General features: G+C 46.1%; 4 protein-coding genes across 5 annotated transcripts in view; 2 read left to right on the top strand and 2 right to left on the bottom strand.

Moving 5' to 3' along the window:
• Positions 1–27,489: 27,489 nt before the first annotated feature.
• On the top strand, positions 27,490–28,817 carry LOC125521835 (uncharacterized). The gene is made up of 3 exons (XM_048686896.2): positions 27,490–27,877; positions 28,160–28,389; positions 28,467–28,817. Exons 1-3 carry the CDS (start codon positions 27,535–27,537, stop codon positions 28,743–28,745), a joined length of 852 nt encoding a protein of 283 aa, XP_048542853.1. The 5' UTR covers positions 27,490–27,534; the 3' UTR covers positions 28,746–28,817.
• A 139-nt stretch (positions 28,818–28,956) lies between these two features.
• Positions 28,957–33,586, bottom strand: LOC125521836 (potassium transporter 26). The gene is made up of 8 exons (XM_048686897.2): positions 33,342–33,586; positions 33,010–33,232; positions 31,892–32,137; positions 31,729–31,779; positions 31,376–31,636; positions 31,212–31,264; positions 30,754–31,123; positions 28,957–30,403 (listed from the first exon to the last, which is right to left on the bottom strand). Exons 1-8 carry the CDS (start codon positions 33,519–33,521, stop codon positions 29,592–29,594), a joined length of 2,196 nt encoding a protein of 731 aa, XP_048542854.1. The 5' UTR covers positions 33,522–33,586; the 3' UTR covers positions 28,957–29,591.
• Positions 33,587–61,105: 27,519 nt separating this feature from the next.
• LOC147959183 (uncharacterized) lies at positions 61,106–62,922 on the bottom strand. The gene is made up of 2 exons (XM_087535558.1): positions 61,803–62,922; positions 61,106–61,524 (listed from the first exon to the last, which is right to left on the bottom strand). The coding sequence occupies exons 1-2, from the start codon at positions 62,881–62,883 to the stop codon at positions 61,478–61,480; spliced, it is 1,128 nt and encodes a 375-aa protein (XP_087391684.1). The 5' UTR covers positions 62,884–62,922; the 3' UTR covers positions 61,106–61,477.
• Positions 62,923–69,367: 6,445 nt separating this feature from the next.
• Positions 69,368–71,022, top strand: part of LOC125523267 (Thioredoxin superfamily protein) — a 3,026-nt gene continuing 1,371 nt past the window's right edge. The window contains exons 1-6 of one of the 2 annotated variants that reach the window (XM_048688312.2): positions 69,368–69,531; positions 70,111–70,179; positions 70,357–70,501; positions 70,591–70,713; positions 70,795–70,838; positions 70,924–71,022. The exon at positions 70,924–71,022 is cut by the window's right edge and continues 27 nt beyond it. In XM_048688312.2, the coding sequence (XP_048544269.1) occupies positions 69,473–69,531; positions 70,111–70,179; positions 70,357–70,501; positions 70,591–70,713; positions 70,795–70,838; positions 70,924–71,022 (539 nt within the window). In that variant the 5' untranslated portion in view covers positions 69,368–69,472. The remainder of the gene's footprint in view (positions 69,532–70,110; positions 70,180–70,356; positions 70,502–70,590; positions 70,714–70,794; positions 70,839–70,923) is intronic. The other variant, XM_048688314.2, reaches the window with a different exon arrangement.

Raw genomic sequence — 71,022 nt, 5'->3', positions numbered from 1 at the left:
GTTTCACCAACTGGTGAGGAGAAAGAGAAACAGAGCATGAAGAGGAAGAAGAAGAAGAAGAAACAGTGCCAAGGTGATCTTGCTGAAGCCACAGGCCTCAGTCGAGGCCATTCAAGGGCTCCGACAACAACTACCTTACATGTGAGACGATCCTCCAGGGAGCCCTTCCACTTTTGCTGTCTCACTTAATTAATTAGGAGTACTTAAGTACCACTAATTTATTACTGCCTAATTTTCCTGTTGGAGTTAAACAAATCTTTAGTAGGACCCTATGCTGAATCATGTATGTGTGTATGTTTGTCTATGGAGGTGAATCATGTGGTGGAGCAGGGAGGGAATATTATTAGTGTCATGAGATAATAGTGCTATTGTTTTGCATGTCAATTTATTGCCATTGGTTCAATGAGGCAATGTTTTGCGTATTGTCCATCATGAATTTGATGCTACTGTTTGAGTAATATGCTAATGTCTTCCTATCCTTTCTCACTAAGCTAATGAAGGTTTCACCTTGTTCCTACTTGTGCAAACAAGGATCCTGTTGTGCCAATCATACATTTTAGTGGAACTACACAAGACAATACAATGAACTATATCCCAGCTAGTGCTTTAACTCTGCTGGAAGTTCTTGATAATCTTTCGATATAATCTCAGCACTGGTAAACAAGAGTGATTTCAACCATACATTTGAAGTGCACAAAAATATATACTATTGTGTGATTCCAGTGAGTGCTTTATCATCTCTTATGGGACTACATGAATAAGCTTTTTTTTCTCAGGTTGGTACGGGCCTAAGGCCTTCATCCATATTAGTTTGCTGTCATCTCTATTTGTATCGTGCTACTGTCATAAGAAACTCCTTTATCTTTGCATGTTAAAGTTTTGCAACCTATGATAAATGGCAATGCTTTGAGTGTTGAGTTGAGCTAATTGGCACTGATTAAATAAACTAATACCTCTCTTTAAGCAAGACTACTATGTTGCTAACTTTACCCATTAAGATAATGAGGGTGCTTCTATTTGTTAGTGTATGTTTCATCAACTAGTCCCACTATTACAGTAATATCACTCTCTCAATATATGTGCCAACAGGGATGCTCGATTTTGGTGGAACTGCACAAAAACTTTGGGTGCTTCATTGCCTCGACAGCTTCCGTCCTTTCCTGTCAGTCGCTAATCTCCGCTTGCTTTCTTCCTTTGATGTCAGTCGCTTGGCTTATCTCGGCTTCCAGTCAAAGGAAATAGTAATTGATATGCTACCTCACACAGGTTGGTACTGGTCTTTATCCTGATTATTGTGCCTGTCATATGTATTGGTAATTTGGTATTGTGCTACTGTTTGCCGATTTCATAAAGGAGTAATTTGGAGCCTGAACTCGCAGGCAAATCATTACATCGGGTGATTTCAGTAGAACTGCACAAAAAGATCAGATGGACAGGTACTTATGCTGCTGCTATGTACTCCAAAGTTCACTCAGACAAGCATCGATGTTGACAAGAAGTGCCTATATTCATGCGAGTATCAACCGGCATCAACCAATTGTCAAACTCCAAGTATTAGGAGAGTGAACGCCAAAAATATTGCTTGATGCATAGCCCAGAAAAACGCAGTCCAGTCTTTGGTCCCAACTTGTGCCTTTTGGTTATCGGCACATATGGTAGCGAACTATATGGCATGGAGTCTAAAGATTCCAGACAAGTTGGTTGACACGTATATTCATCTGGCACTTAATCAGTCTGCATGCCAAGGATGCTCCATTTCAGTTGAACTGCACAAAAAATTTGGGTGGTTCATTTTCTCAACCGCCTCCTTTCTCGTCTGCAATGTAGAATTTTGGCGAGATACAGGACCAAGATGAGCTAGTAAACTAGTTGGATGAAAGTAGTGGCCAAGTTGCTCAAACCTCCCTCGGCACGAGGCCACTATTTGAGGATAAACCTACAAGCAAAGTTCAGATTGTCTGTGCTGCCTCTTATGTACTCGAAAGTTTACTCGTCCAAGAACTAATTTTAGCAAGAAGTACCTCCGATTGAACACCATTTACCAGTCTGTACCCTAGGTAATTAAAGTTTGTCCATGGATCATATTGGCTGTGATCTCAATCATTTGGATGCATAAACATACTGAACATGTGTATATCTGAATCTTTTTGTGAATTATGTATGAATATTGCCGTGTGATCTATCAATCATTTGGATGCATAGATATGTTGAGCTTGTGTATATATGAATCTTTTGAGTTGTTGATAGTGAATGTTGGCTATGAATATGAACGTGTCCTGTGAACCTGAGTTTGATATGAATGTTTACCTTTTCTGTTGTATTTGTGTGTGAACTTGTTAGTACGCATACTGTGGGGTATAAAACGCAGGTCTCTTATAAAAGGAATGTTGTGTCCAATTTATGTTTTCCCTTCTAACCACATTATATATACTAGCAAAAGGGCCCGTGCGTTGCAATGGGAAAAAAATATGGCACACACTTACGTTCTATTCTTCTTTACCGGGTCTGCCGTTACATGTGCTCCGGTGTAATAACATCATAAATTACCAAACTGCCTTAGGAGTTTTTGTCTCAGGCACCACAGTGAGAATGATTGACAATATGAGCATCATCAGCCTGAAGAAAGTTGTTGCTGTTATGACCGGCATGGCTAAGAGGATATATGATGCGCATTGACATCCAACAACAACATTTCTCATGGTTTTGGTTTTTTTCTGAACCAGTGCTATATTTGATTATTTGGCACAAAAAAGTTGTAATTATTTCACTCCAACTACGGCCAACATGGCTCGTCATTCTTCCAAAAGATGTCCCTTATGATATTTTTTCAGAAAAAAGGAGTGCATTGTCTCCTTGTTGTCGCCTAACTGAAGGAAACTGGATGTGAAAATTTAAGTGTATATAGACTGACCCACTCGGAGTGCATACAAAAATATTTTTATCCAAGTCGTCAGTGCCAACACTGTACCTCCAATGTCCATCAGCATCTACACGGCTAGGTCTAATCTTAAGCAAGAATGAAACTACCAAGCAAACTGAGATAACAGCATGTAGCCGACCCCGGGCAGCAGGTGGTCAGGGATCATCAGCATAGAAACACGAAGTCGGCTGACGACCGCCGAGCGTGGCCAGGCCCATCTTGCTCTCGTGGTGGCTCCCGGGCCTCTCCGTGGCTCCTCCACTCCGAGTCCACAGCCCGACCTCGGCATTCCGCCTCCATCCGCCGCGCTCGTGTCCATGTCGTGCGTGGTGTAGAGGTGGCCAGCGTGTGGAACAGGCTGCGTCGCAGGCGTCTGCGCTCTTTGCCTCCGCTTCCTCACCCCGGCGAGCGCCGGACTGAACAGCTTCGCGCCGGACTGCCATTTTGTTGTACAATTTCCCTTCGTTCTCATTCTGTGTTTGTTGATTCAAGAGGCTCATTGTTGATATGCAATTTTCCTAGGTATATAAACTGGTAGACTTTCATGTAAGCAATCGAGGTGGGATTACTCTGAGTACATGTGTGAAAATCAGGTAAGGTACAGATACACAAGCGTGCATGCAGGCCGAAACATGCGTGCAGGCCCAATAAGAGAATGTGGACGTGGACCAATTGGATGGACAAAGTTTTTAGTACCGCCTCGCAGCAATTGGACGGACTGTCGATCAAAACTAATGGGAAAAAAACTGAAAGCGTAATTTCACGGAAAGAAGCGTATTGTGACGGTGAACCAAAATAGTCAATCCGTGCTTTATTATTAGGGAATGATTTATATTTACTATTATCATATATTTTATAAAAAGACTTATATATACATTATAAAAACATCCCACATGTTATTAACTTATAAAAGTAAATGTTTAACAGAAGTTGGCAAGGAACATCCTGGTTGTTTTTGACTCACGGGCAAGGAAAATCCTAGTGATTGCGTACAAAAGCTTGCGAAGATTTTAAGGACCAATTTAATAATAACGCGCTCATTTTTATTTTGAGCAATAACTCGCTAATTTCTTAATTATATATATATAATGTGCCTCCCCGGTTTATTCTTTGATATTAATTGCTCCTTCTAACATAACATTATATATAACGAGCCCACCTAATACGTGTATTTCAAGGAAGTGCAAATGGGCTGGGATTTCTTAGAAAATATAAATGGGCATGATTGACGCGAAATTATTTGTTCACCCAGCCCAGCAAATGGACTGTACATTCTAGAAAACATGGGTTAAATATATGCCACATTTTAGGCTGACATGTGGGCCAATAGGTCGAAGCCTACGCAGGGCGTTGTCAACTTGGTCAACAAAAGATTGTGTCATCCACAGCCATTGGATTTATATCCAACGGCCGGCATGCACCTTCAATCTCTCGTCTTCTTCCTCCAGCCTCACCGGGACCGCCTGGTCCGGCCTCCGATGGCTAGCGGCTCTGCTTAGCACGCATCGTTGCGAAGCGCTACCCCACCGCCGGCCAGGCTATCCCTCCACCCCTCGACACCTCCTGTTATTCTCCACAGACTACAGCCCCACGCCACAACAGAACCAGTTATAACCCTTCTCCTCCTCTTGATCTGCGACTCCATTGTCGCGTTTTCCCATCTCCGAGTCGTTCCCGTCCGGGGCCTCGCTGTCGTCCACCGCCTCGCTACGTTCGGTGCGGCGTGGTCAACAAACGTGAGTCATCGGAAGAGGACTGTACGTGGAGAGCCTGACGGCTGGGACCCACAAGGTCCATGGTCGCACGCAAGGAAAGTTCCTCCTTATTAAGCTGAAAAAATGTTTCCTCCACCTGACAGCTGGGACCCACCGGCTGTATCTTCGCATGGAAGGAAGTGCCTCCTTGTTTTGCAAAAAAAATTATTCATCCCATTGACAGCTGGGACCCGTCAGATTTGGTGACTGACTTGTGGGCCTACTAAGCGGACGTGTATGCACGGCTTTGTCAACTTAATCAACAAATGATTCTAGCAGCTGTACCGTTGGATGTTAATCCAACAGCCGTGCTCCTTCTTCAACCTCTATTCTTGCTCCTGTCTCCCGTGGGCGGCACCACGGCTGTGCTGCCGTGCACCCGAACCAGTGAAGTTTCCCAGTCCTCTCCATCTGCGACTCCACTGCCCCGTCTTCCCCATCTCTGGGTCATTCCAGTCTGGGTGCGCTCGGCGGTGTGGTCAACATGGTCAACAACCGAGAGTCATCAGAAGATGATTGTACGTGAGAGGCTGATAGTGGGGACGCACCACGCCCATGGACGCATGCATGCAACGGAACACGGCGAGGTCAACATGGTCAAGGAACGACTTCCATCGGAAGTATACTGTACGTGGAGAATCTCAGCTGGGTCCACGGCCACAGCAAGTAAGTGCCTCCTTATTACGCGGAAAATAATGATTCCTCCAACTGACAGCAGGGACCCACTGGACGGGCCACCGTATTTTGCGAAAAAAACGTTTGCCCCCTGACTGCTGGGACCCACCTAACGGGCCACCGTATTTCGTGAAAAAAAACGTTCCCCCCGTTGTCAGCTCGGACCCACCGGAAGTGCCTCCTTATTATGCACAAAACAATGAATACTCCCCCGGCTAGCTGGGACCCACCTTGGTGGGAGGCTGACTTGTGGGCCTACTAAGTTAACGGGGATGAAGGGCTTTGTCAACTTAGTCAATATGAACGATTCTAGCTCCAGTGACCGTACGATGTCCATCCAACTGCTGTAGTGCTTGTTCAACCTCTGGTCTTCTTGCTCCAGCCGCCCAAAGCAGCGCCGGTCGTGCCGCATGCTCCTGCCTCCTGTGGCCGGCTGTGCTACCGCGGAGGCCTCACCGCCCCCTACTATTCCCACCGCTGGCCAGGCCCTGCGGCGACGGCAGCCTCACACCGCGGCCGAACCAGTGAACCCTCGTACTCCTCTCCGCGCGGGCTTCCACTGCCGCGTCTTCCCCGGCTCCGCGTCGTCCCCTTCCTAGGCCTCGCCGTCGTCCACCGCCGTGGTGCTCTCCGCGCGGCGTGGTCAATGTGGTCAAGGAACGACTTCCATCGGAAGAGTATTGTATGTGGAGAGGCTGACATCTGGGTCCACGGCCACAACCCAGTTTTTTTGTGATTTGCCAAGTAAGTCGCTTTGTCAGGCCTGTTGGGCTGCAAATCTTTCAAGACGAGAAGAGCTTTCATTCGGCTGGCCGACAAAATGGCCCATCAGTAATGAGAAAATGGGATGTATATTTTTAAAACACATCAAACCGGCAATTGGTTTCAAATATCTTTTTTTTCATTTCGAGATTTTAAATTACATTAATTTTTATGCGTGGAGAATTTGTTGGATTTTATATTGATATACATTTATTTTTAAAATCAGTTTGAATGTGAGTCGAAATTTCGGGATTAAAAACAGTTCAGACTGCACCGAAATATGCAAAATTTTGTATAATTTTTTAACCGTGGCCACAATATGGGATGTAATGCTAACAAAAATAATATGGGCTCCAAAAAAACCTTAAGAATTAGCAAATGGGCTGTAAATTATTAGAAATAATGGCAGATGGGATGCATGCTGTTTTCCACAGATTTGAGGCTTTCCTAAAAAAAGGTTGACGCACAAGCAGTGACTGTTGGATGTCCATCGAACGGCCGTCGTGCTTCTTCAATCTCTGATCTTCCTGCTCCAGCCGCTCAAACAAGCGCCAATGGGACTGCCTGCTCCCTCCTCCCCGCGGCCGGCTGTGCTGCGCGCAGGCCTCACCGCCCCACCGTACTCCCATCACTGGCCTAGCCATCCCTCTACTCACCCACACCTGCTGTTATTCTCCGGCGATGGCAAACGAACCAATAAACCCTCGTACAGTCGTACTCCCCTCCGCGTGGGAAACAACTGCCGAGTCTTCCCTGCCTCCGTGTCGTTCCCTTCCTAGGCCTCGCCGTCGTCCACCGCCCTGGTGCTCTCGGTGCGGCCTGGTCAACATGGTCAACGACCGACATGCATCTGAAGTGGACTGTACGTGGAGAGGCCGACAGCTGGTTCCACGGCCGCACGCAAGGAAATGCCTCCTTATTACGCACAAAATAATGATTCCTCCACCTGGCATCAGGGACCCACCGAAAGGGCCTCTGTATTTCGTGAAAAAAACGTTACCACCGCTGACAGCTCAGACCCACCAGCTATATCTTCGCACGCAAGGAAGTGCCTCCTTATTACGCACAAAAAAAATGAATACTCCCCCTGTTAGCTGGGACCCAGTATAGTGGCAGGCTAACTTGTGGGCCTACTAAGTTGACGGGGACGGAGGGCTTTGTCAACTTAGTCAATATGCACGATTCTAGCTCCAGTGACCGTACGATGTCCATCCAACGGCCGTAGTGCTTCTTCAACCTTTGGTCTTCTTACTCCAGCCGCCCAAACCAGCACCGGTCGTGCCTCGTGCTCCTGCCTCCCGTGGCCGGCTGCGATGCGGCGGAGGCCTCACCGCCCCCTACTACTCCCACTGCTGGCAGGCTAACTTGTGGGCCTACTAAGTTGACGGGGACGGAGGGCTTTGTCAACTTAGTCAATATGCACGATTCTAGCTCCAGTGACCGTACGATGTCCATCCAACGGCCGTAGTGCTTCTTCAACCTTTGGTCTTCTTACTCCAGCCGCCCAAACCAGCACCGGTCGTGCCTCGTGCTCCTGCCTCCCGTGGCCGGCTGCGATGCGGCGGAGGCCTCACCGCCCCCTACTACTCCCACTGCTGGCCAGACCATCCCTCTACTCACCCACACCCCCTGTTATTCTACGGCGACGGCAGCCTCACACCGCAGCGAACCAGTGAACCCTCATACTCCTCTATGTGTGGGCATCCACTGCCGCGTCTTCCCTAGCTCCGTGTCGTCCCCTTCCTAGGCCTCGCCGTCGTCCACCGCCCTGGTGCTCTCGGCACGGCGTGGTCAACGTGGTCAAGGAACGGCTTCCATCAGATGTGGACTGTACGTGGAGAGGCTGACAGCTGGGTCCACGGCCGCAGCAAGGAAGTGCCTCCTTATTACGTGCAAAATAATTATTCCTCCACCTGACAGCGGGGACCCACCAGACGGGCCACCGTATTTTGCGAAAAAACATTTGCCCCTGACTGTTGGGACCCACCAGCTACATCTTCGCACGCAAGGAAGTGCCTGACAGTCGGGACCCACCTGGTCGAAGCATACGTAGCGTTTTCATTCTGGTCGCGAACGTGTACGTACATATATACTGGTGGATGTAGAGGCGCGCACATGTCGTAGTAGAGGCGCGTACGTGTCGTAGTAGAGGCACGCACGTAGCATGTACACGTACGTACAGCGGCCAGGGTACAAGAAAGAAAATACGGCCACGTATGTGTACATACGGGCGGGGTCTCGACCGCCTACTCGCGCATACGTATGGCCAGGGCTCGTGTACATGGCTGGGTCGGAATGGAGAAACAGCGTCGTCGTCGTGTTCATGGGGAGGCAACGGAATGCGTCGTGTTCATGGGGAGGCAACGAAATGCGCCATGTTCATCGGGAGGCAACAGAACGCGTGGGAGCCAACCGGCTGGATCGGAACGGAATGTGTGGTCATGTTCATCGGGAGGGCTTGGACGGAACAGGCGATGGACACGAGGCCTGGCGTACCGCACAACGGAGGAAATGAACCTTCTACGTTCGGAACGGGCTCCTGTTGATCGGGAGGGGTCTGGCGTGCTGCAAAAAGGAGGAAACGGACCTCCTACGGTCGAAACGGGGGTCCTGTTGATCAGGAGGGGTGTGGCGTACCGCAAAACGGATGAAACGGACCTCCTATGGTCGAAACGGGGGTCCTGTTGATCGGGAGGGGTGTGGCGTACCACAAAACGGATGAAACGGACCTTCTACGGTCGAAACGGGGGTCCTGTTCATCGGGAGGGGTGTGGCGTACCGCAAAACGGGACTCCACTGGATACTATTCATCTCCACCGTCGACCTCCTCCAGCCTCCACGGGCTACCGTCGACCTCCCCCAGCCTCCACGGGCTCCTGATCATCCAGCCTCCACCGCGCGCTACTCCACCAGCTACTGTTCAACCACCCCTCCACGGGCACCCCTCCATCGTCTACTGTTCATCCAGCCCTCCACACCACGGGGTCCTGTTCAACCACCCCTCCACGGGCAACCCTCCACCGCCTACTGTTCATCCAGCCCTCCACCACACCACGGGGTCCTGTTCATCCAGAGGCAACGCCACCGCTCACTGTTCATCCAACCCCCCTCCCCCCGCAACGCTCACTGTTCATCCCAGAGGCAGCATCGATCGGCTTCAGTTAGCAGCAGTAGCGAAGGAATCGCTCAATCGGGTTCAGTTAACAGCCATCGATCGATCGATCGGGTTCAGTAACGCGTAGCCTGCAGTGCAATCGCTCGGGTTCAGTTAGAGCCCAACGCCTCGCTCGCGTTCAGTTAGAGCCAACGCCTCGCACACACGCGTACGTGTACGAGAGAAACGCGCATCACTCGGCCCCCGACCTCCCACCGTAACCGAGAACTCCCCGAAATTTTCCTCGCCCTCGCTTCTACCACGGTTTTTTCCGTCATGGACGGCCCAAAGAATGTCATGCAGCTGCGTCTCCGGCCCGCCCAGGACGAAAAGCCCATTTTCTGTCATGATTTTTTGTCATAGAAGTAGGAGCCCACCACATCTATGATGATACCGGGTTTTGTCACAATTATCGTCATAGAAGTGTCATATGTATGACAGAAAAAAAAATCGTTCGGCCCAAAATGTCACGGATGTGTCTTTTTTGTAGTGTTGCCCTCACTCGGTAGGGTTTTTTAAACTTAGGCAAGTACTGGACTGCAGCTAAGCCCCCGAGTGTGAGGTTTGCTCATCACTCGGTAGGATTTTTTAAACTTAGGCGAGTATTGGACCATAGCTAAGCCCCCGAGTGTGAGGGTTGCTCATCACTCGGTAGGATTTTTTAAACTTAGGCGAGTGCTGGACTGCAGCTAAGCCCCCGAGTGTGAGGTTTGCTCATCACTCGGTAGGATTTTTTAAACTTAGGCGAGTCCTGGACCGTAGCTAAGCCCCCGAGTGTGAGGGTTGCTCACCACTCGGTAGGATTTTTCAAACTTAGGCGAGTACTGGATTGCAACTAAGCCTCCGAGTGAGAGGCTTTCTCACCACTCAGTAGGATTTTTTTAAACTTAGGCGAGTACTAGACTGCAGCTAAGCCTCCGAGTGAGAGGCTTGCTCACCACTTGGTAGGATTTTTTCAAACTTAGGCGAGTATTGGACTACAGCTAAGCCTCCGAGTGAGAGGCTTGCTCACCACTCGGTAGGATTTTTCAAACTTAGGCGAGTACTGGACTGCAGCTAAGCCTCCGAGTGAGAGGCTTGCTCACCACTCGGTAGGATTTTTCAAACTTAGGCGAGTACTGGACTGTAGCTAAGCCTCCGAGTGAGAGGCTTGCTCACCACTTGGTAGGATTTTTTGAACTTAGGCAAAACGGATTCGCAGCTAAGCCCCCGAGTGAGAGGCTTGCTCATCACTCGGTAGGATTTGTTAAGCTTAGGCGAAATGGATTCGCATCTAAGGCACCCACTGGGGGATTTAGAACATACAAAAAAGGAACAACGATCATTTATGAGACTGTAAAACCGTGTCTTTGATAATCAAACTAAAGGGTATTTCTTATTACATCTCAACAGTCTGAATGCTTAAGTGTAAAAGGGGCGGAGCAACTCCGCATTCCAAGCACGTGGCTCGTCTTTCTTATGCTCAACGTTGTAGAGGTGGTATGCTCCGTTGTGGAGCACTCTGGTGATGATGAAAGGACCTTCCCAAGTAGGGGCGAGCTTGTGTGGCTTCTGTTGATCCACTCGAAGAACCAAATCTCCTTCCTGAAATGCTTGATCTCTCATGTTTCTAGCGTGGAATCGACGCAGGTCTTGCTGATAAATGGTCGATCGGATCAGAGCCATCTCTCTTTCCTCTTCCAGGAGATCAAATGTGTCTTGTCGAGCCTATTCTGCTTCATCTTCCGAGAAGAGCTCGACTCTGGGTGCATTGTGAAGCAAGTCACTCGGAAGCACAACTTCAGCTCCATAGACTAAGAAGAATGGAGTTCGACCAGTCGACCAATTGGGAGTCGTCCTCAAACCCCAAAGTACTGACGGAAGTTCATCGACCCAGGCGCCTGCCACATGCTTGAGATCGTGCATCAGTCGGGGTTTTAGTCCTTTGAGGATCAACCCGTTTGCTCTTTCAGCTTGTCCATTCGACTGGGGATGGGCGATTGAAGCATAGTCGACTCGAGTGCCTTGCGAAGCACAGAAGGATCTGAACTCATCCGAATCGAAGTTCGAGCCGTTGTCAGTGATGATGTTGTGCGGAACACCATATCTGAATGTTAACTCTCTGATGAAACTGACCATAGTACTGGCTTCAAGACTTTTGATAGGTTTGGCTTCAATCCATTTGGTGAATTTGTCGACTGCCACGAGTACATGAGTGAAGCCGCTCCTACCCGTTCTCAGAGGTCCAACCATGTCCAAACCCCAAATAGCGAAGGGCCAGATGAGTGGAATGGTCTTCAGTGCTGACGCAAGCTTGTGAGACATGTTGGAGTAAAACTGGCAACCTTCACATTTGTCGACTATTTCTTGTGCCATCTCATTTGCCCATGGCCAATAAAATCCTGCTCGGTATGCTTTGGCCACAATGGTCCGAGAGGACGCATGGTGACCATAGGTCCCCGAGTGGATGTCATTGAGGATCACTCGACCTTCCTCTGCTGTTATGCATTTTTGGCTGACTCCAGTTACACTTTCTCTGAATAGCTGCCCTCTTATCACAATAAAAGCTTTGGATCGGTGGACGATCTGTCGGGCCTCTTCTTCGTCCTCTGGGAGTTCCTTCCTGAGGATGTACGCAATGTACGGCACTGTCCAGTCAGGAGTGATGACCAAAACCTCCATGATCAAGTCGACCACGGCCGGGACTTCGACTTCAGTCAGATTAGTGGTGCTCTTTGGTTGCGGGGGCTCTTCAGTGAAAGGATCTTCCTGGACTAAAGGTGTATGAATATGCTCCAAAAACACATTACTGGGAATGGCTTCCCTCTTGGAACCTATCTTCGCCAAATCATCCGCTACTTGATTTTTCAGTCGAGGTATATGATGGAGTTCTAAACCCTCAAACTTCTTCTCTAACTTTCTCACCGCATTGCAGTATCCAGTCATAGCTAGGCTTCTGACGTCCCACTCCTTCATCACAAAATCTGAGTCACCGTAGACCATGAGGCGACGGACGCCGAGTGAAATGGCCATACGCAATCCGTACAAAAGTGCCTCATATTCAGCTTCGTTGTTGGAGGAATCGAAATGAATTTGGAGAACATAGCGGAGCTTGTCACCTCAGGGGGATACCAATACCACCCCAGCACCAGAACCATTCAGCATCTTGGATCCATCAGGGAACATGGTCTAGTGGTCTGAGTGAATCTGAGTCAGCAGTTGTTGTTCGATCCACTCGGTGAGGAAATCTACTATTGCCTGGGACTTGATAGCTTTCTTTGCCTCAAACTTGATATCTAAGGGAAGGAGTTCAATCGCCCATTTTGCCACTCGACCATTTGCATCTCTGTTGTTCAGAATTTCTGACAATGGTGCGTCGCTGACGACTGTAATGGAGTGATCAGAGAAATAATGTGCAACCTTCTTCGTGGTCATGTAAATCCCATAAACAAGCTTCTGATAATGTGGATATCTTTGCTTGGATGGAGTTAAAACTTCAGAAACATAGTATACTGGGCGCTGAACTTTATAGGCTTTTCCTTCTTCTTCCCGCTCGACCATGAGTACTGTACTGACAACTTGTCCAGTGGCTGCAATGTAAAGGAGTAAAGGCTCTTTGCTAATTGGGGCAGCGAGCACCGGCTAGGTGGAAAGCAGGGCTTTGAGATCTGCAAACGCTGCATCAGCTTCAGGAGTCCACTCGAACTTGTCAGATTTCTTCATCAGTTGGTAAAGAGGCAATGACTTTTCACCGAGGCGAGAAATGAATCGACTCAAGGCGGCCAAACAACCACTAAGCTTCTGGACATCGTGCACGCGCACAGGGTGCTTCATCCGGAGTATGGCACCAACTTTCTCTGGATTCGCGTCGATCCCTCGTTCGAAAACGAGGAAGCCAAGTAACTTTCCGCTAGGAACTCCGAAAGTACACTTTGATGGGTTAAGCTTGATATCATATCTTCTGAGGTTGGCAAAGGTTTCAGCGAGGTCAGTCAGCAGGTCAGAACCTTTACGCGACTTGACCACAATGTCACCCATGTATGCTTCCACATTCTGACTGATTTGAGTGAGCAGACACTTTTGAATCATTCTCATGAATGTGGACCTAGCATTCTTGAGACCGAATGGCATGGTGACATAACAAAAGCACCCGAATGGAGTGATGAAAGCTGTTTTTATCTCATCGGGTCCATACAGTCGGATCTGATGGTACCCGGAATAGGCATCTAGGAAAGACAAACGCTCACACCCCGCAGTCGAATCGACAATTTGGTCGATGCGGGGGAGAGGAAAATGATCTTTCGGGCAGGCCCAATTGATATGCTTGAAGTCAATGCACATGCGAAGTGAGTCGTCCTTCTTGGGGACCATAACAACATTGGCGAGCCACTCGGTGTGGTAAATCTCACGGATGAACTTAGCTGCCAGGAGCCGAGCCACTTCCTCACCAATTGCTTTTCTCTTCTGTACGGCGGACCATCGAAGATGTTCTTTGACTGGTTTTACTTTTGGGTCGACTCGCAAACGATGCTCAGCCAGTCCCCTGGGTACACCCGGCATGTCAGAAGGTTTCCATGCAAAGATGTCCCAGTTCTCACGGAGGAACTGGGTGAGCGCTTCTTCCTATTTGCTGTCGAGTGAAGTTGAAATATGAGTAGGAGCAGCATTAGGATCGGTCGGGTGAATATGAATCGGCTTGGTTTCACCGAACGATTGAAATGCAGAATCGGTGGCAGGCTTCTTGGAGTGCAGCAAATCACTTGAATCTGCATTTTTCTGGTATTCTTGCATTTCGACTGCCGCCATTTGTGCATCGGCAATTTTTGAGCCCTTCTGGAAGCACTCTTCTGCTTTCTGCCGATTGCCAGTGATAGTGATCACTCCTCTGGGACCAAGCATTTTCAATTTGAGGTACACGTAACACGGTCGAGCCATGAAACGTGCATAGGTAGGCCTACCCAGAATGGCATGATAAGCACTCTTGAAATCCACTACTTCAAATGTCAACTTTTCTTTGCGGTAATTCTTGGAATCACCGAAAACCACATCAAGGGCGATCTGGCCGAGGGATTCAGCCTTCTTGCCGGGTATAACGACATGGAAACTCATTTTACTTTCACTGAGCTTGGACATCGAAATCCCCATTCCCTTCAAGGTTTTAGCATAAAGGATATTCAGGCCGCTACCACCATCCATCAGCACTTTAGTCAGTCGAGTGCCTTCAACCACTGGGTCGACCACCAATGCTTGCCTCCCAGGGGTGGCTATACGTGTTGGATGGTCAGACTGGTCGAATGTGATGGCAGTCTGGGACCACTTCAAATAACTTGGTGTTACCAGAGCAACCATGTTCACTTCTTTGTTGATAACTTTCAATCGACTTTTGCTCTCAACATCAGCAAAAATCATCAGAGTGGAGTTGGCATTGGGAAAACCGTCATCATCCTCTTCCTTGTCCTCATCCTTGTCCGACTCCTTTTCCTTCTCCTTGGGTTGCTTCTCTTGGAATTGCTGGATCAGGAGTCGACACTGCCGAGTGGTGTGTTTGGGATAAATCAAATTACCCTCTTCATCTTTCTTGGTGTGAATGTGACATGGCAAATCCAACACATCATTTCCGTCTTGATCTTTCACTTTCTTGGGATTCCAGGGCCCCTTGGGCTTCCCCTTGAACTTTCCTTGAGACACAACTAAGGCCTCACCAGGAGCAACTAGCTCGGCCTTACGCTTCCGTTTCCGATTGGAAGTACCTCCACCGGTGTCCTAGGCGACTGTTTTGTGCTTGCCACTCTGGAGTCGGTCTTCCTCTTCACCGTTAGCGTATTTGGTGGCAATCTCCATCATCCGAGTCAGAGTCATATCTCCTGTCTGACCAAATTTCAGATTCAACTCCCGATACTTAACGCCTTCCTTGAAGGCACAGATTGCTTGGTGAACTGACATGTTCTCCACCGTATGGTGTAACATGATCCATCTATGGATATAGTCTCTCAAGGTTTCATTCGGTTTCTATACACAATGCTGCAATTCTGTCAACCCTGTTAGCCGCTTGCAAGTACCCTCAAAAGTTCTAACAAACACTCTGGCGAGTTACTCCCAACTGTATATGCTACCAGGCGCTAACTGGTTCAGCCACGCCCTGGCCGAGCCTTCCAACATGAGAGGGAGGTGCTTCATTGCCACTTCATCATTGCCACCACCAATTTGCATAGCCACTCGGTAATCTTCAAGCCAAGTGTTAGGCTTAGACTCACCGGTGAACTTGCTGACTCCAGTCACCAACCTAAAGTTGGGAGGAATCACTGCGGCCCTAATGGCTCTGCTGAAACACTCGGGACCGGAGACGTGCACTCTGATGCCAGTTGAATAATCTCTGTCATGACCTTCTCTATGCGCTCTGTTCCTGTCGACCAGACCTTGAACGAGAATAGATCTCGCATCAAAGCCTGGCTCCCTTGGGTCGACTGGTACTCTTCGCTCCCCGCTGTGGGGGCGCCTGTCATCCTGCCGCCGAGGCACGTATGACCCACTCCTCAGAGGAGGCGTGGGCACTCGACAACGGTCATCGTGGTCAAGTCGGTGATCATACTACTCGCGGTTTCTGTACTGATCCTGCCGGTGCCCACGTCCTTCACGCCACGGAGGTGATCTTGGGCTGTGAGCCGACTGGACTATGTCCGCCACCACAGACCTGCTATGAATCCTATTTCGCGACTGAGATACTGCTGTATTATGTTCTCCAGCTGCTCGAAGCAATGCCCGGATCTGCATCAAACCCCTGCCTGCCTCCGACTGTGAAGGCTGGATTGACTTTGCTATTCGGGCTACGGCTGTGAGATTTTGGATCGGAGTGTGGTATACCTGAGTTTGAGGCGGAAAAAGCTGCCATCGATTGGATTCAGGGATCCGCTGTCGAGCATGCTCGTCGAGTGCATGCTGCAGGTTCTCCAGTCAAGTGTGCTCAGCCAAGTTGGCCAGGCGCGCTTCCTCCAAGGCCCGGGCCTCGGGGGTTTCTCCAATGATAGGAGTGTGAAGTGCATCCATGTTGCGGGGGCGAAGCTCTTCCCTCCGCTGCGAAGAAAGGGGATCGGGGCGGTACTCCTCGTGGACGCACGACGGATCACCGTCGCCATCGCTACCGTCGTTGCGGGGGAAGCCAGGAGGACTGGGTGGTCCATCGACCATCAAGACTTCTGTCGCGGGATTGCTACTGTCGCATTCAGATGCGGTCTCGACGGAGCCAGTCGACATGTTGAACAGACCGTAGAGAGTTTTGTCGGGCTCGATTGCCGCGACATGTGAGGTGGCCGACTGGCGGGCCACCGCGTGCCTCACCCACCGCTGGAGCCGTGACCGACTGGAACGCTTGTGTCGACGAGTGGCGGGGGATGAGGACACCATAGGAACCGACCGATACTGGATCGACGGTTGCCGGAGAAGGACATCGTGGATGCACGCGCGAAAGTGCGTCGCCCCGCGGACGGGGAGCGCATCGACGTCAAGTGGAGCCTCTAGGAGCCAAGCGGAATCGTCGGCGATGAACACGAGCGCACCGAGATGGATCTCGCGGCCCTCAACCAGTCCGGCAGCGGAAACCATGATGATGAGAATCGGAAAAATTGCAACTCCACCAGAAAGTCGCTAAGATACCTGCCCCAAGGTGGGCGCCAACTGTTGTGGATCTAAGACTAACAGTAGAATGGGGGGTAGGTATGAAGAGGCAAGATCCTAGCTATGGCGAAGTTGTACATACGAGGTTTACGAGTTCAGGCCCTTCGCGGAGGAAGTAACAGCCCTACGCCTCGGTGCCCGGAGGCGGTCAACTGGATTATGTATGTGTGTGTTTACAGGGGGTGTGAACCCTTGTGCCAATGGAGGAGGGTGGCTTATATAGAGTGCGCCAGGATCCTAGCCAGCCCACGTTACAAGGGGTTTAAGGTACATTAAGAGGGGTCATTACTGGTAATGCTAGTAATTAAGTGACATAAATGCCTATTAAGTCTATGAAGTAAACGTCCGACCGTCGTCGTGCAGAGTGACATTAGGTCTTCTGTCTGTCGAGTGATAATTTTTGCGGTCAAGTGACCTTGAATCTTCCGAGTGGAATGACTTGTAGTTGAGTGGATGATGCTATCCCTTGAATGTTTCTGGTTTTAAGATGGCGTCCTAGGGGAGGGTGTCTAGGTCAGGCCTATGACCCTACCCTAGGTACATAGCTTCATCACCATATCTAATAAAGTGCGGTTACGACGTTCGGACACACCATTACGCTGTGGTGTTCCAGGTGGCGTGAGTTGCGAAACTATTCCGCATTGTTTCAAATGAAGACCAAACTCGTAACTCAAATATTCTCCTCCGCGATCAGATCGTAGAAACTTAATTTTCTTGTTACGATGATTTTCCACTTCACTCTGAAATTCTTTGAAGTTTTCAAATGTTTTAGACTTATGTTTCATCAAGTAGATATACCCATATTTGCTCAAATCATCTGTGAAGGTCAGAAAATAACGATACCCGCCACGAGCATCAACACTCATCGGACCGCATACATCAGTATGTATAATTTCTAATAAGTCTGTTGCTCGTTCCATTGTTCCGGAGAACGAAGGCTTAGTCATCTTGCCCATGAGGCATGGTTCGCAAGTATCAAGTGATTCCCAAAGCCCATCAGCATGGAGTTTTTTCATGCGCTTTACACCAATATGACCTAAACGGCAATGCCACAAATAAGTTGCACTATCATTATTAAACTTATATCTTTTGGCTTCAATACTATGAATATGTGTATCACTACTATCAAGATTTAGTAAAAATAGACCACTCTTCAAGGGTGCATGACCATAAAAGATATTACTCATACAAATAGAACAACCATTATTCTCTGATTTAAATGAATAACCGTCTCGCATCAAACAAGATCCAGATATAATGTTCATGCTTAACGCTGGCACCAAATAACAATTATTCAGGTCTAAAACTAATCCCGAAGGTAGATGTAGAGGTAGCGTGCCGACGGCGATCACATCGACTTTGGAACCATTTCCCATGCGCATCGTCACCTCGTCCTTAGCCTATCTTCGCTTAATCCGTAGCCCCTGTTTCAAGTTGCAAATATTAGCAACAGAACTAGTATCAAATACCTAGGCGCTACTGCAAGCATTAGTAAGGTACACATCAATAACATGTATATCAAATATACCTTCCACTTTGCCATCCTTCTTATCCACCAAATACTTGGGGCAGTTCCGCTTCCACTGACCATTCCCTTTGCAGTAGAAGCACTCAGTCTCAGGCTTAGGTCCAAACTTGGGCTTCTTCACTTGAGCAGCAACTTGCTTGTTGTTCTTCTTGAAGTTACCCTTCTTCCCTTTGCCCTTCTTCTTGAAACTGGCGGCCTTGTTGACCATCAACATTTGATGCTCCTTCTTGATTTCTACCTCCGCAGCCTTTAGCATTGCGAAGAGCTCGGGAATTGTCTTATCCATCCCTTGCATATTATAGTTCATCATGAAGCTCTTTTAGCTTGGTGGTAGTGATTGAAGAACTCTGTCAATGACACTATCATCAGGAAGATTAACTCCCAGCAGAGTCAAGTGGTTGTGGTACCCAGACATTCTGAGTATATGTTCACTGACAGAACTATTCTCCTCCATTTTGCAGCTGTAGAACTTATTGGAGACTTAATATCTCTCAATCCGGGCATTTGCTTGAAATATTAACTTCAACTCCTGGAACATCTCATATGCTCCATGACGTTCAAAACATCGTTGGAAGTCCCGGTTCTAAGCCGTAAAGCATGGCACACTGAACTATTGAGTAGTCATCAACTTTGCTCTGCCAGACATTCTTAACGTTGTCAGCAGCATCTGCAACAGGCTTGTCACCCAGCGGTGCTTCCAGGACGTAATTCTTCTATGCAGCAATGAGGATAATCCTCAAGTTACGGACCCAGTCCGTGTAATTGCTACCATCATCTTTCAACTTAGCTTTCTCTAGGAACGCATTAAAATTCAACGGAACAACATCACAGGCCATTTATCTACAACAACATAGACATGCAAAATACTATCAGGTACTAAGTTCATGATAAATTAAAGTTCATTTAATCATATTACTTAAGAACTCCCACTTAGATAGACATCCCTCTAATCATCTAAGTGATCACGTGATCCATATCAACTAAACCATGTCTGATCATCACGTGAGATGGATTAGTTTTCAATGGTGAACATCACTATGCTGATCATATCTACTATATGATTCACGCTCGACCTTTCGGTCTCAGTGTTCCGAGGCCATATCTGCATATGCTAGGCTCGTCAAGTTTAACCCGAGTATTCTGCTTGTGCAAAACTGGCTTGCACCCGCTGCATGTGAACGTAGAGTTTATCACACCCGATCATCACGTGGTATCTCGGCACGACGAACTATAGCAACGGTGCATACTCAGGGAGAACACTTATACCTTGAAATTTAGTGAGAGATCATCTTATAATGCTACCGCCATACTAAGAAAAATAAGATGCATAAAGGATAAACATCACATGCAATCAATATAAGTGATATGATATGGCCATCATCATCTTGTGCCTTTGATCTCCATCTCCAAAGCACCGTCATGATCACCGTCGTCACCGGCTTGACACCTTGATGTCCATCGAAGCATCGTTGTCGTCTCGCCAACTATTGCTTCTATGACTACCGCTACCGCTTAGACATAAACTAAAGCAATTACATGGCGATTGCATTTCATACAATAAAGCAACAACCATATGGCTCCTGCCAGTTGTCGATAACTCTGTTACAAAACATGATCATCTCATACAATAAAATTTAGCATCATGTCTTGACCATATCACATCACAACATGCCCTACAAAAACAACTTAGACGTCCTCTACTTTGTTGTTGCAAGTTTTACGTGGCTGCTACGGGCTTCTAGCAAGAACCGTTCTTACCTACGCATCAAAAACCACAATGCACTATAGTGATTGCTTTTTTATCTTCAGAAAGAACCCTGTTCATTGAATCTGATTCAAGTAAAGTTGAAGAAACTGACACCCACTAGCCACCTGTGTGCGAAGCACGTCGGTAGAACCAGTCTCGCGTAAGCGTACGCGTAATGTCGGTCTGAGCCGCTTCATCCAACAAGACCATTGAATCAAGAATCAACTAGTGATGGCAAGCAATATCTATATACCCACGCCCACAACTCCTTTGTGTTCTACTCGTGCATATAACATCTACGCATAGACCTGGCTCGGATGTCACTATTGGGGAACACAGTAATTTCAAAAAAAATCCTACGCACATGCAAGATCCATCTAGGTGATGCATAGCAACGAGAGGGGAAGAGTGTTGTCCACGTACCCTCGTAGACCATAAGCGGAAGCGTTATGACAATGTGGTTGATGTAGTCGTACGTCTTCACGATCCGACCAATCCTAGCACCGAAGGTACGGCACCTCCGCGATCTGAACATGTTCAGCTCGGTGACGTCCCACGAACTCTAGATCCAACTGAGGTCGAGGGAGAGTTTCGTCAGCACGACGGTGTGATGATGGTGATGATGAAGTTACCGATGTAGGGCTTCGCGTAAGCACTACAAAGATATGACCGAGGTGGAATTCTGTGGAGGGGGCACCGCACACGGCTAAACAATCAACTTGTGTGTTTATGGGGTGCCCCCTTCCCCCGTATATAAAGGAGTGGAGGAGGGGGAGGGCCGGCCCTCTATGGCGTGCCTCAAGGGGGGAGTCCTACTCCCGGTGGGAGTAGGATTCCCCCTTCCCTTGTTGGAGTAGGAGAGAAAGGAAGGGGGAGAGAGAGGGAAGGAAGGGGGGACGGGCCCCACCCAATTCGGATTGGGCTTGGGGGGGCGCCCTCCACCTTGGCCGCCTCCTCCTCTCTCCCACTGAGGCCCATACACTCCCCGGGGGGTTCCGGTAACCCCCCGGTACTCCGGTAAATGCCCGAACTCACCCGGAACCATTCTGATGTCCAAACATAGCCTTCCCATATATTGATCTTTATGTATCGACCATTTCAAGACTCCTCGTTATGTCCGTTATCATATCTGGGACTCCAAACTACCTTCGGTACATCAAAACACATAAACTCATAATACCGATCGTCACCGAACGTTAAGCGCGCGGACCCTACGGGTTCGAGAACTATGTAGACATGACCGAGACTCATCTCCGGTCAATAACCAATAGCACAACCTGGATGCTCATATTGGTTCCTACATATTCTACGAAGATCTTTATCGGTCAAACCGCATAACAACATACGTTGTTCCCTTTGTCATCGGTATGTTACTTGCCCGAGATTCGATCGTCGGTATCTCAATACCAAATCTGGATTCCTTTGCCAAGGCAATTGCACCAGTATTGTCATAAAACATATCCTTAGTCCTTTTCAGGTATTTCAGGATGTTCTTGACCGCTGTCCAGTGATCCACTCCTGGATTACTTTGGTACCTCCCTGCTAAACTGATAGCAAGGCACACATCAGGTCTGGTACACAGCATTGCATACATGACAGAACCTATGTTTGAAGCATAGGGAATGACTTTAATTTTCTCTTTATCTTCTGCAGTGGTCGGGCATTGAGTCTGACTCAACTTCACACCTTGTAACACAGGCAAGAACCCTTTCTTTGCTTGATCCATTTTGAACTTCTTCAAAACTTTATCAAGGTATGTGCTTTGTGAAAGTCTAATTAAGCATCTTGATCTATCTCTATAGATATTGATGCCCAATATATAAGCAGCTTCACCGAGGTCTTTCATTGAAAAATTCTTATTCAAGTATCCTTTTATGCTATTCAGAAATTCAGTATCATTTCCGATCAGCAATATGTCATCCACATATAATATCAGAAATGCTACAGAGTTCCCACTCACTTTCTTGTAAATACAAGCTTCTCCAAAAGTCTGTATAAAACCATATGCTTTGATCACACTATCAAAGCGTATATTCCAACTCCGAGAGGCTTGCACCAGTCCATAAATGGATCGCTGGAGCTTGCACACTTTGTTAGCACCTTTTGGATCAACAAAACCTTCTGGTTGCATCATATACAACTCTTCTTTAAGATATCCATTAAGGAATGCAGTTTTGACATCCATTTGCCAAATTTCATAATCATAAAATGCGGCAATTGCTAACATGATTCGAACGGACTTAAGCATCACTACGGGTGAGAAGATCTCATCGTAGTCAACTCCTTGAACTTGTCGAAAACCTTTTGCAACAAGTTGAGCTTTGTAGACAGTAACATTACCGTCAGCGTCAGTCTTCTTCTTGAAGATCCATTCCGGTAATCCCCCGGTACTCCGGTAAATGCCCGAACTCACCCGGAACCATTCTGATGTCCAAACATAGCCTTCCAATATATCGATCTTTATGTCTGGACCATTTCGAGCCTCCTCGTTATGTCCGTGATCATATCTGAGACTCCGAACTACCTTCGGTACATCAGAACACATAAACTCATAATACCGATCGTCACCGAACGTTAAGTGTGCGGACCCTACGGGTTCGAGAACTATGTAGACATGACCGAGACTCATCTCCGGTCAATAACCAATAGCACAACCTGGATGCTCATATTGGTTCCTACATATTCTACGAAGATCTTTATCGGTCAAACCGCATAACAACATATGTTGTTCCCTTTGTCATCGGTATGTTACTTGCCCGAGATTCGATCGTCGGTATCTCAATACCTAGTTCAATCTCATTACCGCCAAGTCTCTTTACTCGTTCCGTAATGCAACATCCCATAACTAACTCATTAGTCACATTGCTTGCAAGGCTTATAGTGATGTGCATTACCGAGAGGGCCCAAAGATACCTCTCCGATACACGGAGTGACAAATCCTAATCTCGATCTATGCCAACTCAACAAACACCATCAGAGACACCTGCAGAGCATCTTTATAGTCACCCAGTTAAGTTGTGACGTTTGATAGCACACTAGTGTCCCTCCGGTATTCGTGAGTTGCATAATCTCATAGTCATAGGAACATGTATAACTCATGGAGAAAGCAATAGCAGTAAACTAAACGATCAAAGTGCTAAGCTAACAGATGGGTCAAGTCAATCACATCATTCTCTAATGATGTGATCACGTTCATCAAATTACAACTCTTTGTCCATGGCTAGGAAACTTAACCATCTTTGATTAACGAGCTAGTCAAGTAGAGGCATACTAGTGACACTCTGTTTGTCTATGTATTCACACATTTACTAAGTTTCCGGTTAATACAATTCCAGCATGAATAATAAATAGTTATCATGATATAAGGAAATATAAATAACAACTTTATTATTGCCTCTGGGGCATATTTCCTTCATGACCTAGATCTTCCTCCTATATATTCTCAAATACCCCAAAAACTTCCAGGGGAGCCACGAAACCACTTTTCCACCGCCGCAACCTTCTGTGCCCGTGAGATCCCATCTTGGGGCCTTTTCTGATATCCTGCCGGAGGGGGATTCGATCATGGAGGGCTTCTACATCAACACCATTGCCTCTTCGATGAAGCGTGAGTAGTTTACCACAGACCTACGGGTCCATAGCTAGTAGCTAGTAGCTAGATGGCTTCTTCTCTCTCTTTGATTCTCAATACAAAGTTCTCCATGATGTTCTTGGAGATCTATTCGATGTAATACTCTTTTGCGGTGTGTTTGCCAAGATCCGATGAATTGTGGATTTATGATCAGCTTATCTATGAATATTATTTGAATCTCATCTGAATTCTTTTATGCATGATTTGATATCTTTGCAAGTCTATTTGAACTATCGATTTGGTTTGGCCAACTAGATTGGTTTTTCTTGCAATGGGAGAAGTGCTTAGCTTTGGGTTCAATCTTGTGGTGTCCTTTCCTAGTGACAGTAGGGGCAGCAAGGCACGTATTGTATTGTTTCCATCAAGGATAACAAGATGGGGTTTTCATCATATTGCTTGAGTTAATTCCTCTACATCATGTCATCTTACTTAAGGCGTTACTCTGTTCTTTATGAACTTAATACTCTAGATTCATACTGGATAGCGGTCGATGTGTGGAGTAATAGTAGTAGATGCAGAATCGTTTCGGTCTACTTGACACTGACGTGATGCCTATATTCATGATCATAGCCTTACATATCGTCATAACTTTGCGCTTTTCTATCAATTGCTCGGCAGTAATTTGTTCACCCGCCGTAATAATTTCTATCTTGAGAGAAGCCTCTAGTGAAACCTATGGCCCCGGGTCTATTTTCCATCATATAAGTTTCCGACCTACAATTTTAGTTTCTAGTTTACTTTCTTTCCAATCTTTTACTTTCCTTTCCATAAACCAAAAATACCAAAAACATTACTTTACCGTTTATCCATCTCTATCAGATCTCACGTTGCAAATAATCATGAAGAGATTAACAACCCCTTTATCGCGTTGGGTGCAAGTTGGTGTTTGTTTGTGCAGGTATTCGATGGCTTGCACGTTGTCTCCTACTAGATTGATACCTTGGTTCTCAAAACTAGGGGAAATACTTACTCTACTTTGTTGCATCACCCTTTCCTCTTCAAGGGAAAAACCAACGCAAGCTCAAGAGGTAGCATCATAGTGCTTAGGCGAAGCCCTGCGTGGATCACTTCACCATCACCGTCACCACGCCGTCGTGCTAACGAAACTCTCCCTCGACACTTTGCTAGATCAAGAGTTCGAGGGACGTCATCGAGATGAACATGTGTAGAACTCGGAGGTGTCTTACGTTCGGTGCTTGATAGGTCGGAACAAGAAGAAGTTCGACTACATCAACCGCGTTGTCAAACGCTTCCGCTTTCGGTCTATGAGGGTACGTGGACACACTCTCCCCCTCTCGTTGCTATGCATCTCCTAGATAGATCTTGCGTGAGCGTAGGAATATTTTTGAAATTGCATGCTACGTTCCCCAACACGACCACCCACCAATTGCCCACCATATACCGGGAATTCCCTAGAAATTTTCTCGCCCTCACTTCTACCATGATTTTTTACGTCATGAGTGACCCAAAGAATGTCATGCGAGTCTGCCTCCGGCACGCCCAGGACGAAAAGATCATTTTCTGTTATTATTTTTTATTCATAGATGTAGGAGCCCGCCACATATGTGATGATAGATGTTTTGTCATAATTAGCGTCATGGAAATGTCACTTCCATGACAGTTTGGACCATAATGTCACGGATGTGTCTTTTTTGTAGTGGTGCCACAAATGTTTCTTCTAGTTCCTTGGTTATATGACCGTGAAACATGCATGACGCCTAAATATTTGCCCATTTTCTTGGATGTGTGGATGGCGACGCAACGATCTTTGGGTTCACGATGCCGTTTAGTGAGTGACGTAGGATGTTGGCGTGTGGTGTTACCTAGTGGATGTGTGCATCACATGACATAGAGGCTGGTGATTATCCTCCTATACGAAAAGGTGGAGCCTCACCTACGTGCCAGATAGTGGAATTCTGAACAGTGGCCTCACAAGGTGTTGTTGGCTTGCTGCAATTGTCCAACGGTTTCTAACAGATAGGGCAACAACCTCAATTTATGGTGGGTATAGGAGTGCATCTTTAGAAGGACTAGTGGTTGGGGGCCTGTGGCGCCGCTTGAGAGAAAGTTGTGCGCATATTTTTGTTTTATAAAAATACAAAGAGTCCTCGCCTCCGTCTGAAGACACATCTCAGAAAAAATCCTCACCTTCATCTAAAAAAGTTGTAAAAAGGAAAAAAAGAAAAAAAAATTACCACCGCAGCCTACCAGCGAGCGTCATTTTGCATAACCCTCCATTTAAAAAGTACCAAAGGTCCTCACATCCATCTAAAAAAATACATTTAAAAATAATCATCACTTTCATCTAAAAAAATTCAAAAGATTTCTCACCGCGGTCAACCAGCTTACGCCATGTGGCACAGCTGGTTGGCCGTCCTTCACGCGACACTTAATGGGTTTAATGACGTGGAATTTTAAAAGCGCTTTTTCACCTTCGTTGAAGTAGGGTTACCATGATTGCTCTTGCTATAGAGGTCTTAATCTCTTTGTCATGACGGATGGGGCAGTCTCTACGAAGTAGTTGTGCGTCCTCAAACTACCATGAGGCTCTTGATGTATTATGTGGTTTTGGTGAGACACCTTTTGTGCTACTTTGAGAAATTGATTTGGCTTGTTTTGTAGGACGCGGGGTTGCCACAACACGAGGTGGGGTTTGTTTTGGAGACTTTGGTGCTTTTGTTCTATTTTTGATGTGGGAGTTAATTCCATTTCTATGTTGAGTTGATGCGTTCTTGTATTTTTTTTCTTTGCAGTCGAATTATTTATTGCCGAGGATTAATCGTTCAAAACTGACATATCTTAAGATTGACGATGTCACTACATGTGTTTTGTAGCTGCAAGTATTAGGTCTAGTATTTAAACCATGATGGTTTGCTTTTACCACAAGGTACCTAATCATCTAAGCTACACAATCCACAACAATGATATTGATTAGAAGTAGATCCTTAGGTTAGGTAGGCCTTTACTGACAAGAGTAAGTTATAAACAATTTTTTTCTTTCGCATAGGACCTCAAGAAGCATCACTACGTAGCAAGGTGGTTTAGGTGTGTCGATATTATAAGAGACGTCGGGATAGACCAAACTTAACATGCGAGGAGTCCGTAAAAAGAGATCTAAAGAATTGAAATGTCACCAAAGATTTATCCATAGACTTCAGGAGATGTTCATTTCTCACTACATGGCCTGAGGATAATTGAGATAAAGTCGTCAAGACCAACCTTACCGAATTATGGCCGGTCGCCAAGCATGTATATAGGGGCATGCGTGATGCCAAATTAAAGGGTTTAATAATCAATATTTCGTAAAGAGAGATGGAAGGCTTGGTTTGAGACTGAAAGGCTTGTTTGTGGTAGTAGTACTTCTTGTTGTTGTTGTTCGAACAAATAAAATTTCGCCTCTCAAATCTTGTCTTTTCATCAGTATATGTATACGTTTTTTATAAAAGAAAAAAGAGAGTATGTATACGTGCATACTCCCTCCGTAACGGAATATAAATCCTTTTTGGTGTAACTGGCTAAAAAATGTGTCCTCTATAGAGGGAGTATATTTCAGTACGAGTGAATTCAAAGCATTCAACCCACCGCTCTGTGTACCTCAAAAAAAAAAAAACGCTCTGTGTTCGGGGGTGATTTTTTTTTACGAGACTCTGATTTTAACTTCCACAACAACCCAGGTGTGTCAGTGCGTGGCGACCCAACTCCACTTTCCAGCTATGACGTCGTCTCTGCCGGAGAAGGCTGGGGTTCCCCCGTGGAGCAGGCTGGAAGGGCAGGTTGTGCTGGTGACGGGCGCCTCCTCCGGCATCGGCCGCGATTTCTGCCTCGACCTGGCGCGCGCCGGCTGCCGGGTCGTCGCCGCCGCGCGCCGCGCCGACCGCCTCCGCTCCCTCTGCGACGAGGTCAACGCATCCGCGGACGCGGCCGCCAGCCATCCCCGGGCGGTGGCCGTCGAGCTCGACGTCGCCGCTGGAGGGTCCGCCGTCGAGGCGGCGGTGCAGAGGGCCTGGGACGCCTTCGGCCGCATCGACGTCTTGATCAACAACGCTGGCCTCCGAGGTAACCAGTCTGCTATACCTATACGGGGTACGATTCGCCGTGTGAACATCTGTAGTGATTTCCCCTTAGTCAACGGGTCCTATATTTATCTCCAACTGGAAATACTTGTCAAATTGAGCTCAAATGTGTGATTATTTTGGTCAACAGTTTAATTACGAGCGTGCGTGATCTTATAGCACTGGTAATTTGGCTCAGAGAAGGGGAGAAAAGCTATCGTATTACTGAACGTCTTAACCTTGTGCATTTAATTATTGTAAGAGTCGTTGTCTTTGTATACTTCAGGAGGTGTTCATTCCTTACTGGATTGGCCTGAGGATGAGTGGGATAAACTCATCAAGACAAACCTTACCGGATTATGGCTCGTCGCCAAGCATGTATGTAGACACATGCGTGATGCCAAGATAAAGGGTTCAGTAATCAACATTTCGTCTGTTGCTGGCCTCAACCGTGGCAATCTGCCTGGCTCCATTGGATACGCATCTTCCAAGTCGGCCGTGCATTCTGTCACGAAGGTACCGCCACTATTCCTCATCAAACGTTTGTTTTGGTATTGTGTTTGTAAAAGGGTATATTTGATGTGTTGGTGCAGATAATGGCTTTGGAACTAGGAGGGTATGGAATTAGAGTGAACGCAATTGCGCCTGGAATATTCCAGTCAGAAATAACTGCTCCTCTGTTGCAAAAGAGATGGTTGAGCACTGTTGTTTCGAAGATTGTGCCACTTAAGACAAATGGCACTACCGATCCAGCATTAACATCGCTGGTTCGTTTTCTGATCCATGAAAAGGCATCATATATAACTGGCAACATCTTCATCGTAGATTCAGGCGTCACCGTACCTGGTGTTCCAATATTCTCTTCTCTGTAATCTTTGTTATTAGATTACAATTAAGTTATATATGAGTGCAACAAGCAATAAAAATTCCACCTGTTCGTTTTCTGTTAGCGTTTTTAGGAGTATCGTTACTCCAGAAACACAATCGTTTTGTACAACATGGTAAGCTTCTGAAGATTGCTTCTATTAATTTCTGTATGTTAAGAGCAGTATACCCTTGCAGCCACTTCTAAATATTACACTATCCACATGAATAGTGTCGCAAATTTGTTAGCCGTGAAATAAAACTGTCCTGGTAAACATCACTGATGTTCTATATGCAAGTCACTAGCATGAGAATATTATTTGCAACCAAACATTCAGTTAGTTTTGCTAAAGAACATGATTTAGGTGACATTCTTTTGTTCATAGAGAATGTAGGCAAACATTCTGATCAAAACACTAATCAAACCAAAATGACCCAAAGATATATAGGTATAACTAATTACCAAATACAGGCATTCATTGGAGATGTTGACATAATCAATTGCATGACACTGTACAACAACAAAGCCTTAACTGCATGCTACTCTAATGGATAAAAATATATATTTCTTGCCAGTTTTAGCAATTTGACCGACATTTGAAAATTGGCATTCATGCATGTATAATTGGAATTAAACAGCCAAGTTTCGCAGTTCATCAAACAACTAAATATCACCATGCTGGAACAAAAACCTCTCTAGTACGTCTATGAATAAATGTGGAACATACAAAACTTTGGCGCGCTTTAAAGTTTGACCAAGATAGCTTTTGGAAAATATCTAAATGACATCTTCACAAATGTTACACACTCAAAACATCAGGATCCCATGCATATGCATCTGCGAGTTGCCTTCCTCAGATCTCATAGTGCATTCCAACCTGCAATGTTTTGCCAGGAGCTATCCTCAGACTAGACATGTTGGACCTGAAGTTCTTTTGCAGGAACCTGTAAAGGTTATTAATAACGAAGCGCTTGAAGCAGTTCCTTGTGATGCTCATCTTTAGAATAGTCCTTCCAATCACAAAGCTTGTTCCATTTGTGAAAGCTGAATCCAACAGTAAGATCTCATCATTGTCAGCTATTTGCTTGAGGGATGCAACAACCAATACAACGAAGTCATCATCATCCATGTTGTGGTTATCCATATAGCCATATTGGAGTATGCACCTATAAACACCAACATGATCTAGTTTGTCTACGAGCAAGCGCTCTTCTGGAAGGACAGATCTCACTGGAAGAATCCTCACAGTGACAAATACCATCACTTCACGGATGGAACCCGTGTGCTTAACATAGTGGCGAACAATAGGTGGAATGCCATTCATCAAGTCTGTGCAAAAGATGCATATCCCAGGTACCTGGCTGCTCCCTGTTACTATTTTAATGAACTCCTGCTTGCCCACCAAGTTGGCCGCATCATATTCATTCTTCTTGCGTCTCCCATAAGTCCAAGACATTGTAATTGCAAGGAAAAATGCAGTATTTGCAAATGGGACCCAGCCACCTTGTAAGACCTTGTTTAGAAGTGAGGTCATGTAAATTCCTTCAATGCAAAAGAAGACAGCGAAAAACAGGCCGACTGCTATGATGTTGGTTTGCCAGATGACAACCATGACAACTGTCATGAGGGTTGTTGTAAACAGCATAACCCATATCACTACTGTGCCTGCAAACAAAATGAAAGAACGTCCAGTCAGATTGCAACCAATGCATGTCAACCTTTTGCATTACTGCTATTGCATCTATCCAAACAGAGAAGTGTTTCCTTTCTTGTTTCTAGCACAATAACAATGGTAGGCTACTCTCATATTGTGCAAGTACCAACCAAACAATCAGCTGTTTCGTATAGTAACATTTTCTTATGTTCGGTGGTGTTAAATGGCTAAATGTAGTGTTTAGCAATAACTTTTTATTTCACATGGATAGAATCTCATATGGTCAGTTGCAATTAGAAATAACATGAGCATATAATAGATTGACAATTAGGAATAAACGAGCATATACTAGATTGCTCACCAAAGGCTTGCCCGATCTGTGGCCCCCCTTTAAACCCGTAAGTTATCACGATGCACGTGATCATCAAGAAGTAGTTGACCTCTGGAGAGTATACTTGGCCTTCATATTTTTCTGAGGTATGCTTCATCGTAACCCTTGGAAAACAACCTAATGCAATTGATTGTCGAATGATGGAGAAACTGGCTGATATTAATGCCTGGCTTGCAACAATAGCAGATAAAGTAGCTATGATAAACATGGGCCAAAACAAGGGCTCTGGAGTGCTACTGTAGAACGTCGTGCTGAGCTTAGAAGGGTTCTTGATCAAAAATGCTGCCTGGCCAGAATATGCAAGGATCATTGATGGATAAACTACTGCTGAAAATCCCATCTGCAGGGGGGGGGGGGGGGGGGGGGGGGAGGAAGGAATACAGTTAGCACTTGAATTTTTATCATCTTAAAATTAAATGCTCATTTACCTGAATCGATGACTTGTTGAAGTGACCCAGGTCAGCAAACATAGCTTCGGCACCTGATTATAATCACCGACGTTTAGCCATAATGAGATCAAGTAAATGAAAACAAAATTAGTAGATATGTATATGATTTGAATATTAAGCAACATAAGAAGTAAAGTGCTAACCCGTTATGCATAGAACAATTGCTCCAAGTTGCTCCCAGGCTTTTCTTTTGTTCCTTGCGAAGAAAGTTATTATGTGGAGTGGCGACACGGCTTTGAGAACTGGTGGGTAATACTTGATAATATTGTACAGTCCAATGAGCGAGACAAACGCAAACCATAGGAGCATAATAGGAGAGAAAGCGAAGCTGACTTTGCTTGTCCCATAGTTCTCAAAAAGGAACAGAATGATCAATATAATCACGCTTAGAATGACAACATGGTCTGGAACAAGCAAACAGATCGTTACTATTGTTCTTCCTGGCCTTGTAAAGTAGAACCGCGCTAGCAAAAACAAGCAAATGAGCAGCTGTTACCTTGTGTTATCTTAGGAGATCTTGATTGGATTCCTTGAACGGCCGACAGAACTGTTTTTTTAGAAAGAAACAGAAACGTCAAGACATATTCAACTTGTGGGAATTAAAATCATATTTCTTGTCACTCTTGAAGTGGCTAATAGGAACGACCAGGTTGGAGTACCTGAGATGGCTGGAGTGAGGGCACCATCACCCATCACCATGGAAGTCGCGATCAACACGACGTAGGTGATGACTGACTGTGCTGTTGTGCTTCTTTCCAAGAACTCGCGCATCTTAGACGGCAGTTTCTTCTTCTTGCTGTGAAACTTGAGATTAATGTCGGATGCCAGCCGTGTGACTGGCATCGGCATGCTTCCGCTGAAATTCACATGCTGACGCAGGAGCGAGTACAGGGCAAAGGTACCACCTTCAGGAAGTAAGCGTGTGTGTAAAAGTACGCTCCGAAATCCCATTGCAACAAGTCCACAAGATTCTTTTTGGCAAGCAAACTAATATCAAATCCGAACATTCAAGAACTCCCCCTGTAAAGAAATATAATAGTGATCTAAACGCTCTTATATTTCTTTACAGAGGGAGTACGTTCTTAGGGCATTTTGTGCTTGTGGTATTACTGTAGATACAGAGTTGTATGGTGGTGGAAATATTTTCTTGGCCATTTTTCTTGAGTTTTGGTTCAGTACGCACCCCTAAAAAGTTTGCACGAATCTTACAGTTACTTAAAAATGTATTCTCATATATTCATGATCAACTAATACTAACTCCTATTCTCCCAGTGGATCAAGCAATAGATCAGAACATTCAAATTGCATCAAAATCTGCCTCGTGTATCAGACTTTTCGTTTTTACTTTTTGGAACTGGAGTGGGACTGATGGTTTTGTTTTAATGCAAAATGGAACCGGGGTAACGTCTGGATAGAAAAAAAAAATCATACGGCGACCAACATTCAACAACGTATCTCGAGACCAGCTGCTGAGATACGCACTGATGATTCCAATCTACTACGTTAGGTAATCCGAAAAGGCGGATCTGTACTTACATGCCAAATATGATACCAGGATTTTGCCAAAACTACTCGGATCTACTCCCTCCGTTTCATAATGTAGGATGTTTTTTGACACTAGTGTAGTGTCAAAAAACATCTTACATTATGGGATGGAGGGAGTAGTACCCATATGATTAGATTATGGGACATAAGAGATCAACGCAGCAGTATCCGTCAACCAAAGGTCACCGTAATGTAATGGGAAGGAGATCGATCCAGTAGCGGCGGCGGTTACCTTCTCCATGGTCGTCTGCATGGAGCACGACGAAGGTGTACTTGAGGAGGCCGATGAGGGTGAGCGTCCAGAGGATGAGGCTGAGGATGCCGAGGAAGTCCTCCTCCCCCGGGTCCGGCAGCGTCACGGTCGAGAACACGTACAGCGGCGACGTGCCGAGGTCGCCGTAGATGATGCCCAGCGACTGGTAGCTCAGCACGCCGATCTGCCACCACTTGAAATCCTGCCATCGCACATGCATGGATCCATCGATCCATCCATCGCGTCAGCGAACCAGAAATGGCGTCGGTGGATGAATCCGCAAAAGTTTTATGGTATAGGACGGTACGCACCGGGGCCTTGCGGTGCTCCATCTTGTAGTACTGGCTGAAGGTGCGGCGCGCGCCGCCGCCGCCATCCCCGGCGCCGGCATTTTCGCCGTCGTGGATCGTCGAGCTCCTCTCGTCGACAGCCGCGACGGCGGCGGCGCTCAGCTGGACCACGACGTCGTCGGCTGGCGGCTGGTGCTCCATCGCGCGGAGCGGGGTGAGAGAGAGAGCTAGAGAGAGATCGACGTCACCAACAGCCAGAGCTGCCTCCAGTGTTTAATAAATACTGCCAGCACCGATCTCGTCTTCTTCACGCGGGGGTTTAGGAGGGTTCGTTTTCCTTTTGACAGTCTTTCTAGGAGGGTTGGTTGCTTAGTCAGTTCGTTCCTTCGTTCGTTCGTTAGCAAGCGACCGCCTCATTGATAATCCCGCGTAGGCATTGCATGCTATTGCTGGACATCCGTTTCTACTCAGCCAAATCTTGCCATTTCTTTTCTTTGTAAATCAAAAAATACTATAAAAGTAAGAAAGAAAACAGATACTCCGTTCGTCTGGAATTAGTTGTGGCTCAAATGGACGTACCTTGCATGGAAAGGAGTACATGATATGCAGATGAGCAATGCTACACTTACAGGCATTTTTCAACAGACTTAAGTTTACGGAAAGGGGTGTCATTAAAAGATTGAAGGGAATGGAGCCCCACCCCAGGATTTCAGGGGAGTGGGATGAATTAGTCGCTGCCACCTCCGTCCGTAGGTGTGTTTCTATGAGTGATGTCCGTGAGTGAAGCATTTTTGTATGCAGATATACGCCACAGGACGATCAACCACTGGACTCGGGCTGTACTTCTATTTCGGGGCAGCGTTACTTTTATTATTTTTCCACATTTAATATAGTCTACCGCTCTTGGGGCCTCACATGTCATCGTAAGGTTTTTGAAACCGTTCACACCTAACCTGTAACGCCCCAAGACCGGAGATTCAGATGCCTTCCAGGGTTTTCGGATTTCGTCGTGAGATTTGTTTGGTTCGTTGCATCATGTGCATTGCATCATGTCATCATGTCATCTTTTCTCAAAGCTAACTAAAACTCTCTAAATAAATTGCATGGATCTTCGGTCCATTTAAACCGAGGGAATTCACATGGTGATTCTCTTTATAACATATCCTCCCGTTATTAGGGAGCTATATTTAAAATTCCATTGTTTTGGAATCACCCGCGAACTCACTTGCATATTAAATCCCTTGGCCTTTTTCTTCTTCAAGTTTCGACTCTCTAGTCTTGCCAATAATTCTTTCACAATTTTTCGGAGCTCTAACAAAATCCCCAACATTTTTGGACCTATCGAATACCGACTTTCTTCTCACACTCATTTGAATTAAATTCAAATGAGTTGGAATTCAAACTTCACACGTGTGCTCTTTCCTATTTTCTTGGAACGAGCTCATCTTTATGAGTCCGGGGAAATTAACCTCCCGCGCAAATTCTATCCTTAACACTTCCTTTATTCTCTTTTTCTTCGATTTTTTTTTCTGTTTTGGGAGATAAAAGGAGAAGTTTTAGAGAGGAGTGAGAGAGAGAGCAGCAGGCCCATTCTCCTTCTAAGGCCCAGCCGACGCCCTCCACAATGGGCCTCCTGCGCCGGCCCACCTAGGCCATTTGCACCCTAGGCCCAGCGCCCTGCGCTAACCCTAGGCGCCCGAGCCAACCCCATCCCGATCGATCCTCTCCCTCGCATCTTCACTCGCGCCGCCATCCCTCGACCTCTCCCCTTCACCCGATACCTTCTCTCGCTCGCAGTTCCTCTCCTCCCTCTGCTTCGCGCCTCCCGAAGACGACTGGGATGTTCTTCCTCTCGCTGGAACCAGGAGCGACGCCGCCCTTGACCCGCCTCACCGTCGCCATGGCCGGAAGCCGTGCCTCGGTTGCTTCTTGTATCGCGGCCGCCGGCCTCTCCTCTCCTGCATCATCCCCGACGCCGGCAAGCCCACCGCCGCGCCAGGACCAGCGCCTCCCCTGTGTTAACTCTGCCCGCCAGGAGCCCGCGACCCGTGCGCCTCCTCCATGGTCTTCCTCCTTGCCGCCATGGGCAAGAGGGTCGAGCTCGCCCGCCCTACCGCGTCATCAGGGCCGCCGGGCACCGCAGCCTGCCGGCTTCTTCTCTGCTTGAGGATCTCCAGCAGCCGCGCATGGCTACGCCTCCCATGGAGCTCCGCCGCTGGGGCTGCTCCTCGCTTGCGTCGCTGCCTTCCCTCGCGCTGCTGCTCCTCTGCTTGTCCTCTGCCGCCCACAGCGCACGTGGCCGAGCTGCCCTGCCTTGTTCAACCACCGGAACCGTGCCAAGTCGTTGCCTCTTTGCATCTGCGCTGTGTTGTCGTGGATGCATGCAACCGTGGAATCAATCCCAAGCATCAAGTACCAGGACACTACGAAACCTGAATCGCCAAGGCCGGACCCGTCAAGTACCCCTTTGGATTCGTCAAGACCCTCATGTACAACTACACCCGATGATGTGACAAGTATCCCGACAACGTGTACATCTACGCCGCCAAGACCGGACCGACAAGTACCCCGATGTTGTGTGTACCACTACCGTCACCCCGAAGACGTTGGAGTCATCAAGTACCTCTCCGAACGAACGTGAACGACTACCGTCGCAAGAACGGGACCGGAAAGTCCGAAGACCCCAAGTACCACAACACCGATGACATGAACGTTTACGGAAACTCGTGCAACGATAAACATGTACCACTACCGTCGCCGAGATCGCGAGAACCTCTACCGCCGACCCTAGAGCATGCGAGAACGACTACTTCCACTACCGCCGTCGTGAGAACGGCTACTTCCTCTACTTTGCACCGAACGAGTACTGTCCCGCTCGCACGCTTTGAAGGTATAACCCTGAGACGACCGCCCGTGAACGAATGCATGTGTGGTGTATGAGATGCTCGTGGTTGCTCCATGCTCGAATTGTCGGTGCACGTTGCCCCTCTTTTGCCTTGTCACCGTCGTCGACTCGTGGGAACCCGGTAACCGGGAGCACCCCATCGTTCATCGCATGACATGCTCCCGTCACACTTGTTCTTTTCCACCGGCATCTCAATCGAGTTTCCGGAACCGGAACGTTGCCGTGGCACCGTTTTCGTTATCGTTGCCGTGGCACCCCTTTCCTCTCCACCACGGTGACAAGTGCTTCATAATGCTCTTGTCAACTTTTAATAAAAATTGCATAATCTTGTTCATGTCATCCGCATCATGTTAACAACATCAAGAATGTTTAAAATTGTTGTTTGCATTAATTTGCTAAATGCATATGGGGATTTACCGGATTTGTTGTGTGCTATATCCGGCCCCAATTAAATTGTTTAGATAGATAATTCCTTTATGTTTCACCTCTTGACATGCTTAACAACATTTAATATTGTTGGGTACATAAACGAGATCGAACTAAATAATGGATTGTGGTGTTTTGTCAATATGCATCCCGTTGCATATTGAGCTCCACTTAATTTGTAGGATTGTTTGTGCATTTTTGCCATGCCATGCTTCATTAAACCGGACATGCATCATACTTGTTTGTGCATCATGCCATGTTATGTGATGGTTGTTTACTATGTTGTTTGCTTCTTTCCGGGTTGTTTCCCTCGTTAGCTTCGGTTCCGTTCTGGAGTTGTGAGGATCCGTTCGACTACGTCCATTTGTCTTCTTCATGGACTCGTTCTTCTTCCTTGCGGGATCTCAGGCAAGATGACCATACCCTCGAAATCACCTCTATCTTTGCTTGCTAGTTGCTCGCTCTTTTGCTATGCCTATTCTGCGATACCTACCACTCGCTTATCATGCCTCCTATATTGTTGAACCAAGCCTCTAACCCACCTTGTCCTAGCAAACCTTTGTTTGGCTATGTTACCGCTTTGCTCAGCCCCTCTTATAGCGTTATTAGCTGCAGGTGAAGATTGAAGTTTGTTCCTTGTTGGAACATGTTTACTTGTTGTGATATCACAATATCTCTTATCTAATTAATGCATCTATATACTTGGTAAAGGGTGGAAGGCTCGGCCTTATGCCTGGTGTTTTGTTCCACTCTTGCCGCCCTAGTTTCCGTCATATCGGTGTTATGTTCCCGGATTTTGCGTTCCTTACGCGGATGGGTTATAATGGGAACCCCTTGACAGTTCGCCTTGAATAAAACTCCTCCAGCAAGGCCCAACATTGGTTTTACCATTTGCCACCTGAAAGTGCGTTATATCGACTAGAGGGGGGGTGAATAGGCGATTTTTATGAAAGTCTTCAGAACATAGAAGTTTTGAAGACAAACGATAGAATTAAACCTATTACCATGCAGCGGAAGGTAGACTACACTAGACAAACCATAGTCAAGTATTCAATGAAGTGAAAGCACAAAGACTAATAGCAGCTAGGTAGTAAGGATCAGGTAGGAAGTTATTGTGAAGCCAAACAGAACACGCAGTCACTCAATGGAGACAAATGATAGTGCAAACATACAATGACTTCACAATGAGTAACAGTAAGTAAAGTGAAGTGGAGATGAAACCAGTGACTCGTTGAAGACAATGATTTGTTGGACTAGTTCCAGTTGCTGTGACAACTGTACGTGTGGTTGGAGCGGCTAGGTATTTAAACCTTAGGACACACAGTCCCGGACACCCAGTCCTCACCGTATTCTCCTTGAGCTAAGGTCACATAGACCTCGCCCAATCACTCTGGTAAGTCTTCAAGGTAGACTCCCAAACCTTCACAGACTTCGTTCACCGGCAATCCACAGTGTCTCTTGGATGCTCAGAACGCGACGCCTAACCGGCTGGAGGATGCACAGTCCACAAGTGTAATAAGTCTTCAGATCACACAGACAAGAAGACTTAAGTGATTCCCAATTCTCTCTAGCTCTGGTGGTTAGGGCTTTATCCTCGCAAGGAATTCTCTCTCAAAGGCTTCGAGGTGGGTTGCTCTCAAACGACAAAAGCCGTACTTTCAATCTGAGCAGCCAGCCATTTATGGTTGTAGGGGGTGGGCTATTTATAGCCACTTGGCAACCCGACCTGATTTGTCCGAAATGACCCTAGGTCACTAAGGAACTAACACGTGTTCCAACGGTCAGATTTCAAACTCACACGGCAACTTTACTTGGGCTACAAGCAAAGCTGACTTGTCCGACTCTGGACAAGATTCGCTCTCATAGTCTTCACTCGAAGACATAGGTTTTTGGTTTAGGCATCACTTCAGTCATTCTGACTGGTTCTCTTGGACCCCACTTAATAGTACGGTGGTTCCTATGACTCAACACAAAAAAAAGAACTACGAAAGATCTAAGTCTTCAAGCTCCATAGGCTTCATATAGTGTCTTCTCTTGTCATAGTCTTCAATGTGAATATCTTCATATACCACCTTTGACTTCAATGTCTTCATATATTTTTAGGGGTCATCTCTGGTAGTAAAACCGAATCAATGAGGGACTTCTACCTGTGTTATCCTGCAATTCTCACAAACACATTAGTCCCTCAACTAGGTTTGTCGTCAATACTCCAAAACCAACTAGGGGTGGCACTAGATGCACTTACAATCTCCCCCTTTTTGGTGATTGATGACAAACTAGTTGAAGTTTTCAACGGGGAATATAATCTGTGAAATTGTAAAGGATAAGGAATTGTCTTCATAAGTTGCAAGGGCTCCCCCTGAAGATGTGCATATAAGTTAATTTGCTTTTGGAATGCAAATGCACATGGCAGGTTGTAATTGTGGAGATCCACTTCAACTTATGATGACAATCCACTATGCATGTGAAAGTATATGAAGATAATGACATGCATAATGGAAAATGGACGTCTACAGAATGAGCTAAGTGCGGAATTTATCGTCGCACATGCGGAATTTATCTTCGCAATACAAGGTGGCAAATAAGTAGCAGACGACCATCTAGTTTAAGTGTTACAACTCATAAGAACCAAATGTAGCAAAAACAAGAGTTGTAAGCACAAAGCAAAATATAAAGCACCCGCCCATATGGACCCGCTTGAAGACTATCAATCTCATATGCTTCTCCCCCTTTTGTCAGTAACGACCAAAAAGGTTTGAAGACATAGAGCCTCTACTTGTTCCCATGAGGAGTAGGTGAAGTAGCAGGGTTGTTGGTGTTGTTTGGCGGTGCAGAAGAGCTTGGAGGTGCTGAAGGAGGTGGCGGTGAAGTACCATTGTCTTCTTCCTTAATAATTCTGGCAGTCACTGTGGCAGCAGATGAAGAGAACTCAGAGTCTTCAAGGGATGGAGTTCCTAGCAGCACAGCCCTTCGAGGAGGTGTGGAGTCAAACTTGAATCTCTCAGAGAAGCCATCCTCTTGAAGATCAGCTTCAGAACACATCATCGTGAGCCCTTTCCATGTGCGGCGACAGGTTTCATGGGCAATGAAAGCATTCTTGGTGACAAGATTTCGAGTGCGATTAACATCCACCAAGAGGCTTTTCATCTGACGCTTCAGCCAGTCATGATGCCTATCCTATTTTTGATGTAGAGCCACAAGAAGCTCTCGGTCATTGAGAACACGAGTGCGCTTCTTGGGTCTTGGAGCAGTGGCACTGTCAGTGGCTTCAGTGGAAGCAGGGTGTGGTGCATGTGTAGTGCCAGCCAAAGGATACACCCGAGAAACTGCTTCAACACCTTCAATGTTCTGAGTAAAACTCTGATGGTCTGCATTCTGAAGACTTAGAGGTTGCTTGGCAGGCTCAGAATATATGGCTTCAGTAGACATGTCCACGTCAGGCAAGAAGATCCGATGGTTGCGGGCTGAGGGCTGATACGAGATGGCGGAGTGTAGCTTGATCAGCCGCATGACCCAAGGGGCGTAGAATTTCAAACCAAACAGATCAATGCCTGATGCAGCAAGTTGGCGTATGAAGAAGTCCTGTGCATTGAAGCATTTGCCATGAAGTATATAGAAGACCAAAGTCTTCATTGCACCCTGAAGCTTGGCATTTGGAGAGTGCCCTTTGATAGGCCAGAGAGTTCGCCTGATGATGTGATAGATGGTTCTGGGCAGGTACTCAAGGTCTTCAACGAAGAACTCTGTGGGATACGCATCATCTTGGGGCAATGGCTTCATCATGCTGAGCATTTCACTCATATCAGGTTCTGACCGCTGAAAGATGCTCTCAATAGCTTCAGCATGCAGCTGACAGCCTTGCTCGAAGAGATCGCCAGGAGTGGGCAAGCCAGTGAGCTCAATGATGTCAAATGCATTGGCTTCGTGATGAACGTTGCCAGTCATCCACTCCAGGACCCAAGTCTTCGGATCTCTGTTGTACCCTTTGATGTGAAGTGTGGCATAGAATTGTAGCAGCAGCTCTTCATTCCAATGCTCTTCAGCAGTAACAAACTGCAGCAGACCCACTTGCTTGAAGCAATCCAACGCTTCCTCGAGACAGGGCAGACCAGCTATAGCTTCAACGTCAAGGCGCTTGTGTGGGAAGATGCGACCTTGGTTGTAAAGAATGCAAGAGTAATAGCTTCGTTAAGGATAGCTCCAGAACCGATCAGATGATATCCTTTCCCTTGAGTAGGGGTTCCTGGAGCTATTGAAGAACGTGTTGTCTGCCCTGAAGCCATTGATGTTGAAGGAGCTAGGTGCTGATGTAGGACCTGGAAACCTTGGCAGTCTTGGGATTGGCTTCTGGACCTGAGGCCGATGCTCAACATGATAGTTGAATTGGGGACCGGCAGCAGACTCAGGAACAGAAGTGGCGGGATCAGTGGCTTCGCTGTCTTCTGAAGCTTTTGCTGGGGAGGGCTCCACATTAGCTTCATTATTGGTTGTGGCAACCTCAAGATTTTCATTCTCCACTTGACTAGCTGGAGGGTCGGTCACAGGCACGTTCTCCTGGAGAACTACTTCTTGGTGGAACAGGGGAGTGGGATCTTGTGGTACTTCTTCTTCTGCGGCTGATGCAGCCGGAATGTCTTCAGCAGAGACTTGAGGCCTTGGACCTTTGCGAAGCCTGCGTAACACAGACGACGCCTGTGGAGTTGGAGTGGGCTGGGCCTCATAGTCTTCTTCCTCTTGTGGGCGATCCGCCCATGAAGCATCATGTGCAATTGGCGTCAGTGGACGACCAATGCTGATGAGTTCGCTGTTTTCAAACTGAGGAAGGACTGCATCATCTTCTACATTGTCATGATGACCAATGTCTTCAGCAGCGATGGGATCAGCTGCTGGAATGTCTTCAGCTTTAGGAGCCTCTGTGGAAGCAGGCTCATGAACTGTCAGTTGACATTCTGCGTCAGGATGAACCATAGAAATGGGTTCAACTATTAAGGGCTCTGTGGGAGCAGCCCGAGCTTTCTTAGTCTTTCTCTTTTTCTTGGTGGGGGCAGTAGGAGAGGCTTCAGAGTGTTTCCTCTTCCTGGCTTCAGCCTCAGCAGTTCTTGTCTTCTTGAGCTCTGAAGCTGTTGACCGGCTTTTTGGCTTCGATCCAGTCAGTCTAGTTGGGAAGACAATCGGAACTGCTTCTTGCCTTGGTGCATCAGGTTCAGCTGTAGCAGGCTTCTTCTTCTTCTTCTTTGCGGCCATCCTGGGGTCGATGCCAGGACGCCCAAGTGCCTTGCGCTTCTCAGCCTCATTATAGGCTTGCACACATCTGTCAGCCAGAGTCTTCATGCGCTCACGCGAACCCTGAGCTTCTGCACGCTTCTTCACAAAGGCTTCCTTGAGCTCGTGCATCATTGTCTTGAAGTTCTTCACTTCTTGCACGCTGAGCTTGGCCATATGCTTCTTGAACTGAGCCTTTTCATAGTCAATCTTCTGCTTCAGTTCAACAATGCGCTGGGCAATAGCAAGTTCTGAAGCAATGGCGCCTTGGAAGGCGACACTGAGGCCAATGGGTAGCTGCAGATCTTCAAAGCTGATGTTTGGCGTGTCAAACCACTCGTCAATGAAGTTGTGGATGATGGTGACATCAAAGAGAGGCAGATCATTGAAGATTTTTGCTTCTTCTTTGCTCTTGATGAGTTGCTCAAGAGCGTCATCTGCAAGATCTTCATCACTTGACAGATCAATGTCGTCGTTGCGCAGAATGGCATCAGCTATTAGCTCTTTGCCAGTGTGAGACAGAGGCATCTTGGCCTTCTGGGGCTTGGAGACGCGTGATAAGTCTTCAGACTGCACACTGTCTTCAGGAGGTGCAGTTGCCAATGGCTTCGCCCTTGAGATTTTTGGTGAAGGGGCCGGCTTTGAAGCTTTTGGCTTCTTCAACTGCTTTGGCTTCGGTACTGCAGGCGCGTCATCAGACTCAGTGTTAGCTGCAGGCTCATTCACTGCAGTCCCTTGAACCAAGATGTAGGTGATGAGCCCTTCAAGGTTGGCGAAAGGACCGATGACATTGGGTTCTGCATGTCGTGTGCCATCTGCCCTTGGAGATGAGGGACCAGGGTTGAAGTCTAACCCAAAAGTCTTCTTGTTTTGCTTCGCTGAGTTCTGAGCAAACTGGAAGTTGTGCTTGAACAGATTGTCGTCACGACACCATAGCAGTGACGACGAGTGTGCATCAGCAGGCTGTGGTCCACGGACCATGCATGGATAGAAGCCTTGAGCAATGGCTTCATCTCTGGACCTGGGTAGAAGATTCTTGAATAGGATGTCTCCCCACGGTCTCTTGATGGCGTTTTTCTCAGCATACTCCTGGGTCACAAATCTGTATTTGAACCATTGTTCTGCCCAATATCTTTGGATCCATTGGATTCGGGTCTTGCGCTGACTATAATCCTCTTCAGGATCTGTCTTGTACATTTCTGAGAGTTCATCTGGCAGATCTCTGGAGGTCTCACCACGACGCTTTCTGCCACCCTTCCTTGCTGCTTTCTCTGAAGCCATAAACTTTAACTTGAAAGGCTTCAAGACATTCAAAGGCTTCAAAGGTTTTTGTTTGCTGGACCAACAGGAACTGGCTTCGGGAGAATTTATGTGATGCTGTAAGAATTCTGCAAATGAATGCAGACTATGAGAATCAAAGGATTCTCCCACGGACATGTACCTGTGACAGCATTAAGGTGCGAGGGAAGGGGAAGAGGTCATATGCATTCTCAGAAGATTTTAAAGATAAATATGTTTAGAAGACATTGACCTCATCGTGCGAAGACATTCACTCATAGATAAGAAGTTGGTTTCAGATTTGTACGAATCCACGGATCAGTACAAGTGAGGAATCTAACTACCTTGTGAAGCACAAGTGAATATACTAGGCATGTTATGAGATGCAGTATGAGAGAGATCTAGCTTGTGTGAACAGAAACTGCTTGTGGTAGAAAGTGACAGATCAATAGGATCAACGGTGCTGTAAAAAGGGAGTTTTATTTACCACACTGAGAACTGCTAGACGGAGTGGGAGATGAGGCCGAGCAGTTCACTCTTCCGTGCCCTAACTTGGCGACGGAGGACACCTACGGCGACGGCGGAGAGGACGATGTCCGCGGTCGGCGTGAAGACGGCGTTGGAGAGGTTGCGGCAGCGAAGCGCTTCGTCGCCGGCGTCGTCGAGAGCTAGCGGTGGTGCTAGGGTTCGTGCGAGGGTGGAAGAAGAGATAATGACCGTTGTGAGTGTGTATTTATAGGCACAAGGGCGGCACTGTGCTATTACACAGGTGCCCCTGGCGATTCGCATCTGAGGAACACGTGGCCATTATGCAGAATTTTGGGGTTTGTTCCACTTCCCACGCACGCCTGGATTGTCGGGTGGTCGCTCCTACTTCTCCGGATTTTATGTGGAGGAATGAGCATTGAAAACGGACTTAATGGTTGTCTCTGTATCTTCTGCTACCAAGGACGCAGAGAAGACATTCGACAGTTTCAATAGAATGCATATGACTTGGAGAGATAGAGTTTGAGATAGAAAGCATAGAGAGGTTAGGGTCCGATCACATTCACTTAGTTCAAAAGATTCAACACGAAGACATAGCTATAAGTGAATGTTGTAGAGGACAGAACACTAGTATATATATATATATAATCAACATAGTGAAGATAATCATGAAAATATGTTGAGATCAAAGCCAAACCAAATGTGAAGACATTGCAAGGTAACGCCATGAGTGAAACACTTCAAAATAGAATGTTTGGTGGTGGCGTTACCCACCGTATAGGAAGTGTTAGACCCAGACACGGCGCACAATTATCGTGGCACTCCGAAGTCAAATTCCACATTAATGTATTCACACTTAGAATGTATGTCTTCATTGATTGAAGATATACTTTACTTTGTGTGTTGCACATCTAAGTCATCAATATGCATAAGGGTTAGAATGTGTGCCTGATCACAGGACATTTGAGGATTCCAGGATATTTAGCTCACACCGTAACTTGCAAAACCTCTTCTCATCCAAGGGCTTGGTGAAGATATCTGCCAATTGCTCTTCAGTGTTGACGTGTATGATATCAATGTCTCCCTTCACAACATGATCTCTGATAAAGTGATGACGAATTTCAATGTGCTTTGTCTTCGAGTGCTGAACTGGGTTGTTAGCAATCTTGATGGCGCTTTCGTTGTCGCAGTAAAGTGGCACTTGCTTCAAATGAATGCCATAGTCCTTGAGTGTTTTGCTTCATCTACAGAAGCTGAGCGCAGCAAGATCCAGCAGCAATGTATTCAGATTCAGCAGTGGAGAGAGATACACAGTTCTGCTTCTTTGAAGACCAACATACAAGTGATCGTCCCAGAAAGTGACATGTGCCTGATGTAGACTTGCGATCGACTTTGTCACCAGCATAATCAGCATCCGAGAATCCAACCAGATCAAACTCTGAGCCCTTTGGATACCATAATCCTAGAGTTGGGGTGTGAGCCAAATATCGAAGAATTCGCTTCACAGCTAAGTGATGCGACTCCTTTGGTGCCGCTTGAAATCGAGCACACATGCAAACACTAAGCATAATATCTAGCCTAGATGCACATAGATAAAGTAAAGAACCAATCATGGAGCGGTATACCTTTTGATCAAACTCTTTACCATTGTCGTCAGGACCCAGATGATGTTTGGCTGGCATTGGTGTTGTGAAGCCTTTGCAGTCTTGCATACCGAACTTCTTCAGGCAATCTTTGAGATACTTCTCTTAAGATATGAAGATGCCATTGCGTTGTTGTCGTATTTGAAGACCGAGGAAGAACTTTAGCTCTCCCATCATAGACATCTGATATTGCTCTTGCATCATATATCCAAACTCTTCACTGTACTTCAGGCCCGAGGGGCTTGTTTGAGGCCATACAGTGCCTTGTTGAGCTTGTATACCATGTCAGGATGTTTTGGATCTTCAAAGCCAGGCGGTTGTGCAACATACACTTCTTCTTCAATCTTGCCATTGAGAAAGGCACTCTTCACATCCATTTGATATAGAAGTATGTTATGATGATTTGCATAGGCCAGCAGTATGCGTATGGCTTCAAGTCTAGCCACAGGAGCAAATGTTTCATCGAAGTCAATGCCTTCCACTTGAGTATATCCTTGAGCAACGAGACGAGTTTTCTTTCTGACAACTTGACCATGCCCATCTTGCTTGTTTTGGTATATCCATTTGGTGCCTATTATATTGTGCTTCCGTGGATCAGGAAGCTTAACCAGTTCCCATACATTATTCAGCTCAAACTGTTGAAGCTCTTCTTGCATAGCTTGAATCCATTCAGGTTCCATGAAGGCTTCTTCAACTTTCTTGGGTTCTGCTACTGAGACGAATGCAAAGTGCCCACAGAAATTTGCTAGCTGAGTTGCCCTTGAACGAGTGAGTGGACCAGGTGCATTGATGCTATCAATTATTCTTTCAATCTGCACTTCATTGGCAACGCGAGGATGTACAGGGCGAAGACTTTGCTCTTGCTGTTCATTGTCGTTGTTGGAAGGAATGTCTTCAGGCTGAGCATTGTCTTCATGTTGATCAGGTACTGAGATGATAAGTTCTTCTTCAGGATGAGCTTCAGAAGGCATAATTTCTCCAGTTCCCATTAGCTTGATTGATTCACTGGATGGAACTTCATCTAGCACATTTGGCAATTGCTCTCTTTGTGAACCGTTGGTCTCATCGAACCGCACATCCACTGTTTCAACCACTTTGTAATGAAAGAGATTGAAGACTCTGTAGGAGTGTGAATCCTTTCCATATCCAAGCATAAAACCCTCATGTGCTTTTGGTGCAAACTTTAAGGTGTGATGTGGGTCCTTGATCCAGCACCTTGCGCCAAATACTCTGAAGTAACTGACATTTGGCTTCTTGCCAGTAAGGAGCTCATAATATGTCTTTTTCAGTAGCTTGTGAAGATAAACACGATTGATTGTATGGCATGCAGTATCAATGGCTTCGGGCCAGAATTTTCTTGGGGTCTTGTATTCATCTAGCATCGTTCTGGCCATCTCAATTAGTGTTCTGTTCTTGCGTTCGACGATGCCATTCTGCTGTGGCGTGTACGGGGCTGAGAATTCATGTGTGATGCCCAAGGTATCAAGATATGTATCAAGGCCAGTGTTCTTGAATTCAGTGCCATTGTCACTTCTGATGTGTTTTATCTTAGCGCCATAATTGTTCATAGCTCGATTGGCGAAGCGTCTGAAGATATCCTGCACTTCAGTATTGTAAAGGATTATGTGCACCCAAGTATATCTAGAATAATTATCAACAATAACGAAGCCATAGAGGCAAGCAGTAGTAATAAGAGTTGAGTAATGAGTGGGACCGAAAAGATCCATGTGAAGCAGTTCGAAGGGTCGAGTTGTGGTCATGATTGTCTTCGAGGGATGTTTGACCCTTGTCATCTTCCCTGCTTCACAGGCACCGCATAAGTGGTCTTTCTTGAACTTGACGCCCTCGATGCCTATGACATGCTTCTTCTTCGCAAGGGTGTGGAGGTTCCTCATGTCAGCATGTCCAAGCCTCCAATGCCAGAGCCAGCATTCTGAAGCCTTTGCTAGAAGACATACTGCAAGCTGTGGTCCTGCTGAGAAGTCTACCACGTACAAATCATCTTTTCGATACCCTTCAAACACTAGAGACTTGTCAGATTCCATTAGTACAAGGCAACGATATTTTCCAAACATTACGATCATGTTCAAATCGCAAAGCATTGAGACAGACATTAAGTTGAAGCCAAGGGATTCAATAAGCATGACTTTATCCATGTGTTGATCCCTTGAGATTGCAACTCTACCTAGACCCAATACCTTACTTTTACCAATGTCAGCAAATGTGATGTGGCTCTTGTCAGATGGACGTAAGGTTGAGTCCATAAGAAGACTTCTTTTGCCAGTCATGTGATTTGTACACCCACTGTCAATAATCCATTCTGAAGACGCTGGTGTCGTACCCTACAGTGCAGTTAGGGGGATAGGCTTCACCAAGAGCATTATGAAGCAAAAACATTTGACGAACCAGTGGGTTATGAAAGCTTAGATCCAGGTTAGGACTAATAGGGAGAGTAGCAAGCGATTCAGGTACGAAGTACATAGTAAGACCATTTGGGCATTTGATCTTGCGCCCTACAAGATGTTTAAGGTCCCCAGCAATAGCGTCAGACGATTTTGGTTTTCTGCTGGAGACCTTTCCCTGCAAAAGAGAGTTAAGCTTTCTTAGCCACCCACATCTTCAAGGGTGGCTTAGAAGCAATAAGTCTAAGTGCAGCATCTGAGAATTTTGGCTTTGAAGCCCTGGCAAACAGTCTTGCAGGCGGACAATAGTACTCATAAGAATAAGCAGAATAGTTCTTGGTCTTATGAACATGGCGGTTTGATGAACCGCTCTCATATTCATATGCCTGAGTATGGTTTCCCTGCAAAACATTTGCGTTAGTGCGACTCAGGTGAGTCCTCTGTCTGTATGAAGCCTTTGGACCGTATGAAGCCTTTGGTCTGAGGTTTGTCTTCTTCACGTGAGGTGTCATGAAGACATTCACAGGAAGATTTTCCAGACACCTTTTCGGAACCCAGATCTTCTTCATAGGCGGTCCATTCCTGCAGTTAGTATCAATGTACCTGGAAAACACTTCACCATTCTGATTCTTAAACAGTATATAGTTTGCATCAAAGGATTCATCAATGATAATGGGGTTAGCACAAGTGAAGCCAGTTAGATTGGATGGATCTGCTGAAGGTTCCTTTGCAGCAACCCACATGGTTTTGGGGTACTGCTCAGGTTTCCAGTAAGAGCCATCTGCATTCATTTTCCTTACGAACCCAACACCCTCTTTCCTAGGGTTTCGGTTCAGAATCTGCTTTTTGAGGACATCACATAGTGTCTGATGCCCTTGAAGACTTTTGTACATCCCTGTTTCAAGCAATGTCTTCAACCTAGCATTCTCATCAGCAATAGCGGTGGTATCCTCAGCAGAGGGGTTAGTTACCACATCAACAGTTGAAGATATTGCAACAGCATTAGCAGTAGAACATTCAGCAACAGAAGTAGCATTATCACGCTCAATGCATTTAAGACATGGTGGTTCAAATCCTTCCTGAGCGGGACTGATCTGTTTGGCGCGAAGTGACTCGTTTTCCGTTTGAAGATCTTCATGAACCGCTCTCAATTTCTCAAGATCTTGCTTCCTTTGAAGATAATCATAGGAAAGCTTTTCATGAGTTGTTGAGAGAGTTTCATGACGAATTTCAAGTTCCTGATACTTAACGTGAAGATTTTTTATGTCTTCAATTAAGGATTCCGATCGAGTCATTTCAGCACCTAACAGATCATCGCTTCTGTCTAACAGTTTTTGAATATGTTCCATAGCTTTCTGTTGTTCAGTTGCAATTTTAGCAAGTGTTTTGTAGCTAGGTTTTGAACCACAATCAGAGTCATCGTCACTAGATGTTTGATAGTGAGTAGTGCGTGTGTTTACCTTGGCACCGCGTGCCATGAAGCAGTAGGTAGAAGCGGAGTAGTCCTTGTCATTTGCATCGGTGTCGGTGATGAAGTCATTGTCTTCACTATTGAAGATGGACTTGGCAACGTATGCTGTAGCCAGACTTGCGACGCCTGAGTCGGATTCCTCCTCAGACTCCACCTCCGCCTCCTCAGAAGCAGACTCCTCCTCTGAATCCATTTCCTTGCCAACAAATGCACGTGCCTTGCCAGATGAGCTCTTCTTGTGTGATGAAGACTTTGAGGAAGACTTGAAAGAAGACTTTGAGTATTTCTTCTTCTTCTTCTTCTTGTCGTCAGAGTCATATTCCTTGCTCTTCTTCTTCTTTTTGTTCTCATTGTCCCACTGTGGACACTCAGAGATGAAGTGGCCAAGTTTCTTGCACTTGTGACATGTTTTCCTCTTGTAGTCATGAGCAGGAGCTTCATCATTCCTTGAACTTGATCGGGAAGACTTTCTGAAGCCTTTCTTCTTGGTGAATTTTTGGAACTTCTTGACAAGCATAGCAAGTTCCCTTCCAATGTCTTCAGGATCATCAGAACTGCTGTCAGATTCTTCTTCAGATGAGGAGACAGCTTTTGCCTTCAAGGCACGAGTTCGCCCATAGTTTGGACCGTAGATATCTCTTTTCTCCGAAAGCTGAAACTCATGTGTGTTGAGCCTCTCAAGTATGTCAGATAGATCGAGTGTCTTGAAATCAGGACGTTCTTGAATCATCAGGGCCAGGATGTCAAACGAACTATCAAGTGATCTCAGCAGCGTCTTGACGACTTCGTGTTTGGTAATCTCAGTGGTGCTGAGGGCTTGAAGCTCATTTGTGATGTCAGTGAGTCGGTCAAATGTGTGCTGGACATTCTCATTGTCATTTCGCTTGAAGTGATTGAAGAGGTTGCGAAGGACACTGATTCTCTGATCTCTCTGGGTTGAGATGCCTTCATTGACCTTGGAGAGCCAGTCCCAGACCAGCTTGGATGTCTTCAAAGCACTCACACGGCCATACTGTCCTTTGGTCAGATGACCACAGATGATATTCTTGGCAGTAGAGTCCAGTTGAACGAATTTCTTGACATCAGCAGCAGTGACACCTTCTCCAGCCTTGGGAACGTCGTTCTCGACGACATACCATAGGTCGACGTCAATGGCTTCAAGATGCATGCGCATCTTATTCTTCCAGTAGGGATATTCAGTTCCATCGAAGACGGGGCACGCAGCGGAGACTTTAATTATCCCTGCAGTCGACATAGCTAAAACTCCAGGTGGTTAAACCGAATCACACAGAACAAGGGAGCACCCTTCTCTGATACCAATTGAAAGTGCGTTATATCGACTAGAGGGGGGGTGAATAGGCGATTTTTATGAAAGTCTTCAGAACATAGAAGTTTTGAAGACAAACGATAGAATTAAACCTATTACCATGCAGCGGAAGGTAGACTACACTAGACAAACCATAGTCAAGTATTCAATGAAGTGAAAGCACAAAGACTAATAGCAGCTAGGTAGTAAGGATCAGGTAGGAAGTTATTGTGAAGCCAAACAGAACACGCAGTCACTCAGTGAAGACAAATGATAGTGCAAACATACAATGACTTCACAATGAGTAACAGTAAGTAAAGTGAAGTGGAGATGAAACCAGTGACTCGTTGAAGACAATGATTTGTTGGACCAGTTCCAGTTGTTGTGACAACTATACATCTGGTTGGAGCGGCTAGGTATTTAAACCTTAGGACACATAGTCCCGGACACCCAATCCTGAACACGCAGCTCAGGACACCCAGTCCTCACCGTATTCTCCTTGAGCTAAGGTCACATAGACCTCGCCCAATCACTCTGGTAAGTCTTCAAGGTAGACTCCCAAACCTTCACAGACTTCGTTCACCGGCAATCCACAATGTCTCTTGGATGCTCAGAACGCGACGCCTAACCGGCTGGAGGATGCACAGTCCTCAAGTGTAATAAGTCTTCAGATCACACAGACAAGAAGACTTAAGTGATGCCCAATTCTCTCTGGCTCTGGTGGTTAGGGCTTTTATCCTCGCAAGGAATTCTCTCTCAAAGGCTTCGAGGTGGGTTGCTCTCAAACGACAAAAGCCGTGCTTTCAATCTGAGCAGCCAACCGTTTATGGTTGAAGAGGGTGGGCTATTTATAGCCACTTGGCAACATGACCTGATTTGTCCGAAATGACCCTGGGTCACTAAGGAACTGACACGTGTCCCAACGGTCAGATTTCAAAATCACACGGCAACTTTACTTGGGCTACAAGCAAAGCTGACTTGTCCGACTCTGGACAAGATTCGCTCTCATAGTCTTCACTCGAAGACATAGGTTTTTGGTTTAGGCATCACTTTAGTCATTCTGACTGGTTCTCTTGGACCCCACTTAACAGTACGGTGGTTCCTATGACTCAACACAAAAGAAAAAGAACTACGAAAGATCTAAGTCTTCGAGCTCCATAGGCTTCATATAGTGTCTTCTCTTGTCATAGTCTTCAATGTGAATATCTTCATATACCACCTTTGACTTCAATGTCTTCATACAGTTTTAGGGGTCATCTCTGGTAGTAAAACCGAATCAATGAGGGATTTCTACCTGTGTTATCCTGCAATTCTCACAAACACATTAGTCCCTCAACTAGGTTTGTCGTCAATACTCCAAAACCAGCTAGGGGTGGCACTAGATGCACTTACACCACCTAGCCTTTTCTTTCCCTTGGGTAGGCCTGCCCCAAGTGTCATCTTTATTTAAACCCCCGGGCCAGTGCTCCTCTGAGTGTTGGTCCAACCTGTCAGCTGCCGGTGGCCACCAGGGTCAACTCTAGGCTGGCCTACCGGAACCTTGGACAATCCGGTGTGCCCTGCGACAGAGATATGTGCAGCTCCTATCGGGATTTGTCGGCACATTCGGGTGGCTTTGCTGGTCTTGTTTTACCATTGTCGAAATGTCTTGTAACCAGGATTCCGAGTCTGATCAGGTCTTCCCGCTAGAAGGAATATCCTTCGTTGACCGTGAGAGCTTGTGATGGGCTAAGTTGGGACACCCCTGCAGGGTTTTGAACTTTTGAAAGCCGTGCCCGCGGTTATGGGCAGATGGGAATTTGTTAATGTCCGGTTGTAGAAAACCTGAAGTTGACCTTAATTAAAATACACCAACCACGTGTGTAACCGTGATGGTCTCTTCTCGGCGGAGTCCGGGAAGTGAACACGGTGTTGGAGTTATGCTTGACATAGGTTGTTCTAGGATCATTTCTTGATCATAGTTGTTCGACCGTGCTTTTGCCTTCTCTTCTCGCTCTCATTTGCGTATGTTAGCCACCATATATGCTAGTCGCTTGCTGCAGCTCCACCTCATACATTTTTACCCTTCCTATAAGCTTAAATAGTCTTGATCGCAAGGGTGTGAGATTGCTGAGTCCCCGTGACTCACAGATACTTCCAAAACCAGTTTGCAAGTGCCGATGTAACCGAGCAGGTGACGCAACCAAGCTCAAGGAGGAGCTCGATGAAGATCTTGTCCTTTGTGTTGTTTCGTGCTAGTTGATCAGTAGTGGAGCCCAGTTGGGACGATCGGGGATCTGTGTAGCATTTGGGGTAGTCTTCTTTTATTTTGGTTCCGTAGTCGGACCTTGTGTGTATCTGTATGATGTAATGCTTTATTCATGTAATTGTGTGAAGTGGCAATTGTAAGCCAACTATGTATCTCTTTCCCTTATGTATTACATGGGTTGTGTGAAGATTACCTCACTTGCGACATTGCTTTTAATGCGGTTATGCCTCTAAGTCATTGTTTGACACGTAGGAGATATAGCCGCATCGAGGGCGTTACAAGTTGGTAATCAGAGTCTTCCCCGACCTTAGGAGCCCCCTGCTTGATCGAATCGCTGGCGTTATTGAGTCTTGAAATGTTTTGAGTCATTTAGGATTATATATATCGGAGAGTTTAGGAACTCTTTTTACTCCCCAGTCCCTTCATCGCTCTGGTAAGGCATCCTGACATAGAGTTTTGACTCTTCTCTTCTCAAATTTCACTAAAAAAAATTTAGGATCACGCGGGTATCTTGGAATCGTTCCGATCGATTTGTGACGAGAACATTGTTCTTGGTGCCTCCTGTCATTTAGGGGTTGTGGCAGTGCCTCGGGGAGTTGAGCTCCGAGGTGTTGTCGTCACAATTTTATCGTTGCAGTTCTGGAATACCTGAGTTTAGTTTCGCCGACATCGGAAATCTCTTTTATGCAGTTGTTGGTGAGATAACCTCGACGCCACTCAGTACTGGGGCGGGAGTTCGGGAGTATTGCCATAACTCGTATAACGGATGCTTTTCGAAGGTTGAGGTAAACGATTTCCGAAGGTTTCTTGGTTATGTGTTGAAGGATGGATACATCTGGATGTAGGATTTGTTAGTTTGGGTGAGATATTATGCTTCCCTTGTATCCCCAACACGTGATTGCATAACCGGAAAATTTCGGGAGTTTATAAGTGGGAATTCAAGTAGCTCTTAGGATATCTTTCCGACAGATGTATGATATGAAATTGGGGTTCAACGTCTAGTGGTCCGCCTATCCACGGTTGGTTTTACAGTGGTCTCGTTGTGTCTTAAAGAGTCCTGGGCTATGCCGACTCGGGGACGCTTCGGATGTCATGTGCACTGCCTTGTACATGATGGTGCTGTACGATCGAGCCCGTGTAGGCCCCACCATGAAAACTTCGGACGAAATCTCTATCATATGTTTGTTCCGGCTTATTCTGCAAGTCAATCCTTTGTTTTGCTTTTGAGTTGTGGTATTCGAGTTGCTTCAATGTCAAGTGTGGATTCGATCCCTTGTCTAAGCGGTGTTCTCATATTTCTATGTGAATACTAATCGCTTCTCTTCGAGATGATCCCATCATTCTTTCTATCCGCAAGTTTAAATTCTAAGTCTTCTCAACGTTGTTCGTTTCACTCGTCCCAATATGCCTTTGTTTTCCCACCCTCCCACCCTTGTTTCTTCAAGGACTCGGATTTCTTTATAGAGTATCCGTCTTATTAATGTGAAGTATCTCCATTATTTTCCGTCAATGTTCTTACCCGGTGGTTCTCATGAAGATGCTCTATTAGCTCAATATTCTCCATTCTTTTTCTTCTTCGGTGGATTCAAGTCAAGCTTTGTTGATCATACCTTTTTCCCCATTTCAATGTCTTCTCTTGCCGGTGCACCTCTTTAGTCATTCATTTCTCGCTATTCAATTATTCCAGAGTGCTGAAGATATCTCGGAAGGCTCGTCTTTTCCTTCAAGATTCGTTCAAACCTATTCCAAGGTTGTTATCTCATTCAAGCCATTTTAATTCAACCGGTGCAATCTCTCTCTTTAAATCATTTCAACAGTGTTTCTCTTGAGTGGGCCCTAACCCACAGGTCTTTTCCCAGGATCTTACCTGACTCTTCTTATTTTTCCGGAGCTTCTCAAATTCCTTTCTAAAGTTTGACGTAAGAATGAATTATCATCAGTCTTATGTTTTTCTCCAAGATCTGTCGAATTCTTTTCATCGTTGGCTCAACCTCTTCGTTTTGATTCTTTCGGAGTGTCTAAATAATTCATGGTGGTGTTTCTCGTAGTCATTCTCAGATTGGAAGACCGAAGAAGATTTTCTCTCAATCTTGCTCCATTCCCTTCAAGATTCGTGATTCCAGCTCGTTGCCATCCTCTCATAATTGTATTCGATTGTGAGAATTATTTTCACCCATCCGGAGTAATTCAGGAGTTTTTTTTCAGTTTGATTCTCCGGAGCCCATCATCTCAGAATTATTTATTCTCAGCTGTCAGTTATCATTCTCCAATCTTACCGGTGCATCATTCAAGTATTCTCTAATCAGTTTATGATCTCTTCGTTCCCATGTATCTAAATTCTCTCAAGCATCTTTGTTCATTTTCTAAATTCTTCCTGGTGTTTTCATTATCTTTTCTTTGTTCATTTTTAATCTTATGGTGGTTCATTCAAGATTTCTTCTTCCTTCGTTTATCATATCAATTTATTCGTGTTTCAATTCAAACGGTGGTTCGTTCAAGAGATCTCTTCCTTTCGTTGTCGTATCAAGTCATTCGTTGTTTTCCAAATTCTATCGATGATTCGTTGAAGACCTTCCCAAGTTTGCTCCATATCTATCTTAATCCTTTTTCAACGAGAATAAGTAGTATGCCAAATCCGTTGCTTGTCATCAATTAAATTGGTGAAGGATAAGCATAATGTAATTCCTCATTCTTGTTTCATCGAGTAAATTCAATTCCTTATTCCGGAGGTTCATCTTATCTCACTCTCAGTTCAAGATGCTTCATCTTTCTTTTCTGGAGTTCCTAGCTTTTCCGCATTATCTCGTCGCGAAGCTCCTTCTAAATCTTTACAAGGTTTCACCTTGAGTTTTCAACTTCTCCTTCCTTTCGTTATCCTTTTGTTTACCAGAGTTCTTCATGGAGGTTCTACATGTTGGTTCATCAAGGACGTAATTCCTTCTCAAGATGTTCATTGAGATTCTTTTCAGAGGAACTCAAGCATTCTTCATCTTGCAATCCGGAGTGCAATTCTTTCTTCCGTACCATTTAAGGTGGTGCTATGTCATTCTTGATAATTTGAGTTCATGTTTCATGATTCACATGTTGTTAAGAATGAGATATTTTAAATCCATCAACCTCTTCGTTGGAGTTATCTTGGGTTATATTTCACCTAAAGCCTTCCCTAAGGATTGTTCCTATTAACGGTGATAATATATGATCCAAGTTCTCCATCTACCCTCCCGGTGAAATATTTTCTCGTCTTCTTGTTCATATCAATCCAATTGTTTTTCCCGTGAGTGGAAGGTTGTCACCTCATAATGGAAGATGTATTCTTTAAGCCCATTTCAAGTTTATGCTTTCGTTGTTGTTTTTTTTCAACAATTCCATTCGACCTTTCTCTTCAAGATGCTTTTCAAGCTCATTTGAGTTAGAAGATGGTGTTTTATTCTCCGTTCTTTTGTTCCGACGATCTACCTTTTATTCCTTCATCCGGAGGCATTGTGATGTCGCTAACTTCGACCCATCATCTTGTTTTGCCAAGATCATCTTCAATTCCTTCCTTTTCAGTCGGAGTGCTGCCCAAATTATATCAATCTTATTCCTTCTCGATCTTGTTTTAACCGGAGTGTCATAGTGATTGATCCTTATCGTTCCTTGTACATCTCGTTTATACCGGAGTGTTTGGATGTACTTCTTGTCCATTGCAACCCTTTTCTCATGTTTTTCAACCTACAGGGTTCTAGTAATGATCCTTGTTCCACTTTTCTAACGGAGTGTTTTCAACTTTGTGCATCTTCGTTGTTTTCTTCCGTTCAACTTGTTCAACATCTAAAGGTTCTTTGGTTTCATTCGTTTGTCAAAGAAGCAACTTAGTTTTTACCTCTTCTCTTTCCCTTCCGTTTTCCCTCCGGTGCCATCCTAGATCTCGGGACGAGATCCTCTCGTAGTGGTGGAGTGTTGTAACGCCCCAAGACCGGAGCTTCAGATGCCTTCCAGGGTTTCCGGGTTTCGTCGTGAGATTTGTTTGGTTCGTTGCATCATGTGCATATTGCATCATGTCATCATACCATCTTTTCTCAAAGCTAACTAAAACTCTCTAAATAAATTGCATGGATCTTCGGTCCATTTAAACCAAGGGAATTCACATGGTGATTCTCTTTATAACATATCCTCCCGTTATTAGGGAGCTATATTTAAAATTCCATTGTTTTGGAATCACCCGTGAACCCACTTGCATATTAAATCCCTTGGCCTTTTTCTTCTTCAAGTTTCGACTCTCTAGTCTTGCCAATAATTCTTTCACCATTTTCCGGAGCTCTAACAAAATCCCCAACATTTTTGGACCTATCGAATACCGACTTCCTTCTCACACTCATTTGAATTAAATTCAAATGAGTTGGAATTCAAACTTCACACATGTGCTCTTTCCTATTTTCTTGGAACAAGCTCATCTTTATGAGTCCGGGGAAATTAACCTCCCTCGCAAATTCTATCCCTAACACTTCCTTTATTCTCTTTTTCTTCGATATTTTTTTCTGTTTTGGGAGATAAAAGGAGAAGTTTTAGAGAGGAGTGAGAGAGAGCAGTAGGCCCATTCTCCTTCTAAGGCCCAGCCGGCACCCTCCACAATGGGCCTCCTGCGCCGGCCCACCTAGGCCATTTGCACCCTAGGCCCAGCGCCCTGCGCTAACCCTAGGCGCCCGAGCCAACCCCATCCCGATCGATCCTCTCCCTCGCATCTTCACTCGCGCCGCCAGAGGGATCGAGAGATCCCTCGACCTCTCCCCTTCGCCCGATACCTTCTCTCGCTCGCAGTTCCTCTCCTCCCTCTGCTTCGCTCCTCTCGAAGACGACTGGGATGTTCTTCCTCCCGCTGGAACCAGGAGCGACGCCGCCCTTGACCCGCCTCACCGTCGCCATGGCCGGAAGCCGCGCCTCGGTTGCTTCTTGTACCACGGCCGCCGGCCTCTCCTCTCCTGCATCATCCTCGACGCCGGCAAGCCCGCCGCCGCGCCAGGACCATCGCCTCCCCTGCGTTAACTCTGCCCGCCAGGAGCCCGCGACCCGTGCGCCTCCTCCATGGTCTTCCTCCTTGCCGCCATGGGCGCGAGGGTCGAGCTCGCCCACCCTACCGCGTCGCCAGGGCCGTCGGGCACCGCAGCCTGCCGGCTTCTTCTCTGCTTGAGGATCTCCAGCAGCCGCGCATGGCTATGCCTCCCGTGGAGCTCCACCGCTGGGGCTGCTCCTCGCCTGCGTCGCTGCCTTCCCTCGCGCTGCTGCTCCTCTGCTTGTCCTCTGCCGCCCGCAGCGCACGTGGCCGAGCTGCCCTGCCTTGTTCGACCACCGAAACCATGCCAAGTCGTTGCCTCTTTGCATCTGTGCTGTGTTGCCGTGGATGCATGCAACCATGGAATCAATCCCAAGCATCAAGTACCAGGACACTACGAAACCTGAATCGCCAAGGCCGGACCCGTCAAGTACCCCTTCGGATTCGTCAAGACCCTCATGTACAACTACACCCGATGATGTGACAAGTACCCCGACAACGCGTACATCTACGCCGCCAAGACCGGACCGACAAGTACCCCGACGTCGTGTGTACCACTACCGTCACCCCGAAGACGTTGGAGTCATCAATGTTAGGAATAGGCAACTTGTATTCTCATGAGGCCATAGGCCGATATATATATACATGTACAGGTGTGGAACATATGCAGGAAACCCCTTATACAACGGGATAAATACAAAGGGGTACATGACTTATATTATAACTCTAACACCCCCCCTCAAACTCATGGTGGATGAACAACACTGAGTTTGGAGAGATAAAAGCCATGTTGTGCTCTAGTCTGAGCCTTCGTCAGGAAATCCGCCAACTGTAACTCGGAAGGCACATACTGAAGAGCAATAACCTGATCCTGCACACCAGCGCGCACATAGAAAGCATCAACACCAATATGCTTGGTGAGCTCATGCTTCACAGGATCGCGTGCAATGCTGATAGCACCTGTACTGTCAGATAAAAGCAGAGTCGGTGTAGTGACAGAAACACCAAAATCCTGAAGTAACCACCGTAACCAAGTCACCTCTGTCGTCAAAAGAGCCATTGCTCACAACTCAGCCTCGGCACTCGAACGGGAAACTGCAAGCTGTTTCTTCGTCTTCCAGGCAATGAGAGAACCACCAAGAAAAACACAGTAAGCAGAAAGTGAACGGCGATCGGAAGGATCACTAGCCCACGTAGCATCCGAATAGGCCTGGAGCTGTAAAGAACTGGAGCGAGGAAAGAATAGACGGTGAGAGATCGTGCCTCGAAGATATCGAAGAACACGAATGAGATGACTATAGTGAACCGAGGTGGGGGCAGAGACAAACTGACTCAGAATATGAACCGGATAAGAGATGTACGGACGAGTGACAGCTAGATAGACAAGACTGCCAACAAGATGACGATAACGCGTCGGGTCAGGGAGAGGATCACCATCAGTAGCACGGAGGTGAACATTGAGCTCCATAGGAGTCTCAACAACGCGCTCGTCAGTAAGAGCAGCACGAGCAAGAAGATCCTGGATATACTTTTCCTGGGATATAAAAAAGCCATCAGAGGTAGAAGAGACTTCAATCCCAAGAAAGTAGCGAAGAGGTCCAAGATCAGACATAAGAAACTGCTCACTAAGACGGGCCTTTACAAAGGCAATATACTCGGGGTCATCCCCCGTGATGATCATGTCATCAACATAAAGAAGAAGAGTCCGACCACAAGGAGAAAGGTGAATAAACAATGCTGGATCATGAGCACTTGCTAAAAAACCAGCAGCAGTGATCACAGAGGCAAAGCGCTCAAACCAGGCGCAGGGGGCTTGCTTAAGGCCATAGAGAGAGCGACGAAGATGACATACCATGCCATCAGGAACAGAATACCCAGGTGGTGGATGCATGTACACCTCCTCACACAGCTCACCATTAAGAAAGGCATTCTTAACATCAAGCTGAGATATAGACCAGTGGCGTGCAGAGGCAACGGCAAGAAGTGTACGAACAGTGGTCATATGAGCCACAGGAGCAAAAGTCTCGTCGTAATCACGACCATGCTCCTGCTGAAAACCACGAGCCACAAGACGAGCTTTGTGATGCTCAAGAGAACCATCGGAGCGAGTCTTAACCTTGTAGACCCACTTACAAGTGATCGGACGGACTCCGGGAGGAAGAGAAACAAGATCCCAGGTACCGGTGCGTTCAAGAGCAGCAATCTCCTCTGCCATCGCAAACTGCCATTCAGGATGAACAACAGCCTGACGGTAAGAAGTCGGCTCAAGAACAGCAGCACCAGCGGTGGGAAATCCAAAGCGATCAACAGGCGGACGAGGACGAGAACGCAAGTCATAAGTAGGCTGAGAGGAAGATGACGGCCCATCCACAGAGGCATCGACTGGTCGTGGACGACGAGTGTAATGCTGAGGAAAAGATGGAATAATAGAAGGAGGAATCGGCAAGGTAGAATCAGGGGGTGGCGACGAAGAAGTCACCGGAGATGAAGGTGTAGAATCCGGTGACAGGCTGGGAGAGGAGACCGGAGAGGAAGTCACCGGAGATGAAGGTGGAGAACCCGGTGACATGCTAGGCGAGGAGACCGGGGAGGATGGTGGCTGCAAATCAACTAGATGTGGAGAAGGAGAGGAAGTGGAACGGAGAGGTACAGTCTCAGCGGGGGTGATAGGTGAGTCAGGAAAAGTGAGGAAAGAGATATCCTGCACTGAAAAAGTCGAGGAAGATGGGCGTGGGTAGAAGGGACGAGACTCTTCAAAAGTCACATCTCGAGAGATACGCATCCGACGACCAATAGGATCCCAACAACGATAGCCCTTATGCTCATCACTGTAGCCTAAGAAGACACACTCAACAGACTGAGCGGTCAGTTTGGTGCGTTCGCGAGGGGCAAGAAGAACATAGCAAACACAACCGAACGAGCGAAGCATCGAGTAATCGGGAGAACGATCAAAAAGCCGCTCGAAAGGAACACCACCCTGTAGAGCAGCGGAAGGCTGTATATTGATAAGATAGGTGGATGTGGAGACTGCCTCAGCCCAAAAATGAGACGGGAGAGAGGCAGCAATCATCAATGCACGAGCCGTCTCAAGAAGATGTCGATGCTTTCGCTCAGCCACACCATTCTGAGCATGAGCACCAGGACAAGAGAATTGAGAGAGAGTCCCGTGCTCAGCAAGAACACCACGCAACATCTTAGAGATATACTCACCAGCGGAGTCAGCACGAAAAACACGAATGGGTGAAGAGAACTGAGTATGAACCATGGCAGCAAAACGCTTATAAATAGACAACACCTCAGAACGAGAAGTCATGAAATAAAGCCATGTGTAACGAGAGAAATCATCTATGAAAATAATATAGTATTTATGACCACCTTTCGAAGCAAAAGGGGCCGGACCCCATACATCAGAATGGACTAAATCGAAAGGACGCTTAGACACTGACTCACTATGTGAATATGGTAACTGAATCTGCTTGCCAAGACGACAACCCTGACACTCTAAAGAGACATCTCCTGAGACAGACCCCAGAAGACCTCGACGAACTAAAGAAGACAACCGAGAACCACACAGATGACCAAGTCGATGATGCCACTGCTGGAAGGAACCAGTGACGGAGGCGACAGAAGCGGAAGAACTGGCGATGGTGGTGGCAGCAGAAGGAACATGAAGCCAGTCCAACTCCCAAAGACCCTGAGAATCACGGCGGCGAGGGCCAGCCCCAACCAGAGTGTGCGTGTGACGGTCCTGGACAGAACAAGAGTCAACGTCAAGGATGGCGCGACAACCAGAATCCGTAAGTTGACCAGCAGAAAACAAATTCATGGTAAGTCGAGGAACATGAGCAACATCAGGAACAGAATAAGAAGGAGTAGTAAGATTGCCTCTACTAGCAACAGAAAGTGGAGTACCATCAGTAGTGAAGACATGAATAGGAGAATCCAGTGATCGAAGAGAGGACAAAGTGGAAGAATGAGAAGACATATGAAAAGAAGCTCCAGAGTCCAGAACCCATGGGGATGTACCTGACTGTGTAGAGGGTGATTGCTCAGTGCGGGAAGCATCAGTCACAGAACCGGCAGTACCCGTCGAGGAAGAGCCTGAAGCGGCGAGCAGACGCTTAAGTCTCAGAATATCCTGCTCAGTCAAAGCAATGGCTGAAGCTGTCGAGGTAGATGACGAAGTCCCTGAAGATGATGATCGAGCCTTGCGCAGGTGTTTCTTCTTCGTGTAGCACTGAGACTCAAGATGACCATCATTGTTGCAATAGGCGCAATGTGGACGGGGGCGACCTGAGCCTCCAGAAGGAGTGGGCAAGAGCGGCGGAGCACTCGAGTGAGAAGGGGTCGGTGGAGCAGGTGGCGTAGGAGCACGAGTAGCGAGCACAGAGGGAACCTCCAGCAAACCAGCACCACGTAAGCGAGTCTCCTTAGCACGAATCTCAGAAAGCGCCTCCATGAGAGAAATATGGCCACGAGCAAACAACTGAGCACGCCGGGGCTCAAACTCCTTACGGAGCCGAGACAGGAACTCATAGACGCGATGAAACTCCAAATTGGCCTGGACAGCCTGGCAACAGGGGCAGGTACGACACCCAGCACTACGGAGAGAATCAAGCTGGCGCCAGATTGCAGAACTCTGTGCATAGAAGTCATCAACAGTAGAGTCACCCTGCTGAAGAGCATGCTCCTGACGGATCACAGAGAGGTATAAGGCATCACCAGAGGGCTGATAGCGCTCACGAAGACGGGTCCACATCTCAAAGACAGTAGAAAGACCCAGAAATTCAGAAGCAAACTGAGGCAGAACACTAGCAGTGAGAACAGCTGCAGCACGAGCATCATCATCAAGCCACTGGGTGTAAACAGATAAAGCACAATGATACGTCTGAAGAGCCTCCTCATAAGCCAAAACCCTCTCATCATAAGCACGATCAGCAGCCTCATCAGCAACCTTAGCCGCATCCTTGGCGGCCTGATTAGCATCCGGAGGAAGAACCGATGGAGTTGGCGGAGTAGGGGCCACCGGAGGAACTGGACGTGGCGGACAGCAGACCTCGCCAGAAAGAACACCCCAAAGACGGATGCCACGCATGTGAATGCGCATGAAGCCAGTAAACTCGGTGTAGTTAGTACCATCAAAGATCACCGGATAGCGAGGGACAACAACATAGCCCGATACAGCAGACTTTTTTTTAGGAATCCAAAGTCGGGCCTGCGAGCGAAACCTTCCTGCGGGACGAACCCCTGCTGGGCCTGCGGAGCGATCACGCAGAGGCGGCCTTCGAGCGATGCTGAGGCGGCCTTCGAGCGATCGATGGAGTCCTGCGATGTGATTCAGAGATCGAGCGGGAGCGGCAGCTTGATCACCGATCGGGAGAGGAGAGAGATCGCCCCCTGCGGCCTGCTGCTTCGATCGCCGATCGGGAGAGGTGTTTCCGACGTACTTTGTACGACGCACACGCGTACGTATACAAGGAGCAAGCAGGCAAACAAGCTGGTCAATGGATTCGTGACGTGAACTAGTACATGCACATGCACGTACGAAACAATCACGCCGGCTCCTTGATCGCTGAAGCAACTCGCCGGGAACTCACGCACACACGCGAAACAATACGAGGCGCCGATGGATAGCAATAGGTGCGTGTCGCACCTAATACTTTATTTCTTGATCGATCTGGAGAGGAGGGATCGAAGGCACGAGTTGCAGCGTGCGAAAAAATTAATCTAGCTCTAATACCATGTTAGGAATAGGCAACTTGTATTCTCATGAGGCCATAGGCCGATATATATATATATACATGTACAGGTGTGGAACATATGCAGGAAACCCCTTATACAACGGGATAAATACAAAGGGGTACATGACTTATATTATAACTCTAACAATCAAGTACCTCTCCGAACGAACGTGAACGACTACCGTCGCAAGAACGGGACCGGAAAGTCCGAAGACCCCAAGTACCACGACACCGATGACATGAACGTCTACGGAAACTCGTGCAATGATAAACATGTACCACTACCGTCGCCGAGATCGCGAGAACCTCTACCGCCGACCCTAGAGCGTGTGAGAACGACTACTTCCACTACCGCCGTCGTGAGAACGGCTACTTCCTCTACTTTGCACCGAATGAGTACTGTCCCGCTCGCACGCTTCGAAGGTATAACCCTGAGACGACCGCCCGTGAACGAATGCATGTGTGGTGTATGAGATGCTCGCGCTTGCTCCATGCTCGAATTGTCGGTGCACGTCGCCCCTCTTTTGCCTTGTCACCGTCGTCGACCCGTGGGAACCCGGTAACCGGGAGCACCCCACCGTTCATCGCATGACATGCTCCCGTCACACTTGTTCTTTTCCACTGGCATCTCAATCGAGTTTCCGGAACCGGAACGTTGCCGTGGCACCGTTTTCGTTATCGTTGCCGTGGCACCCCTTTCCTCTCCACCACGGTGACAAGTGATTCATAATGCTCTTGTCAACTTTTAATAAAAATTGCATAATCTTGTTCATGTCATCCGCATCATGTTAACAACATCAAGAATGTTTAAAATTGTTGTTTGCATTAATTTGCTAAATGCATATGGGGATTTACCGGATTTGTTGTTTGCTATATCCGGCCCCAATTAAATTGTTTAGATAGATAATTCCTTTATGTTTCATCTCTTGACATGCTTAACAACATTTAATATTGTTGGGTACATAAACGAGATCGAACTAAATAATGGATTGTGGTGTTTTGTCAATATGCATCCCGTTGCATATTGAGCTCCACTTAATTTGTAGGATTGTTTGTGCATTTTTGCCATGCCATGCTTCATTAAACCAGACATGCATCATACTTGTTTGTGCATCATGCCATGTTATGTGATGGTTGTTTACTATGTTGTTTGCTTCTTTCCGGGTTGTTTCCCTCGTTAGCTTTGGTTCCGTTCTAGAGTTGTGAGGATCCGTTCGACTACGTCCATTTGTCTTCTTCATGGACTCGTTCTTCTTCCTTGCGGGATCTCAGGCAAGATGACCATACCCTCGAAATCACTTCTATCTTTGCTTGCTAGTTGCTCGCTCTTTTGCTATGCCTATGTTGCGATACCTACCACTTGCTTATCATACCTCCTATATTGTTGAACCAAGCCTCTAACCCACCTTGTCCTAGCAAACCTTTGTTTGGCTATGTTACCGCTTTGCTCAGCCCCTCTTATAGCATTATTAGTTGCAGGTCAAGATTGAAGTTTGTTCCTTGTTGGAACATGTTTACTTGTTGGGATATCACAATATCTCTTATCTAATTAATGCATCTATATACTTGGTAAAGGGTGGAAGGCTCGGCCTTATGCCTGGTGTTTTGTTCCACTCTTGCCGCCCTAGTTTCCGTCATATCGGTGTTATGTTCCCGGATTTTGCGTTCCTTACGCGGTTGGGTTATAATGGGAACCCCTTGACAGTTCGCTTTGAATAAAACTCCTCCAGCAAGGCTCAACATTGGTTTTACCATTTGCCACCTAGCCTTTTCTTTCCCTTGGGTAGGCCTGCCCAAGGGTCATCTTTATTTAAACCCCCGGGCCAGTGCTCCTCTGAGTGTTGGTCCAACCTGTCAACTGCCGGTGGCCACCAAGGGCAACTCTGGGCTGGCCTACCGGAACCTTGGACAATCCGGTGTGCCCTGAGACAGAGATATGTGCAGCTCCTATCAGGATTTGTCGGCACATTCGGGTGGCTTTGCTGGTCTTGTTTTACCATTGTCGAAATGTCCTGTAACCGGGATTCCGAGTCTGATCGGGTCTTCCCGCTAGAAGGAATATCCTTCGTTCACCGTGAGAGCTTGTGATGGGCTAAGTTGGGACACCCCTGCGGGGTTTTGAATTTTCGAAAGCCGTGCCCGCGGTTATGGGCAGATGGTAATTTGTTAATGTCCTGTTGTAGAAAACCTGAAGTTGACCTTAATTAAAATACACCAACCGCGTGTGTAACCGTGATGGTCTCTTCTCGGCGGAGTCCGGAAAGTGAACACGGTGTTGGACTTATGCTTGACGTAGGTTGTTCTAGGATCACTTCTTGATCATAGTTGTTCGACCGTGCTTTTGCCTTCTCTTCTCGCTCTCATTTGCGTATGTTAGCCACCATATATGCTAGTCGCTTGCTGCAGCTCCACATCATACCTTTTTACCCTTCCTATAAGCTTAAATAGTCTTGATCGCAAGGGTGTGAGATTGCTGAGTCCCCGTGACTCACAGATACTTCCAAAACCAGTTTGCAAGTGCCGATGTAACCGAGCAGGTGACGCAACCAAACTCAAGGAGGAGCTCGATGAAGATCTTGTCCTTTGTGTTGTTTCGTGCTAGTTGATCAGTAGTGGAGCCCAGTTGGGACGATCGGGGATCTGTGTAGCATTTGGGGTAGTCTTCTTTTATTTTGGTTCCGTAGTCGAACCTTGTGTGTATCTGTATGATGTAATGCTTTATTCATGTAATTGTGTGAAGTGGCGATTGTAAGCCAACTATGTATCTCTTTCCCTTATGTATTACATGGGTTGTGTGAAGATTACCTCACTTGCGACATTGCTTTCAATGCGGTTATGCCTCTAAGTCGTGCTTCGACACGTAGGAGATATAGCCGCATCGAGAGCGTTACATGACCCTGGTTTGAGAAACACTTAGGTCTCGTTTGGATGTAAAGTATTTCCAAAGTATTATTAGAATACCATGGTTTTTTAAAAACTGTAATTTTGAATACTTTGAGGTGTTTGGCTATACCAAAAAGTGTAGTTTCATAAATTGTGGTATTGTTGATACCGTGGTTTTTTTGGAGTATTTAAAAAAGAGGTCCGGACCTCTTTTTTCTCAAACTGTGGAAAAGACGCTCGTTCACTACTGCGCAGCTTGGTTTTTAACCATAACTAACCTCATGGCAGTATCCTCTTTCGTAGTATTGATTCATTCCTCTCCATCGCGTGCACCACCCTAGTTAAACAGGATACTGATTCCTATTCTTTGTAGTTAACTACGGCCGATCACGTCCGCAACTTCCTAGCTCAGCGATTAGAATGCCGTACAACGATGCATGCAGCCGGGCGGTCGTTAGCACAGACTGATTGATCTGGTGTGTGTAGCTCCGAAGGTGTAAGTTAGATTAAGTTGTGTAACTATCGGTCAAAACTATAGTGAAACAACACCAGCCAAACATATCAGTAGTTTTCCTAAAACTTAGAAAATTGCAGTTTTTAAAAAATTGTAGTATTCATTTCCCAAGCATTGCAATACCGAAGTTTTGAAATACCATGGTATTTTAAAAACTGAGAAACTAACGCACATTTCATGTAGGAACTAATCATGCATAGCTACAATGAAATAATATTTTTGAAGCAGAGTTGTCATATGATTTTAATCGTTCATTAGATTGCATGAAGATTATGTTCCTAAATATTTGGGAAAAAATTCTAATGGGAGCTTGCGAACGCCTGCACATGAAAAGAAAATTCTCACTTCTTTAGAAAATGGGGAAATGGTAACTGAAATCTGAAAGAGTAAATTAGGGGGTCAAAATCACCACGTCTCAGTCTCTCGGAATCTCAAAAAAGAAAATCACAATCTCACTGGATAGAAATCACCAAAGGAGGTAGAGATTGTGGGCCCAATTCCTCCAGTTGATAAGATGCCCCCCCCCCCCCCCCCCTCCGCAATTTGTTTTTGATAAGATGGTGATGTGGATGGATGAGAAGAGAAAATTTAGCTCGGGAGTGAGTGGGTAAGTTTCTAGTTTCATGTCTAGGATGGCCCAATTGTGTGGAACTTATTTTCACATACGATTTTTTTCTAACTATCTTTTGTGCTTTGGTGAGTCATCCAAGATCTTTAGGGGAATTTCGCTGGTTTAATGTACTTCATCTTTTGTGTGCCTTTTGCATCGAGAAGTCAATAAACTCCCTATGTTCCGCATATAAGATTTTTTTTGAAGTCAAATTACGCAAAGTTTGACCAAATTCATATTAAAAAATATCAACATCTACAATACTGAAGCTATATAGTATGCAAATTAATTTTCATGGTGCATCTAATAATATTGATTTCATATTGTGAATGTTGATATTTTTTCGTATAAAAGTCAATCAAACTTTACAAAGTGTGACTTAAATCAAATTTTATATGTAGACTGGAAAGAAAGAAAGAGAGTGCATCATCTTATGTGTTGAGAATTCGAATATGTCTATCGTTTAATTTTGTTTCAATAACTCAATTTACCCATCATGTTTTCATAACCCATGGACAAATGTTTGGCTAACAACGGCTTCATTGAATTATAAAAGCACTTGCAAACCATCAAGTGAGGCTAATAAGCTATGAATTAACAATTTTGTAGGAATGATCATCAATATGAGAAAATGAACTGAACTGTCAAAAATAAAACAAGTTGAGACAAAATGGATATGAACTATATGTTCCCGAGCTCAAATGCTCCCTAATGAACAGTAAACCGGAAAAAAAATAGTAAAATAATCAAAATAATCTAATTTTTTTGTGGTAAACTTTGATAAATGTTTTGTATGCCTACAAATTTTCAGCACAAAATGACATTCGTGGAAGTCGTGGGAAAAAATCGATGCTCCAAAAATGCAAGTTTTGAAAAAAAATTGAAGTGCTGATTTTGTCTTTTTTGCCACGCCTTTCACGAATATCATTTCGTGCTCAAATTTTGAAAGCATACAAAAATTTGTCAAAATTTACCACAGAATTTTTCAGTTTTTTTTATTGTTTTTACTATTTTGTCGATTTTACTATTCATCACGGAGCATTTGAGCTCAGGATCAGAATAGGACTTTTGAGTCAAAATCGGATTTCTTTCCACTCTCACGCAAAGCCTTCCTCCTCTCGATCTTCGTCAGCAAATCAACGAATTCGCCACGGCTCCGTCTAGTAGATAGCTTAGGGTTTTAATACTCATAGAGGCGGCGGTGGATGGTGGCTCTTCTTATTCGAGTCAATTTTTCAGGCTCCGATCCTTCTCAAGTTCATTAGTAGAGATAGATTAGACGGAGCTCTGCTGTATATTCATGTCAGCTCCTCGGGGCGGCGAGGCGAGGTTAGATTTTCTCATCATGGGTACGTGACGACTAGATTTGATGTCAGGTTCTTCAGATCGATTCAATTGTTAAACGACGACGACGACGACGACTACAGCTCAAACACGTGCACAAAGACTTTCCAGTTATCATCAACAAGGTTAGGGCGGTTCCGGTATGAGAGCGACGACGGCGGCACATCGGCGGCTCGTTCTGATGGCGATAATGGTCATTCTGTGGTGCATGATCCTCATTGTAATTATTATCATGTTTGAAATGCGTTGTATTTCTGATGAACCTTTATAGATCTCAGTCCTTTTAAGAAAAAAAAATTGAGGAAAGAACAGACAGGCGAGCAAAGAAAATTGGTAGGAAAAAAATTGAGAAAAAAGAAGTGTACTAGTTGACATTTCACAACAACTAATCTGATTCTGGAGCTGGCTTGAGAGCCAAACACGTGTTTACCGCTCAAAGCCACGACGTGGAGTGGAACTCTTCCCAAGCACACAAAAGTCCACGAGCAAACAACGCCAACCCTCCCTATTCTTTCTGCCCACCTACCGCCACCTCCCCCTCGCCTCGCGAACAGATACCAATACCCAGATCACAAGTGAAGGGGCAGATTTTTTTCTCACTTGTATGCCAAGTCGCCTCCTCCCCATCCGCGCCCCCTTCCTCACCAAGCCCACAGCTCTCAGGTTCAGAATCCTCTCCATCTTCTTTCATACTGTATTATGTATGCAGTAGTACTTGTCTCTTTCCGGTTAATCATCATGCGGATTTGCTCCAAGAAAAAAAAAGCGACTGTACTTTCTTTGGGGACGGCATGGTTGGGTGATGCAAGAACTCCGCCTCCAGGCGAAGCGCAATTCCTGGTTGTTGTTACTTGAGGATGCGAAAAGTGGAGTGCGATTTGCCTTGAAACTGTAGCTCGGATTTTTTTTCCCGGCAGCTGCACTGGGTGGGGAGAACGCCATTGAGGTCTAATTGGAGCGATGGTCAATTAGATTTCAATAAGTGAAACGAGTGTGGTGATAAATCCCCATTTCCCATTCGATTGCCATCGGATGCCCAAGAAGGGATTCGTAGAATGGAAATCTTAAAAGAAGGAGTATTAGTTTTAAGTGGCTAGCGAAAATATGCACTGTAACAAACTGCATTGTTTTTCTTTTCACAAGATCACTTTCGGTGGTTTAAAACCGAGCAATAATCCAGAAAAACTTGCAAAGCTGCGATCAATCCATTATTTTGACATATGTATGACTGTCTCTGGTCAGGGGTTTTTGGATCCTAGGCAAAGTGAATTATAGCTTTCTTCAGGAGTCAAAATGCCTTCTTCAGGAAGAGTACTGAAACAAAGCCCTGGCAATGCTTTTGCACCTTCTCAGCTTTCAGAAATTCAGCTTTTCTCTTGAAAGAGAATACCCCTCAAAGATTCACATTTCTTGAAGTGGATCTGTCAGTGCTTTCTCGGAGGCCAAATTACGAGCCAATTTGACAATAACTTCTTTGTTCAATTGTAGATTTGCTAAACATATGGCTTCAAATACTGGCAAGAAGCTCATTCAGATCGATGTGAGCTCGGATACAGTGTGCCCTTGGTGCTTTGTTGGGAAAAAGAATCTTGAGAAAGCTATGGAACAAACCATGGACAAGTTCGATTTCGAGGTTTCACTTCAATAAATCACTACCATGATCTAACTTCACAGTTCGTATCAGCACAGTGTTATGCTAGTGTAACTGTCTCTGCTTTATAGGTTCGTTGGCATCCATTTTTTCTGAACCCTGATGCACCTAAGGAAGGTGTCAAGAAATCTGATTTCTACAAGACCAAGTTTGGCCCTGTGCAGTTTGAGCGTGCAACTGCTCGCATGAGAGAGGTCCTCTCATTCAACCTGACCATGTTATTTATTCACATGGCATATAATGTGTACTTAGCTGTTGCCATCCTATTTTTGCAGATGTTCCGAGGACTTGGCTTTGAATATGACATGTCAGGACTCACGTAAGTGAATCGGTTCTAAACTGTTCCATACACCTGCATCATGTGTATGGGTCTTCAGTGCACTGACTTAAAGATTGTAATGCAGCGGGAATACAATGGACAGCCATAGGCTCATAACACTTGCCGGACACCAAGGCTACGATAAACAAAATGCTCTTGTAGATGAATTATTCGTCAGTTATTT

Source organism: Triticum urartu, chromosome 7A (assembly GCF_056163025.1).
Source record: "Triticum urartu cultivar PI428250 chromosome 7A, HENAU_Tu73, whole genome shotgun sequence".
In the NCBI taxonomy this organism is placed as follows: Eukaryota; Viridiplantae; Streptophyta; class Magnoliopsida; order Poales; family Poaceae; genus Triticum; species Triticum urartu.
This window is presented reverse-complemented; position numbering and strand designations above follow the sequence as displayed.

What these genes read in the sequence shown, in the direction of transcription:
- LOC125521835 (XM_048686896.2), top strand. Translation starts at nt 27,535, where the DNA reads ATGACGTCGTCTCTGCCGGAGAAGGCTGGGGTTCCCCCGTGGAGCAGG. An exon ending in CAACAACGCTGGCCTCCGAG is followed by an intron (nt 27,878 to 28,159) that starts GTAACCAGTCTG and finishes TGTATACTTCAG; the next exon opens with GAGGTGTTCATTCCTTACTG. An exon ending in CCGTGCATTCTGTCACGAAG is followed by an intron (nt 28,390 to 28,466) that starts GTACCGCCACTA and finishes GTGTTGGTGCAG; the next exon opens with ATAATGGCTTTGGAACTAGG.
- LOC125521836 (XM_048686897.2), bottom strand. Translation starts at nt 33,521, where the DNA reads ATGGAGCACCAGCCGCCAGCCGACGACGTCGTGGTCCAGCTGAGCGCC. An exon ending in TGGAGCACCGCAAGGCCCCG is followed by an intron (nt 33,233 to 33,341) that starts GTGCGTACCGTC and finishes GTGCGATGGCAG; the next exon opens with GATTTCAAGTGGTGGCAGAT. An exon ending in TCAACAAGTCATCGATTCAG is followed by an intron (nt 31,124 to 31,211) that starts GTAAATGAGCAT and finishes CCCCCCCTGCAG; the next exon opens with ATGGGATTTTCAGCAGTAGT.
- LOC147959183 (XM_087535558.1), bottom strand. Translation starts at nt 62,883, where the DNA reads ATGCGCATTCACATGCGTGGCATCCGTCTTTGGGGTGTTCTTTCTGGC. An exon ending in ATCACCCTCTACACAGTCAG is followed by an intron (nt 61,525 to 61,802) that starts GTACATCCCCAT and finishes TGTTCTGTCCAG; the next exon opens with GACCGTCACACGCACACTCT.